Source organism: Anser cygnoides, chromosome Z, assembly GCF_040182565.1.
Source record: "Anser cygnoides isolate HZ-2024a breed goose chromosome Z, Taihu_goose_T2T_genome, whole genome shotgun sequence".
In the NCBI taxonomy this organism is placed as follows: Eukaryota; Metazoa; Chordata; class Aves; order Anseriformes; family Anatidae; genus Anser; species Anser cygnoides.
Genome location: NC_089912.1, coordinates 41,654,566 through 41,717,758, shown reverse-complemented (window position 1 = coordinate 41,717,758; position 63,193 = coordinate 41,654,566). Strand labels below are relative to the sequence as shown.

At 44.0% G+C, this 63,193-nt stretch overlaps 2 protein-coding genes across 2 annotated transcripts; one reads left to right on the top strand and one right to left on the bottom strand.

Annotated features, from left to right (window-relative positions):
* The first annotated feature begins 25,439 nt into the window (after positions 1-25,439).
* On the top strand, positions 25,440-30,898 carry CTSL (cathepsin L). Its single transcript, XM_048080545.2, has 8 exons — positions 25,440-25,592; positions 26,081-26,216; positions 26,579-26,701; positions 26,783-26,938; positions 27,281-27,505; positions 29,064-29,232; positions 29,555-29,672; positions 30,486-30,898. The coding sequence occupies exons 2-8, from the start codon at positions 26,091-26,093 to the stop codon at positions 30,583-30,585; spliced, it is 1,017 nt and encodes a 338-aa protein (XP_047936502.2). The 5' UTR covers positions 25,440-25,592; positions 26,081-26,090; the 3' UTR covers positions 30,586-30,898.
* Positions 30,899-40,931: 10,033 nt separating this feature from the next.
* On the bottom strand, positions 40,932-62,516 carry LOC106045370 (fructose-1,6-bisphosphatase isozyme 2). The gene is made up of 7 exons (XM_013195795.3): positions 62,244-62,516; positions 59,267-59,429; positions 58,200-58,292; positions 52,282-52,422; positions 50,948-51,085; positions 44,193-44,312; positions 40,932-41,739 (listed from the first exon to the last, which is right to left on the bottom strand). Exons 1-7 carry the CDS (start codon positions 62,414-62,416, stop codon positions 41,545-41,547), a joined length of 1,023 nt encoding a protein of 340 aa, XP_013051249.1. The 5' UTR covers positions 62,417-62,516; the 3' UTR covers positions 40,932-41,544.
* Positions 62,517-63,193: the final 677 nt, after the last annotated feature.

Below are 63,193 nucleotides of genomic sequence, written 5' to 3'. Positions count from 1 at the left end.
GTGCAAATCATTTTTTCCAAGTAGAGTCTCTTTTCCCAGGTGTGCAGCACCATGCACGCATAGGATAGGAAAGTTTCATATTGCTGCTGATCATGTTAGGAAATGGTTTTAGACCCTGTGGGAGTTGTGCTGCTGACCCAACTGGTGCATTTGGAAAGCCAGGAGAGATCAACGGCTGCATACAAATCCCTGAGGGTGGGACAAGAAGGGCATCCAGAGGTGACCTTGGGTGGAGGTGGGTATAAATTATTCTTCTCGCCTTAAGAGGATGTAAACCAGAGGGAGACACAGGTTTCAGGATCCTTGTGATTCAAGCAATTGAGAAAGAGTTATGAAACTACAGGGATTTAGCAACTCTTAAGTGTCAGAGACTGACAGAGCCAGGAGGCTCAGAAAGGAGCCAGAACCCTGCTTCCTAAATGGTCAGGTCTTCTCCAGAGCAACTGTGCAGCTGTTCCAGCTCTGTGCTGGAGCCAATGCCAGGCCCAAACCCTGTGCTGGCTGCATTTCCCAGCCTTGGCAGAAGTCACGCGTTGGTGCACTGCAGCCTTTGTATACCGAAGAAGCTGTGCTGTACCATTGTTTAAAACAGGTTCCCTGATATGAACCATGTCACTGTTCCTGTGTCAGCGTCCCGCATGGCGTTCTGACCTCCAAATTGGAGAGAGACGGACTTGAAGGGTGGGCCATTCTGTGGGTGAGGAACTGGACTGAAGGTCACACCCAGAGAGTGGTGGTCAATGGCTCCATGGCCGGTGACGAGAGGAGTCCCTCAGGGGTCTGTCTTGGGACTGGTGCTGTTTATGTCTTTATCAGTGACAGAGACAGTGGGATCGAGTGCACCCTCAGCAGGTGTGCAGATGACACCAAGCTGAGTGGTGCAGCTGGTACGACAGAAGGAAGGGATGCCATCCAAAGGGACCTGGACAAACTAGACTGGTGAACCTAATGAGGTTCCACAAGTCCAAGTGCAAGGTGCTGCACCTGGACGGGGGCAATCCCAGGCATGAGCACAGACTGGGAGAAGAACTCACTGAGAGCAGCCCTGCAGAGAAGGACCTGGGGGTTCTGGTGGACAAAAGGCTCCACATGAGCCAGCAGTGTGTGCTTGCAGCCCAGATGGCCAGCTGCATCAGCAGAGGGGTGGGCAGCAGGTGGAGGGAGGTGATTGTCCCCCTCTGCTCTGCCTTTTGAGGCCCCACCTCAAGTGCTACATCCAGGGCTGGGCCCCCAGCACAAGAAGGATGTGGGGCTGTTAGAGCAAGTCCAGAGGAAGGCCACAAAGATGATAAGAGGCCTGGAGCACCTCTCCTGTGAAGAAAGGCTGGGGATGTTCAGCCTGCAGAAAAGAGGGCTGCAGGATGACCTCACTGAAGCCTTTCTTTTTTAGATGGAGAGCGACTTCTTACATGGGCAGATTGGGCAGACAATGACAGGACAAGGGGAGGATGGTTTTAAACTAGAAGAGGGGAGATTTAGGTTAGATGTGAGGAGGAAATCCTTCACGCAGAGGGTGGTGAGGCCCTGGCACAGGTTGCCCAGAGAAGCTGTGGATGCCCCATCCTTGGAGGTGCTCAAGGCCAGGCTGGATGGGGCTTTGGGCAGCCTGGTCTGGTGGGAGGTGTCCCTGCCCATGGCAGAGAGAATCAGATGATCTTTAAGGTCCTTCCCAGTCCAAGCCATTCTTTGATTCAGCTTTGCAAATGAAATGGAAGGGTAATGCCCAAGCTGAACCTTCAAAAGAATTAAATAAACATGCTGCGTGCTGAAGCCTCTCTTTAGGTCAGAGCAGTCAGAGCAGTGTATTGTCCTCTTTGAAGGTTGCTTGAACGCACTAGGTACAGTATTAAAATCTATTTCTGTTTCTATTTGACTTTGAAATATGCTTGTTAATAAATAAATAAATAAATAAATAAACAGGATCACAGATTCACTTATGTCTCTTTTCAGTTTTCCTGCCTTGGAAAGAAAGGTATTGAAAAAAAAAAGGAAGGAAGAAAATAAGATTTTAGCAATTCTGGAGTACTTCTGGTTTCCAAAAGGGCTAGAGCAAAGACACTAAGACTTTGCATGTATGAATTCAGGTCTGCAGAAGTCAGGTGAGCTACAGACAGAAGACTCTATGGTGGCAGAGTTTACCATAACAAGCTTTACTGGAACAGCGGACCAACAGCAAATGCTGACTCAAAGCTGGAAGAGTGCCTCAGTTGGACCTGGTTCAATTTTGCATTAACCAAAATGGCTTAGCATTTCTGCACCAGCAGACTGCCCTGGGTGAGGTCCAGATCCAAACCATGCATATTTAAAGATCATTCTTGAAAATGCAGCCATGCTGCTGTGTTGGCTGGATGTGCCCGAAAAATCACCGCCCTGCGCTGAGACGGGGCACGTCGGGACCGTCCTGCCGGAGCTGCGGGACCTGCTCTCACGAGCCCAGGACACCCATGCAGCTAACAGGCACTCGCGTCTCCTAAGCAGAAAGGAAGACTGGGACCCACCCTGTTGGGGAGGATAAGGGGTCCTGAACATGAACAAAATGTCTAGGCACCCTGCACCTTACTCACATGGGTTTGCAGGCAACGAGAGGTTGACAGGCTGGGCCCATGCTACCTTCTCCAGCTAAAACATTATTAGCACCTCCTCTAATATTAACCTGAGGCACTTCTGGTGGCTGCATGTGTTGGTGAAAACACGCTTGCTGGTGCCGTGGATCACCGGATCCACAGAGGGCACATCAGTGAGGTGTCTGCTCTGCAGACTCGGGCACATCACTGGCCCCAGCAGCTTCAGGCTGGGAGCACCACGGAGATGCTTCTGCTGCGTTCCTGCAGAGTTTGCATGCGTGAGTAAGGGCTGGCGTGAGGCACCGGCATGTGGTGCACAAAGCTGCACTTTTCAGAACAGTTCTCGGCAGAACCCAGGAAAGCAGGGCGGGCTCTCCTGTCAGCGGGACCAGCCCGTGCTGATGCTGTCAAAGGACTGCGTGTGTGACTCTCTGAGTCACCGTGTGCTCCACTTCTTCAGCTGCCCATTCCATTGCAAAATCTGCTGGCTTAGCCTGGCCGCAAAGAAGGATACTTTCATCATTACAGTCTGTTACTTCCTATGGATGAGTAAGTCTCAGAGGGACATCCCCCCTGCAGGACAGTTCACAAGCCAAAATGTACGTAGCAGAGTGGGTCAGACAAGCACAGTGAGTGCAGGGAGAGAGGTCATCTGCTGGGAACTTTGGAATATCGACCAATCCTGCTATCCCTAAATTTGACTCCAAAGCCCTACAACTTGGCAGCACTGGCATCTTTTTTTTTTTTTTTCAGATTCTGACTTTTTATTGGTTGCAAATGAGAAAAATGCATTACTCTGCAAAGTGCTGAGTGCAGTCAGCTACTGCTGAGGCCAAAGCTTTCATTACTGTGGAAACTGAGGGCACAGGTCTTGAATGTTGTGCTGAAGGCAATGTAGTCAGCGCACATGAAAGCCAGTGCCAAACCCAGGTGAGCTCCAGGACAGAATTAGCTCCTTCTTCCCTAAACCCTTTGTGTGGATGATTTCATCATTCCTGGGGTAGGAAAGAGATTACTTTGGAGGCAGTTCCACCCATTTGACAGCTAGGATTAGATTATTTGATTTGTTTATAAATAAGGAGTCAAAGCACCACCCTCTACAACTACAGCACTTTGGATCAAAGTTTTCTAGAGAACCCTGGGGATCATGTTGGTAGCTGGAGAGCATTGTAGCAATTAGCCTGGAAATCGTGGAAGAGGATGAGTCACCGTAACCAAATTAGTACCAGATCGGATGGGCTAAATTTCCTTGGTTGCTCACAGTCAGAAGGAAATACTGCTTGCAGCTGTTAGATCTGGCAGTCAAGTAGCAATAAGGATTGCAGAGGAAGCTTGAGGCAGTGACCTGCAGCAGCAGTCTGCTAACAGAGGTTTAGAAAGGAGCTGTGTAATGTTTAAACTCATGGATTAACACAGTTTTAATGTATGCTTCAGGAACTGAATTAAGGCCCAGAGCTTAGAAGTGTTGCTGCGAGGAGGAGGATTCCCAGGTCTGGAGTATGACCTTCTTATCCCAGCCTTATAACCTGGCTAGGGGGTGTTTTGCAATGTGGTGGTTGCTGCCTTCTAAGGAAAATGAACCTCACCTGATGGCTTGGGTTTGGGTGTACGGAGCAGGCGTAACAATGAATGCAAAGCCACCACGTTACCTCCCTGGTCGCCATTTGCTCCCCAGGGACCTACGCTCATTTGTACATAGCAGAACAGGGGGAGCATCTTTCCAAGTGTGGTGAAAAGTCAAGGAGTGTGAGGAGAGGAATCACTTCCCCGGCTGTGAATCAGCAATATGTAGTCCAGATTATCTTGTTTATTACTACGGTGGCTAAGACAGCTCTGCTGAGACTCTAAGCCACTCCAGAAAGGCTTAAGTGATGAGGAGAAATTCTGGCTTGTTTTGCGCGTTAAGCTCCACTAAGGAAGTTCAGTTTCTCAGCATCTGGTCCTAGTGCTAGAGCAGTGGTTGCACCTCTCCCCTCCCAGGCCCACCTTTCTGCTGCTGCAAAGGGTGCTGCCTCCCGGGTGCAAGACGCGGGCTGCGGCGGGGCAGCAGCAGGCATCTGCGCGAGAAAGTTTTCGGCAAGTGTTTATCATCTCCACCTCCAGTCATTGTTTCTAGGATGTGGTTTCAATGAAATCTCTGAAAGAAAAGTTTTCCCCAGCGGAGAACCATAAACTTTGGCAGCAATTTTCTGCTTGTGGAAGCTGCCAGTAGAGACTACCTCCATCCGTCACTCTGAGTCTCTGAGTGGTCAGAGAAGTAATATGCAAACTGCTTCTGTCACTAGCAGAATCAGTGTCAAAACCTGATATAAGAGCCTCCTTTAACCTACCATCAACCTGAAGCCACTACTCCTTGCTATGTATCTGTGTACAGTCACAACTCCTGCGTGCCTGTGCGTTAGGGGTAGACATGGATGAGAGCCACCTGCCCTGACCGGTATTGGAAGACCCGTGGATCCACGTGTACTCAGCATGAGTAAAGCTTGGGGTTCCTCCTACACCTCAGCACACCTGCAAAGGCTGCTCATGCCATTTCAGCCCTGCTGCTACCATCCAGGCCCAGACTTGCACTTTGCTTAAGCTGAAGCCAAGATTTCAATTTCTAGCTTAGGAGAGCTGATCTGCAGATCCAGCCTCAGTCTTATCCAAGGGCCTATGTTTCTCTGGCTATTTTTTACTCCTGTTATCTGCCTGCAGCTCCACGTGTTTATCCAGCTGAGCTGGGCCTCAAAAAGTAAGGTGTGCAAACAGTACTAATGACAATTTTGAGAAGCTGTAAAATCAGGTACAAGTAAGGCCTTTCAGTTTCAACAACAGGCTGTTTTCATTCTCTTTCTGCAAATTCCAGTTTCAAAAAATCTGCCATGTAAAGTCATTTGTCTTTTTGATCCTAGGAAATGTAACGAAGTCTAAGAAGTTTATGGTAGAAGTGGTCAGTGTTGTACAATGAAACGTGACTATTAAAAAACTGGGCTGGAACTGCTCATTGGAAACACTATCCAAGAGCACTGTCTCTCCAACCACAAGCCTGACTTCCCTCTCCTCTGCTTGGTAGCAATATGTTTCCTGCGTTTGCCCAGCAAAAGCATCTCTGTGTTGGACTGCTGCTAGGTCGACAGAATAACCGGAAGGCACTTGCGTCTCCCCACAGGCATAGTTATCGTTTGTGGCTCTGGGTCACCATCAGTGCTTGACAAGCCCCAGCAGGAGACATGCCGTGTAGGCCCACGTTTCTCTATTTCAGACAAAGCCTTCATTAGCACTGCCAACAACCACGATTTCTTGACTCTCTCTGTTTCCATCAGGCAGGGTGTGGTGCTCGATTATTAAGCTGCCTTTGCCACTTAGTTTTCATCTGACACATGCTTAATTGTGAGGATGTCCTTCCTCTTGTTGGTGTTTGAATCAAACTGTTGATGAGGGATGTTGTCCAAATCATGTTACAGCTGCCGTGCAATGATAGAGCCAGGCTCAGACTCTTGCCATGTCCTCTCCTCCTGCTCCCCAACACCATGGTGGAAGCAGCACCGTCTTATCCCTTCTGGGCAGAGGCACAGTAGCTGGCCTGGCCACAGGACTGTCCTGAGCATCCCAGTGGAGAGGCAAGAGCTGCGGTGTAAGCCTCCTGTGAGGGAGAGGGACCGTAATGAGCACTCTCTCTCATCTCAGGTTATTTCTGTTGATGATATCAAAGGGGGCTGATGATGGAATTAGAATGGGAACATGAAAAATAAGGGAAACAGTGGCTTCTCTGCCTTGCCAAATGATTGGAAATGTTAAGTACTAGTAGCTGCTGATCAAAGGTGCAGTGTTCAGACACTGAGGACTGAAATTAGAGCCTAGGGTCACAAAAAGGTTGGTGTTCTTGCAAGAGGAACAGATTTCACAAGCTGTCTGGCTTCAGCTGTATCACAAATAGGTGTAGTCCTTCCTTCCAAATGTTAGTCCACTGGGGCACCACCTTCAGGGACTGTTTCAAATCCAGGAAGCCAGCTAATGCTCCTCCTAACCTCTGCTGCCTGAAGCCTCTCTGTGATGACCAGCTCTGAGAAGCTGAGTAAATAAAACACTGTGAGGAGCAGGAATACAATAATAATTAAGTGCTGGAATAGCCAAATTAGAAAGCACATTGATGGCACTCACCTTTGTGAAATGTCTACACTGCTTTCTGTAGGGAGCAGAGGCAGTTTTGGATGGCAGCAGGGGCAAACCCTCTGCATTACCCACTGAGAGGCTGCAACGCAGCCAGGGGCTTGGAAAGGCAGCACTGGGAAGCACGAGGTGTGTGCACCCGATAAGACAGGGCACTCTCTAAGCACAACCCATGCTCTCGTGCGGGTTCCTGGAGAGCCCCATACACCCAGTCCTGGCCACGAGGGCTGCAAGAGGGATCCCTAGTGCGCCAGCCCGGCCAGCGTCCCGCCGCGCTGCGCCCAGGCGCTCCAGGAAAAGAAGGAGAGCAGGGGGGAAACAGTACGCAGCGCCAAGCATTCAGCAGCTGGCCTGGCTACGTGTGTGGGGCAGAGAGAAAGAAGCAGGTGCTCTGCTGGCCAACAGCCACAGTTTGAAGCCTCGGTTCTTGCTTTTTGGTCAGGAGACTGCTGGCAACTGACCAGCAAATCTGTCCGAGGCTGGCGCCTGTTGTTTGCAGGGTAGTTTGTGCACGCAGGTGTGTGAGTTGTTGCAACCACGCTCAGGACAGGCGACAGGGGTCAGCTGCCCTATTGCAGCAATGCCGGTGTTTCTGACTTTTGTTTTTTTCTTGTTTCTATCTTTATTCTGACCCAGAATATTTGTGAAGCAATGCAGAGAGAGAAACGGAGAATTTGTACATGCAGGGTGGGAGAATTTGGTGCCAGCTGCTCTGAACTCCTGCTCCACTTGACACAGAGGAGACTTTAGCCAAGCTCCTCCATACCTCAGGTCAGCGCTCGGGTCTGGACGCGGTAAGATTTGAAGGCACGTTCTCCCAAGTACCTTGAGCTAACCCAAAGCTGTTTCGCGGAGGGCAAAGCCCTGTCCTCTCTGCCTGCCACTGTGGTGCCATCTGTGGGGCCTGCACTAGTGCCCAGGGGCTGGTGCCCGGCCAGGCCGCGCTGCGGGCCGGCAGCTGGCTCTGCAGGCTTTGGCCTGACGGAGCAGGAAGGAGCCGCAGGTGAGGGGAAGGGCCAGGCCGCCTGTTTTCAGCAGCCATGCCGGTTCAAATCAAGCCGAGCTCCTTGGGAAACCACACCCACAATCAGTTTCTGTTCTGCCTCAAAAGAAAATTTTACCCGCATCACTGCCAAAACTAGAACAGCCCCGCTAGGGTTGGATGTCAACGTTGTTTAACCTAGCAGCGTTTCCACAGGCTCTGATAAAACCCTGGCCAGATGTCAGCACCCCCTGGCAGAGAAGGACACGTAACGCAGACCTCTGAACACACAGGATCTCTAACATGGCAGAGCATGTCCCCGGCCCTGCCCTCCCTGGTGGTCGAGGTGATGGCAGCACCACCCTGCCATATTCCTACAGCCAGGTGAAGTCTCGGGGCAGCCGGAACTGTATGCCTTAGGAGGGCCATCGCTTCTGCTCAGCGCCTTGGAGCAGCACAGGGCGTGCTACAGTCCTACAGGACCATCCAAGTCATGGAGATATGGGCTGAACCGTCACAGAAACATGTAATCATTAAGGTTGGAAAAGACCTCCAAGATCATCTGGTCCAACCATCCCCCTACCACCAATGTCACCCACTAAACCATGGCCCTAAGCACCACATCCAACCTTTTCTTAAACACCCTCAGGGATGGTGACTCCAACACTTCCCTGGGCAACCCATCCTAGGTCAACAGCGCCTGGCCTTTAAATGCTGCAACGAAGCAAATGCAAGGGTGAGGGAGGCTACCTGGAAGTGTAGATGGAGATGCAGAACACAGAGAAGAAATATGGTGCTACTGTGCCACTAAATGTTTCTGAGTAAAACCTGTCTGGCCATCTGAATCCTTTCATCTCTTTTATCATCCCCAGCAGCCATACTTAGTTTGTTGGCATTTGGACTTGTTGCCTTCCTCTCAGTCAGAAAAGAAGGAGGAAACATGATTTTACAGATATGCAGCAGATGTACAAATGATTCTTCTTAAGCCTACATAATGAGCAAATTGAATTAAAGGTCAGAGAACTGCTACAAAGCAAGTATCAATCTTCCATTTCTTGCATACCAAATGCCACCACTGTGCTTGTGACCTAAGTCTAGATCGCTCAGCCTAGGAAAGCATTAATTTAAAATAAAAACTTACTGGTTTTGCAAGTGAATTGGAAAGCTCTTTGTCTGGTATTTTAAGGAAGCTCTAGGACCCTGCTTCAGAAGATGTGTTCATTTAATGCCTCCATTGTTTACCCTCATAGTGTCTGGGGCTGCCAAGAGGAGGCAGATACACAGCACGGGCTGTGTCCAGGGGCTGTGCTCCAGGATTTGCCTTCTCAAGAAGACATCACCCCAAGAGCTGGAGCAGAAGACAACTTGGCGCCCATCACCAGGTCTTCTGTGGCCACGCGTCAGGGTGGGTTTTGGACAGTAGGTTCTTCAGGTATTGCAACTGGGTGCCAGACTCCCAGTATCAGAGCTAAACTGTAACTGCAAGTGAAGGTGAGCTATTCTCTGAATGGACCATGTTGACTCTCTAACGATGCAGTACCTCTCCTTTTGCCACTGGTCCCGCTTGCAGGGAAGAAAATGTTTCTTGTGTAACAGCATCTGCTGCAGACACGCTGCTGATGCAGCAGACTCCCCTCACCCCACGATGCTCTCTGCATGGGCACTGGCTCTGAAGATTGGGTTGGTCACACTGCACATGAATGGGAGGCAATGCACAATTTCCAGAGTCACAGTGTCCTTAGGTAGTCAATACATGTAGTACTAGGGAGTACACAAAGATGGTTGTGATTTTTATTCACCTTTAGATTCTGTCTTTTATTTACTCTACTGTATGGGGGGAAAAGAAATAAACAAACACACAAAAAATGAGTATAGCTTTGGGAGTCTGTACTTGCAAATTATTTTCTTCTTCACTTATAAGGCAAATGTAGCATCAAAATAAATAAGGAGGAAGCACTGGGCTGTGCTGTGGGGTAAAGCTGTTAAGTTTGAGACAGACATGGGAACTTGCATTGCTTCAGGTGCAGGTAACACCAATTTTCACAGCCATTTCCAAAGCGCAGATGTACAGCCTTTACATTTCCAGTGTTTTTTTTAAAAAAAAGAAAGAAAGAAAGAAAGAAAAAGTACTGGATAGGGTCTGAGATACATTCTGCATTAGCTTAGATGATAGAAGATTATCTTCCTCATCTGACATGGAAATGAAAAGAAACAAAAAGTCCTTCAAGAGAAAACTTAGTCAGGTGAGAAGTGCAAAATCTCAGCAAGGCAGTTCCCCACAGCAAGCAGGTCTTGCAGGCATTTGGAATCTGAACAAACTGCTGGTTTTTTTTTTGTTGTTGTTGTTGTTTTGGTTTGTTTTTTTGTTGTTGTTGTTGTTTTTTCTCTTTTGTATTTTTTCCCCGAGTGTTTAACGGTGTTTTGTTTAGGCTATTTAAAACTAGCTCCAGTAGCTAAGTACAGGAAAAAAAAAAAAAAAAAAAAAAAAGAACGTGTGGTGCTAAGCAAAGCAGTCACCCAAACAGGCCATGTAAAGATCGTGATTGTACTTTAAAGTATTTCAAGCATTTGCAGGAAAATAAATAAATAAATAAGCACTAAACACCCTTGAAGACTGAATGCAGAAGTCTCTGTATTAAACATTTTGTTGGAAGCAAAGATCTTCCTGGAGGAAACAGCCTGCAGATGCTTCCTTTCCTGACCTCAATTTCACTGGGTAAGACAGGCGGTAAAGCAGGTACTTAGCACGGGAGTGGGAGTGAAGGCCTCCTGGACTCCGCAGATCCCATAGCCTGAAGCCTCCGCGCTGCGTTTCTGTCAGGTTCCTGCAGTCATCCTGCCCCAGAGGAGCGGTGAGTTTCCCCCTGTTACCGCCTGCTGCTGCCCTGGCTGCCCGCTGGAACCGGGTGGGTTTCTGGGAGCAGACCCCCGAGATGTCCCCGGGGCACAGCAGCGACCACTGCTGACCTCCTGGCTGCAACAGTTTGCTTATCAGCAGCACTGGGGGAATAATGTGCATGTCTGCCAGCACAGACTGCCGTCAGGAGGCTGCCGAGGAGCGCCCGGGGCCCTCAGACAGCAGCAGACGCTGTCCCAGCACAGACAGAGATAAGAAATGCCTTGTCACCCAGGGGAAGCAGGAGGTGGTGCAAGGGACTCTCTGAGGGCAACATCCAGGTGCCCTCACGTGGTATGATGCATGCCCGGTAGGAGTTCCTTGCAATTGCAATTACCACATGAAAGAGAGAGGAGATACTGAGAGAGACACAGCCACTCGGACCCCTCTTTGTCACCAGTCATGAGCCAGCTGCACCTTGCCATGGAGGGATGGCCCTGCCACCACTCGCGCCCTGCAGTAAGTTAACAGCAGACCCGGGGCCACCCCGACGTTTATCTTCTTGTTCCTGAATGTTAGAAGAGCATTTGCTGCTGCTTCTGTCCTAAAAGTCATCCGGACTAAAATTGCAGGTGCTGCACTTTGGTATGAATCATTGCATAAATATCACCAGAGTCACCGCAAACAGGTTTATTTCAAAATGACTGTTGCAACACTCCTCCTTTGTTTGGCTGCTTTACAGCCCTTCCTCAGCTCCGATCAGCACACTTGCCTTTGGGGGGTGAGAGGGACGGTCTCATTTGGCCCCTGTCACCCTTGGACGGACAGTCTGTTCAATCCACCTCTGAAAAGGGTTGAGGGGCCTCTCTCCTGACCATTTTACAGGATAAACAAATGTGGTGATTTCATGTGGTCTCGTTTTTTTCGCAACGCAACCACATATCTATTACATCCGATTTCCTGTGCGGCCGGTATGCATCCTGGCAAAACAAGGGGAGGCCTCCAGAGGTGTGGAGCACACCACTGCAGGGGCTGCAGCCTCTTCCTGGGGGCACGGCCCTGCAGTCACCACACTGCAGAGCACAGCATGCCCTGGCCCCTCTCCTCCCATCTCCTGTCCACCGTGGAAGTACGGAGGGCATTGTAGCCGTACCTCTGTGCCAGAAGAAGAGGGAAGTATCTGTCATCAGAGGGCCGGTGGCCACCCCACTGCCCCTTTGCAACATCATGCCTTCAGGCTATCTGTCAGCCAGGGTAAGAATGTAGTAAACAGGAGCACAAATCAAAAAACTATGTTGTGACCTATTTAATGGGAAAAGGACTACGTCGACCCAAGCTACTGGCAAAACTTATTTCACTGCTGCAAGCTAGCTGCAAGCTAAACATGTCATGTGTGGACACGACCATCTGAAGTCGCCGCACTAGCAGGGCCCTACTCAACGTGCTCACACATCTCCGCAAATGCTTGGCTGGACAAGAGCGTCTCTAAGCACTTGCCATTTCTGCAAGCAGAGCCTCAAAGCTGTTTTGTACTTCAAAGAGAAAGCATGATGTCTTCCTGTATCCAGCACTCTTGCTGCTGCCTCCATCCATGTGCGGAAATGTGAATTCACCTCTTCCTGCTCAGGCTTTGTACTGCAGGAAGCCCTGTAGAGGAAGCTGTCCTGCCCACCATCTCCTGGCTTATGCTGTCCTTCCTGTTGCCTTCTCCATACAGATAGAGAGCTGAGCTTTTCTAACAGAAGAGACAACCTGAGGAAGAGGATAGCAAGAGTTTGCAGGCATGTTTACAGCACTGGGGATGACTTATTTAGTCAAAGAGGAAATAAATAAATAAATGATAAATAAATAAATAAATAAAATTATTCCAGCCTGAGGAAGCTCAGAAGAAATTAAGTTCTTCAAGTGACCACAGAAAACTTTACAGAGGCTATAAGAGAAGAAAGCATGTAGGGCAAAGCTTAAAGACAAGTAAAAAAAGGCCATAACAAGGGCTACGTAAAACAGAAGTATTGATCCTCTGCCCTCAACCTTCCAGTTTCCATGTACAAGTGAGCAACCACTTAACTCATCTGTGGCTGGCATTACTTCATCACCTCTGCCCAAAGAAAATGCTTAGCTAATGATCCTCAGAGCCTTCTCTTCCCCATGTGTGAGTGTTAATAACCTCTGAGGAAAGAAAACCAGGAGGGCCTGGAAAAGTATGAAGAGCATGCCCCCAGCATGAAACAAGTTGTGCACAAAGAGCAGCACCACCACCACCGATTCATTTTATTCAAGCCTTCAGTTTGTGCTCTTTGGACAGAGGTTGTATATAACTATGATATATTGCTGCAACACCTGTGCAGGTTCATACAAAACATAATGATCCTCATACTCTGCAAGGAGTATAGCACCTGCAAAAATTGCTGCATGAGCTTAATGGCAGCTTTGTGTTAGGGCAAAAATTTCTTCTCAGCAATCCCACTGGGCCTCCATAGCATACAATGTACTTACACAACACTTAGAAAGTTGTTAATTTCTCCTGTTAGGTGTTTCGACAACAGAAATGTCAGGTTACTCTCCGTTTAGACCTCTGATAAATACTGTCTTACTTTATACACTGTGAAAAAAAAAAAAAAATTCTTCTGTAGGACTGCATACGTGTGCCCATAACCTGGCTGTAATCATTTTTTTATTTTATAGACTTCACAAAATTTAGTGCAGCAGTGCTGGAAAATATTGAGACACTGCATTATGAGTGGATAAAAGACTTAGTGTTATCAGCTATTTCCTGACCAGAAAGGACTAATTCCTCCATCCCGCTGAAGCAGATAGCTTAGGTGTTTACGGCTTGACCTTGCAAACATTTAAAGGCTTGTATATAGTTTATTTGTGTGAGTGACTTTGAAGAATTATAGGAAGTCAGCTCTGTGGATAACCTTACAGGGCATGGTTTTCACTGCCTTCAAAGCTGGGATGGCTGGAGGTTCCTGCCAAGTGTTTTAGAAGTGGCATCTATAGAAACAGGAAAGTGCCCTATTTTTAAAACTTCTATTAAATAATGGATTCCTCATCCAATATGATGGTCTTTAGTGCTGACTACTTCAGTCTAACTGCTTTTCTAAGATGTTTGGTTAAAAAAAAAAAATCATTGATATCATTATCATTTATTGGTTTCTGCTACTGATAAGTACATTGACACATCATACTTGGCAGTCACAGAGAGCTCAATCTTCACAGTAATTTCACATGCCCCAGAAGACTTCACATAATCAAAATCAGCTAAACACAAAAGCAAAACTCAGGCTGCTTTTGCCTCCTCCTTTGTCTGCAGGCTGCCTGCTTGCACTGCAAAGGCTTGATCTTCCGAGCCATCGATACTGCATTGCTCTTTTGCTCTGATGGACTCCAGTTTCTTTACAGAAGGAGTTCAGGTAGTCATGCTCCCTCTTGCTCTTCATAGTTATGGCTCTTTTTCAGGAGTCTGTCTGTCTGCAGTAGTGGTAAAGAGGTAGCTATAAGATCTTGTGCAAGTAAATGAGAAAACCAGCTGTGGAGACAGCTGGACAACATGGATGGAAGAAAAAAAAGTGATTCTGTATAATGAGAGGTGGCAAGGCAGAACTGATCAGTTCTTGTTATCTTTGGTTCTTTTTTTTGTCTCCTGTTCCTCCCAGACATTGCAATCCTTTCCTCTCTGTGGCTCTTTCCAGCTGCACTGGGCAACGAGGAGCTGTGCTACAGGAGCTGTAGGTGCTGGAACAGTGAGCACTGGCAGCTGCCGAGCACTGTTTTGTGACAGCTACACGCTTCCTGGCATTCCCTCAGCTGAGGCTCTCTTTCGGTCTTCTTCTCACCCTTGGGACAAGTTGGAGATTTCTGCTCCCTTTCACACCTGATTCACAACAGCCAATGTGCTCAGCAGATGCAGGAGGAGGGAAAACAACACACGGGTGACAAGATCCCCTAGGTCTCTCACATTCTTAGGAAAACAGGGTTAAAAATATCAGAATTTACTGATGGATCAAGCACAAGCAGGGCACATGTGAATCTCACGGTTTATTTGGCTTATTTTGCATTGACTACCTGTGAAACTCTTTCTGACGCTCTTTGAGCTCAGCCTACACAAAGATGCAGGATTAAGGTGCTATGCACTTCGCTATGATTCACATGAAACTGAGTATTCTCTCGTCCTTCCAAAACAGGAAAATGGAAAAAGATGGTTATGCTGAATTTCTGCTCGTGCTCTCTATTTATAAGAATCCCCTGCTTTGTGGTATGCCCTTTCTCAACTTAGTGAGAAAAACAGTTGGATTAGTAACTTCAAAACTGTTTGAGTAAGGTGAGGTAACCCTGGTTGTTCCCAGACCAGGTGGGAGGAAGGAACAACTGAAACAGGGGGAAAACAGCAGGAAAGCAAGCTAGTTATGCAGGTATGTGACTACAAGTACACAACTGAAAGTGAGAAGAAGGTTGTCCAGGGACTTGAGGACAAACCTGTGCTTTTATTATACATCTATACATCTTACCTATTAAGTATTTATAAAGAGCCACCCAAATCCCTCTATCTGCAGAGTCTTACCAGGAAAACAGAGCACTGCATCCTGCAAGTGGGTTGCTATGAACGTTCCTTTGCTATAGTACGGGAGAACATGCAGCCAGCATCCTCCACAGCCTCTCTGCTTGAGGAAGAGAACAGCAGCACCTCAGCCAAGACCTCAGTAGACCTGGATATATCCTTTCTGCTGTTTCCTCCTCCAGGTCTGTATTGAATTCAGGATGCAGAATTACATCTGGGCTGATGAATTCTGAACTGAGCTGAAGAATTCTTGTTATCTTTCCAGTGTTTTGCATGAAACAAATGGCTCCAGACCTTCTTCAAAGAAAGTATTAACATTTTACCTTAAAAAAAATAAAAAAATAAAAAAAAAAACAGCTTGAGAATTGCCTTTCATCTTCATCCCTAAAGTTTAGGCAGCCCTGCAGTGACACATATGCTAATTCATCAGCCCAGCCAATTTGTCTCTGACTCTGCAGTGAGGCTTTAGGTAGGAAAATTTATAGGAAGGCATCTTAACAGATGTGTGGAGATCTTATATAGACACCAGTACCAAATTATTTTCAGGATTGATCCCCTTCTCCCTACTTAATTAACAAAGAATCATTAGTTAACACTCCCAGGAGAGGAAAGCATTCAATCAATGCAAAATATTTAGGCATGATATCATCACAGCGAGGTATTTTATCATCTCCTTATTTTGTTCTGATTATCTTCAATCAAGGTTGAGCTGCAAACACACAATGTGTGTGTTAACACAGTATCTAGGGTGGCTGTTAGCCTCTGCTTCTCTCAAAGGATGGTGATAAGGCCAGGCCTGTGCTCAGCGAAACCCAGCTTCACAGTGAGTGGTCATGCTGATAAGGGTTGGGGGCAGGAGGGAGGAAAAGCTTATTCCTGCTCATTTTTGCTTTGTAGGAGTTGAGGCATAAAGGAGCAACATAAAGGAATCTGAATCGGCCTGATGGGTGGAAGACAAAAAGCCAGGGCCACGTTAAGAAATCCCACGTACACTGCTTCTGCCAGCTGTCAGCCGATTCTGGCAATCCTGCCTTTGCTTGTCTTTCATTGTCTTTCTGCGGCCCAAGAAGCGGTCAGCACACCACCTCTGCCACTCCAGGCGAGGTCACGGACAGACGGACGGTGGCAGAAGGGGCACAGCTGAGGACACGGCTTCTTGGGGGGCAGAAGGACAGCAGGGCCGGCTGCAGCCTGGCACACGGGCCTGCCCTCGCAGCCCAGCCAGCGCCCCGCAAACTGGCAAACAGGCGCGGACAGCTAGCCATTCGCCTGGGCCTGAACTGCCTCCGCTGCTCTTTAATGAACGTCTGTGCTGGCCAGGTGTCGTTTGGTAGCTTTTTGTAAGTCGGTGTGGTGCTGAAGGCATGAACGTTGGGTGACAGGCAGCGCTTCACGTGCAGTTTTCGAATGTAGCCGGACACAGAAGGAAGCGTGGGTCCGTCGCAGCCCCATTTTGCCACCCCTGCTTGGGTTGCCTGTCAGTGAGCAGTAAAGGAGAGGAAGGAAAAAAAAAAAAAAAAAAAAAGCATGGAATGAGAAATCTTTCTAGTCAGATCAAACAAGTCTAACCCCGGTACTTGATTAGAGGACCCAGTAGGTTTAGTTTCAATGACTATTTTGAGGGGAGAAAATGTCAATGCTGTTGTAGAGGACCATTTTAATTTAAATTATCATTAGTAAACTAAATGCAGAACATTGCTAAAATGTGCTTCTATGTTAATAGTCTACCTTTCTTTTTCATAATTTTCATGTATATTCTGTGACTGGTTTAGGATGCTACAAATTCAGTGCATTGAACACTATGCAAAACAACATGTGCTTTGCTATATATAACGATACACTTTCACGCCAAAAAACACAATGAACAAACAAAAAATTAAAGAAACACTCTTCTTGCTAGGAAAAAAACAATGATTAATAAGTTCAGCATTTACATTAATATTTACGACGGTACATATAATAAAAATAGTCACAAAATAAGGTTTTATAAGTAAACTCCGGATTTCTAGTGTGCTGAGTATTTTGAACTGTCCTTTTGTTCATTCCTTCCTTCCTTCCTGTCCGTCTCCATCTAGGAGAACATTTTTCAGCCAGGCTGTGAGAGCACCGGGATCACGATGTGAATGCCAGGGCTAAGGGCCTGTGTACACTTGCACAGAAATCTGCAGCAGAGGAAGCCTGTGAGCCGGGAGGTGGTGGCTGGAGTAGCCAGGAAAACTAATTCCCACGGCACGGAGGGGACACGCATCACACGGTGGCTCCTGTGACCCTGCAGCAAGGCTGGCCAAACGGAGGAGCCCAGACCGGTGTCCCTTATACGCAGCCTGTGTTTTGAACAGTCATTTGTTTAGTCAAACACAAAATCCTTAACAAAATTAACTGGGGGAGAGGAAAGGGCCAGCGCTGTGTTTGGATTGCGGTGTGTGCTCAGCTGTCTGCGCGGCATGCTAATGTTCAGGACTGCTGTCAGGGGCAGGGGGGCAGGACCCACCCCAGGCACGTGGCATCGGGACAAACCCTCTTACCAGCGATGGGCAAAGGTCAGGTTTTTGCATCGTATCATGGGTATTTTGGGTAATGAGTTTGCTGCAAGCCAGTGTGTCAAACAGCCTACTTGGCTGATACCCAAGTCCCTGACTTCCAGCTGTACTGCCTGGGGAGGGAGAGATCCACTAGTAAAAGACACTGGCATGCGAATGGTGAAATGCAGATTTGAGCAAGACCAGGTTTTAGGCAGCTGGGTAACAGTACAGCACAGATGTATGTGGCCAGAGGCGTCACAGCAATAACCCCGTGGCAGCCCACTTTTCTAGCACTGTGTGACCACAAACCAGGGGATCACCTCCTTTGAGAGAAGAGGAGGACAATGGTGACAGGGATGAGATGTGATCGTATGAATATTATGTCAGCCATTCACTGTGCTCTTCTGCAAGCCTGAGGGTAATGTCTAGTAAAATCCCTGTGGATGTTCCCATATGGAGCAAGAGGAAATTGCACAAACTAATAGCTGCTCATGAGACGAGTCAGAGGAGCAGCATTCAGCTCTCAGCTCTGCGGAGGCCGTGCTATGGCCTTCTCATGGAATCATCAAGACATTACTGTAACGTCGAACAGTTTTGTAAAAAATCTTGTTTCATGCTGGCCACTAACTAAACTATTTTAAAACCCTTCCAGCTTCATCTCGCATCCAGGTGAATGTTCCCCTGAGCACACTCACTTCCAGAGCTCCATGAGGAACCAGTGAAGAAGTCCTTCGGCTGTGCTGTCCTGAAGCTTCAGGGTGTACATGTAGGATGCTCCACTGGTTGAGAATGATCAAAGAGGGAGAGGTCAGAAGAGATTCTGCTTAACTGATAGTGAGAGGATTCCAGTCCAGCAGGTACTTGGTGATCAGAAAGGTCCTATAAAAGACCTCGTATAGTGCATCTGGCACAGTGATTAAAGACTGATTACAAAAACAGTGATTAAAATATTTGAAATGATTATGTAAATTTGACAGCAATTATCAGCATCCTGGTGTTCAATGGGCTGAGCTTGCTTCAACTGGACCTCAGTGACAGGCAAGGCAATGCATGTTGCACTGATTTATACTGCCATGTTTGCAATCCTTAAATGAGCTAGTCTGTGCATCTATTTTTATTACCAGAAGAGGGAAAATATTATTGATCACCATGGCAAAACTCTATACTGAAAAGCCTACAGTGAACTATCCACGGGTCATTCATTTGATTACTCTGGCCACAACAGAGAGGCACTGCTTGGTTTTGCCTCAATCCTCCCATTTGTAAGTGGGAAATAACAGCACTTGTGAGTCACCTCTGTTCTTACCCAAAAAGCACATGCATGCATTTCTTTTTCCTCTCACCTGATTGTGAGGAAAACAAACTTTAAGCCAGCATTTGATTGTTTTAGTTGCCTCTCTCCTCTTCTGTAAGCAGGTTTTGTTTAACCTTCCCTCACATGATCTGTTAATGAAATCCAACCTGTAACTTTTAAGTTTAAAAATAATTCCTCACATCACTCACAGTCTCTATCCTTATCATGGGAAATGCTTTCCAGCATGTCAGCTTGCCCTTTAGACACCACTTCTCCAAGAACAACAGGAGACAGACAAACAGATTTTCTTTCATGCTCTGCAACTGTTTGCAACAGCTTGCAGAAGCACAAACATTGCACTCAAGCACTTAAAGATTTATACTTCTCTGAACTTTATTACTGCTTCCGTTTCAAAACAGAAACATTGGCTCTTTTCTTGTTTAAATTCAAATGTGATTTCAGATAGCAAGCAGTATATGAAATACTCCCCAAAGCCCTCCTGGAATTCTGTTAAAATGCCCCTCACTGTGATCTCTAGAGTAGAGATGGGAGTAAAAAATTGGTCTTGGTCAAAGGAAATTAACAACACAGACTGGATTTGCAACTTCCAGACTGTTACAATAAAAAAAAATAAATTAAGAAGGTCTTCCTCTCGTGTGAAATTTGAAAAGAAATATTCTTCTTAGCATGAGTCAGAAAGAACACCAATGTCCTTTAAATTTTAGAGAAACATCAATACAATGTGGAAATTATTCTCTATCTGTGAAGTTCAACATCAGCGATTTAATATGATACTTCCTCACATCCTCCTACTATTTCCCCGTTAGCTTTTAGAATCGTAAACCTCCCAAAGCTCAGAAATGACTATCTGCCAGAAATAAAGAGATGTTGAGTGTAGACTGAGGAATCAGTCTAACTGACGCCTGCACTTTAAAGTGCATGAGTTACACCATGGTCAAAGACTCAGAGCTGAATTCGCGGATGATTCAATATTTAGGCTCTCTAAAAACATACAAGTTAAGGTAGAAGAAAAAAAAAAAAAAGAAAAGAAACCAAAACGAAACAGACACCCCCTTTTTTCTCCTTCCCCCTCGTCCCCCGTCCTTCTTGCAAGGCAAGCAATCCCTTGCATCAGCCCCCAATTCCTGTGACCAGGTGAGATATTGAGATGTAAATGAAGCCGCCTTTGCCTTGTGGGCCAGCGGGGAAGCTGGAATGCAGTTTATCTGCCGCTGGGGTGAGGAAACGATGGCTCTTGCGAGATCACAAGACCGCTGAAAACAAAAAGGTGTTCAGAAGGACTGTGTCGCTGCTCCCCAGCCATCTCCGAGGTCGTCAGAAAGCTGGCAGAACCCTGTCTGTGTGGCCTTGAAGCAGACGCTGCTTCCTTTTCTGGCCTAGTAATGACGCAACTAACTTCATTATGGGTACTCCGGCTGAAGCACAGTTTGATTCTGATTTCTTACCTGGGTGTAAGTAACCCAAAACAAAGGTTAAGTGAGTGCTTACAAGCGCATTTAATGCAAAAGGGTCATTATAAGCTCCAAAGCGACCTCAGATCTTTGTTGAGGAATGCCCTTGCTAGGGAGAAAGGTTGGTTAATTTTCCTGGAGCTGCAAGGAAGAAGAGAAACTATCCAGGCTTTTTTGGTAGTCTTTTTAGCAGTCATGTTCCAATAAAAAATAAAAATAAAAAACACCAAACAAACAAAACCCCACCAACCTGCAGTTTCTAAAACTTTTCTGAAACTGGCATTAAAAATACATACTGAAGTCTGAAGCAATTCTTAAGATGGCACAGAAATATATCTGTTCCATAATACTCTTTTGACATCCTCCTAACTTTCTGAAACAATCGCTGTGGTGTTGGAAACTTACTGTACTTGTTTTCTGCAAGAAGAATCTTTACTGTAAAACGCAATCAAAACTTGATTACGTTGCTGAAAAGAAACTTGAACGTTTTATTTTTTTTTTTTATGTTTTGTTTTCTTTCACACAAATGCATCTCTGGCATTTCTTACACATAAACCAGCGACTGGCCACTGGCATTTAAAATCATTGCAGTGTTCTTTGAAATGTTCTTGTGCTTGTTTAAACTGGATCAATATTTTGTTGAACAGAAGTATATATGTGACTGGAAAATCATTAGGGTTTGTTTCCCCCTCCCCCGTTCTCGGTATCATCTAACAGAAGTTGGACAGCGAAAGCTTGCAGGGAAATACAGTAATCTGCATTTGCCAGAGGGATTTAATCTGGTGCAAATAAACACATTCACGGTCATAGCTTTTTAAGTAAGCCAATTCAGCTTTGTGTATTCTAGGAATAAAGATCCAAATCTAGTCTTCACGTTAACACACACACACACACAAATAAAAATAAAAAATCAATGTTTGTCTAAAATAAATGTCCTTTTTTGCAGTTTGGATAAATGATATCCAAACAAACCACTCATTTTCTTACTTCAGTAAGGATCATGGCACACCTTGAGATAGCTGCTCCATGGAGCTGCTTGAGTGCACACTCTTGCCACAGTTAAGCACAACATAGCTTATTATATTTGCTTTGCACAGATGTTTTTGACACATTGTCAACCTGCTGCAGCTGTGCAAGTCAGCTACCATTACCAAGGAGTTTTTCTTTTTGGATTTCTGGATCTTTTCTTCTGGCAGATAGAGGTTGGCCCACACCTCTTCACATTTGTACCAAGAGAATGAAGATGAGAAAGGGCTTAAAAGCGCAAAACAATTCTCAGAAATTCCGAGTTCAAATAACCTGAGTGTCTCCAGAGGGAGAGGGTTGTGCTGCATGCCTGGGATGTGCAGGGGCAGCTGAGTTTCATGTTGATGTTTCCCCAGAGATCAGTGCTCAGTCCACCCTTCCAACTGCAGAGGTAATACCCCACTATGCAAGTTCTTGTGTCCATTAAGAAATATATAGCCTCTGTCATCTGATAACTCATGGAGCCAGATAGCTACAGGGTGGGTGGCAATCCTGAGGCTGTCACAATGGAAGCATGACCAGTTATCACAAAGTGTTATTCTTGTCTTTTAGAGGAGTGGCAGGTCTTCGGCAAAATAGTTGGAGTTTTGCATATATAGAGTTCCTCAAAGGCTGTTATTTTCAAAGTAATTTAGAAAGTTACCTTCCAGAAAGGAGAGATTTAAATTTATGAACAAGGGTCTTCTTGCTTCAAAGTTTTGATTGTTAGGTTATTGCGGAAAGCAGCGTGACTACTGCGATTAGCACGGCTATTTATAGACCAGAATGGCATGGCTTCCCTTGAAGTTTTAAGGAGACAAACAGAAGGAGGTCCCACCTTCAGCCCTTCTCTCTGCCAGCCTGAAAGGAGTGCTTTGCACACAAGACCCCCACATGGTTAGTAGTCCCCACAGAGGTGTTTTCAATAAAGCAAAGACTGCTGTGGCTGGTGTGACTGCAGCAGGGTGTCAGAAAGTAGCAGAGTTTGATGGAAATGATTTCTAGGGACATCTGTCCACTCATTACCTCTGAATGCTGCCACTGGCCCTCTGGTCACTTCACCAGAACACCACAATGCTGCCATTTCGTATGTGAACACATCATGGGGTACAGAAAAGAACAGCGGTACAGCATTGGGACAGCACCTTCTACTGCCTAGTAGAAAGCAGTGCTGGCAATAAGACTATGTATGAACTGTATAATGAGGCATTTTTACTTTCATTTAGGTTGTCAACAGTCTCTGCAGTGTGGCTAGTGCAGCAGTCAGTCCTCACATTGAGGACAACTCTCAGACAGGAGTTGTTTGCACAGGAGTTGGAGACGGTCCAAGCCCAGCTTCCTATCACAAGTTTCTAAATGGCACTCTTGTGATGGCCAGGTTGTGTGTGATCACAACCATTGCCACTCTGATTTCCCTTGCAAATGCTTATGCTTCTGTACCTGGGCTCCCAGGCTTCCTGGATCTTTGCTACTCAGCACGGGTCAGAGAGATTTGGTACCTCAAGATTCGTCTAATGAGTAGCCACAATGAGTAAGTGTGCTGCTGGGTTGAATAAATAGTTTAGGCAAGATGGCCTGGGGAGTACTGATGGTACAGAGGCAGAATTTTCACCAATGTACAATAATGAAAGTAATGACAGATTGGGGAGGAGCAGAAATCATACAGATAAAGAGTTTGGCTGTTGAGGAAATAGGAACCCCCCCCCCCCAGGGGAAAGTAGCTGGAGGACCTATGAAAATACCTGGGGAATTGATATGTCCACACAATAGTAATGACTCAGAGCAAGCTGAAATTTCATGCACTGAAGGTGAAAGTATTCCTATTACCTTCAAGAATTTCAAGAAATTCTCTGTTGATATTTCCCTATATAAGGTAGTTAAATAAACTCAGTGTGTGAACTTATCTCCAAAGAGAAAATGGTATCTGGCATTTGTGTGTGTGTGTGTGTGTGTGTGTGTGTGTGTGTACATGTACTGGGAGTATTCACAAGGACAGGCAGCACAGTACAGCACGTAGGCTGTGGGATCTCATGCTAGCTGATGGCATGGTAACTTCCCAAAGCGACAGGACCTCTTATCATCTGCAAAAGCATTGGTTTCTCTTGGTGTATCCCAGTGTGCTTACAGAGCAGCAGACATGTGATTCATGGTGCAAGACTTTCTGTAATTTTGACCTTACCTTCTGTCATGCCAGCTAAACTTCTTGCCCTTTTAAGAAAGCAGTCCTTGTCCATAGTTCACTGGGAACTTAATAGTAGCCTTTCAATGCTCAGTTGGTATCAGATACAGCTGCAGAAACAAAGCCAGCATAAACAGGACTGAAGAATTCCCGCTGCACAGAAAATATCAGCAAAAAGATGTGAACAAAAACGTTTCAAATCCCACAACTCAAATCCCACCCACCCCCAAACTCCATCTATAAGTTAGTCAAACTATGAAAATCATTTTACTGTCATGAAGTATTTGCATGTGAATTTGTTAGGTAGTGAAAAGTTTCATGCTGGAAAGAAACAAATGCATATTCTTACTCAGGGTATGCATTTTAATTTTCCTTTACAAGTAAGGAAATAAGTCATTTTCCTTTGAAAAGGCTGGTCTTGAAACTGTTGACTGACATGTAGAAATGCATGTTTTGTTCAATAAAAAGCATAAGGACATGTGGCTTAATTTTTCAGATCTTTATACACTTAATTACTATATCTTGTGCAAATGTGCACTACTGACTGTTGCAGCTTATGTCACACTTTTTTTGTTCCTTCAGAAAATGTTTCTACAGTGGTTGTATGGTCAGTCAGCTAGTAGCTGTAACAAACTATAGCAATTGAAGGCAAAACAGGAGCTTTTAGAAATTTTAGCCATAAAGACCACTAGAAAGATAACACATCTTTGCAAAGCAACTATTAAAAATGATAAGTAGGTAATTACTAAAAATTATAATGCCTCCAACATGCATTTGCTGCAGTCCAGTTCTGAGGAAGTCTTTTTAACATTTCTTTTACACAGATGTCCCATTTTCCTGCTCAAAGCGACATTGCTATATGTGTGGAAACCATACTGATAGGTCAGTCCTGAGTGTTTGTACACAAGCTTTGACTTCAGCAAACAGCTCAGCTTTAAAATACCTTGTTTTCTCCAAAGTTTTGCAAGGCTGGGTCTTGACTGCTGACTCATTAAGGAGCAGCATTTTTAGGTGTATTTACACTTCACATTTTTTTGTGGAATCAGTACACTAGTTCAGCGACAGGAGACTTGCATGGGGACACTGAAAAGAAAAGACAGCCTCTCCAGCTTCTCAGTGTGTGTTTGGCTCTGTGGGGCTTCTCCAGGCCAAAGACTGCTCCTGTGATCATCTGTGCACAGAAACACGTATTGTTTTTCTTAATGTGTTATGACACAATTTGTGTCTTAAGACATCAAAAAAAGGGAGAAGCACGCATCACGTGATTTCTGTCTTTTTGCCGTTGTGCAACAGTTTACAAACCCTTGGCTTTTTACTCTTCAGTTTGCACGCGAAAAGCAATCAGAAATGCTGGCTTTACAAGAGCTTATGGGGGGAACCTTGCATAGCTCTTGCAGCCATTCTACTACTTGTGGCAAGCGCCCTGGTAAAAATTAAAGCCTGCCTACTCATGATCTGACATGCACTACGTCCACGTGTACTGGATTTAACATCTCACCTGTGCCCCGACCCTCAGCGTCACTGTGTTTTCCAGCGGACACAGCTGGATGTACACAAAACCATATTGCGGTGCCAATACCCGAATGTTTAGTATCAGGACCAGGGACAAGAAAAGGCACTTCAGGAGCCCTAGGAGCAGCCTCCCCACGCGGGACCTGCCCGGGGCAGGGTCGGTCACCCACCCGGGGACACAGGGCGAGCAGACGAAGCCGTGCCGCCCGCTTCGCCTCGGGCAGCCCGAGCTGAGCCTCCGCGGCAGGCCCAGCATGTGAGCCGCGGGGTCGCCCTGATCCTACCCGGAGCCCCCCCTCAAGGCGCCGGCTCGGCCCCTCGGTCTCTGCCCCTGCCCCGCCGGGCGGTGCGGAGCTGAGCGGCCCGGCCCGGCCCGGCCCGTCTTGGCCCGGCCTCCAATCGTGGCGGCGGGGCGGGCACGGCCTCGGCGGTTATAAGAGGGGCCGCGGGGCCGCCCCCCGCTGGGTACTGCTGGGCCGGGAGCTGGGGAGGGAAGCGCCGGGGCCGAGCGAGGTGAGCGGGGACGGAGGGAGGAAGGGAAGGAGAGGGGGGGAGAGGGGGAGCCCCGGAGGCGGCGCTGCGAGCGGCGGGGGTCCCGCATGGCCCCGCTCCCATCCCGCGGCGGGGCGGGCCCGCGGCACGGAGCCGCCATTCCGCAGGCTCCCGGGGACCGCCCGGCGGGGCTGGGAGGGAAAGGGAAGGCTGGGAAGGGAGGGAAGGAAGGGAAGGGAAGGGAAAGGAACGGAAGGGCCCCGCCGCCGAGACCGCTCCCGGGCCCGGGGTGTGCAGCCCGGCCGGCCCCCGGGACCCTGCGTGGAAGGGCTCGGCACCGGGCTCCGCGCTCATCTTGTTTATCCCCGCCTGTTTATAAAGGAGGAGAGTCAGTGGTCGGCCAGCACATCCTTTCCCAGCCTCGTATCTCGGCAGTAGAGGCTGTGAAGCAAAACAGGTCCCGTGTGCGTGTTGTTTTTGTCCGACCGGTGTTGCTTAATTCCCGGTAGGTTTGCCAACATGTATGTGTGTCTCGCCCTGCTGTCCCTGTGCTTGGGGCTGGCCTTCGGTGCGCCGAGAATAGATCGCGACTTGGATGGCCACTGGCAGCTGTGGAAGTCATGGCACAGTAAGGACTATCATGAGGTGAGTGCCTGGCGGACAGCCGCTGGGATGTGTGTTCAGCTCAGCAAACACTGAGCACACTCAGCCGGGCCCCATCAGCTGAGTCATGACTGCTTTGTTTTAATACTGGCTACGGTCTGCATTTGTGAAAGATAATCCCCCTCTTCGTAGGTCCTTTTGCTTCACTTACATAAACACCCAGCTATACTGTCCTCTTTTAGTGTGAGGGTGGTGAAATGACCATCTCTGAAACAGCGTTCCAGCTCTTCGCTGGAGGAGTCTACGTTTGCCTGAGTATACAGGACATAAGAAAGAAAGCTGTCACTTAAGTGAAATTCTGTTTGAACCTTCTCCTTGAAATACGTTGTTTTCTTGTCCCTCAGAGAGAGGAAAGCTGGAGAAGAGTGGTGTGGGAGAAGAATCTGAAAATGATTGAACTCCATAATCTGGATCACTCATTAGGAAAACACAGCTACAAGTTGGGAATGAATCAGTTTGGTGACATGGTATGTACTGAGATATCAAACATCCACTCTTAAACAACAGTGTGTAATAGGTGGTGACTGCATATCTTGAATTTTCTTCAGACGACTGAGGAGTTCAGACAGCTGATGAATGGCTATATACACAAGAAGTCAGGAAGGAAGTACAGAGGATCCCAGTTTCTTGAGCCCAGCTTCCTTGAAGCACCACGGTCTGTAGACTGGAGAGAGAAAGGATATGTAACTCCAGTTAAAGACCAGGTATTCTATGATGGTTGATTTTTAACCAGTTTTCTGAATGCTGCCTTCATTTCCCTACAGGAGAAATGCTGTTGACTTGTGAAGTCTAGTGCAAGCACACTGAATTGAGCTTCATCTCAGTAAAATTTCTGTACCCCGTTGGAACTGGGAACTGTTTAGGTGTCCTTCTGTACTAAATGTCTAAGAACTGACATTTAATGTCTTTGCTTGAACGTAGTGAGAGCTTGAAACAGAAGTTGGACTTGCGGCTTTTGCCTTTTTTTAAGTTTAGATTGGTGACATGGGAACTGTAATTGCCTAATCCGTCAAAGTTGTAACTTGTGATTTCACTTCTTGCTTCAGGGTCAGTGTGGCTCTTGCTGGGCTTTCAGCACTACAGGAGCTCTCGAAGGACAGCACTTCAGAAAAACTGGCAAGCTTGTTTCACTGAGTGAACAGAATCTGGTGGACTGCTCCCGCCCTGAAGGAAATCAAGGTTGCAATGGTGGTCTCATGGACCAGGCTTTCCAGTATGTGCAGGATAATGGGGGAATTGATTCAGAGGAATCCTACCCATACACTGCGAAGGTAAATGTAATGGCTGAACTTGCTGCATGTGTTGCATCTTTTGTATGAACAAACTGTATGTGTTGGGAAACTCATCCCTAGAAAGGAAGGTGCTTAAGTAGCCATCAGTGCATCTGCTTTTCCTCTTGCATCTTCCCAAAGAAAACTAGAATGTCTGTTAGCCCCAGGTTCAGTCGGAATCACATACTACATTGTTCTTTGAGGTCACAATCTTACCAGACCAGTTGGAAGAACTAGAGCAAATAATTTTATTCCTCCCACTCGTTGCTGCCCTCCTATCAGATGTTACGCTTTATCTTGGTTGACACACAAAACCAAGACCTGGCTCCTGTCAAAACTGCTGCTTAATCTTAGGGGTGCGATTCTACTTCTCATAACTAAGCTATTACAGGATTGCTACCTGTAGACCAAGTAATTCTTGAGCCGGTGCGAGTCTTAGGTGGTTGTTGGCAGTGCCTTATGTTCTACTTCTGGACTGCATGTGCATAAATGCAGATAATGTGCAGACTTCTAAAACACCTCTAATGATCTACCAAAAGCTCAACAGGCATGAGAGGACCAAAGAGCAGTAATAAATGGTGTCATGTGAGTCTAAGCTTTGGGCTTTTACAAAACACTTGGAGTAGTGCTCCCTAGAGAGTGTCTTGCCTTGCGGTTTTTTGTTGACTGAATGTGCAGTAGCAATGCCATTCACTCTGAATAACACAGAAGCCATTGGATTTGAACTCCTGTATACCTGTATCCTTGTAACTGCCTTTTGGCAAACTTGGGTCTTCCAGAGATTCCAGTTGATTGTAGGAAGTGCTTAACTTGCTGAGTACAAAAAGTAAATATCTGAGGCATGTGTCCATGTTCCTTTAGTTGGAGAGGCAACTAAAGAGCTCTAGAGAGTTCTAACTTATCACACAGGTAGAGCAGGGACACAAACTCTTTTATTCTGATGTCAAATGCCCAAACTTGCAAATTAAGCCTCTCTTCTGAAGTAAGTGCCTGTGGTACACACGGGTTCAGTCTGTGTGTGTTTAAAAAAAAAAAAAGGCGAAGCAGCCCAAAATACAGGAGTGCTGTAAGTCCGTATAATATTGAGTAACTTCCAAGTCATTCTGTACGGTTTTCCAAACTCTGACAGACTAAAATTGTGGATTTAAGTGCTTGCTCAATGAGCAGTTTCTGGACTGCTTTGTAATTAATGAATACTTGGCTCTCTTCCATTGCCTATTAATGCATTCTGGGCTTCATCCTCTCTGAAAAGAGATTTGTCCTGCCTACCAAAGAATGCAGTGTTCCAGGATGTGATGGTCCTCTGCATCCCAGTAAAGCTTTCCTTATGGGCCCTACTGCCCTTTGCATTTTACTTTTTCTGTATCTTTGAGAAACTCAGAAGCAGCTTCTCTGTTTTCCTTCTGGTCATCTCCTTTCAGAGCACTGCTGGAACAACCAGATCCTTTTCAGTCTTTTGCTTTCAAGGCAGTGGATTTCTGGAATGTCTGGTAGTTCCTGTGTTCACCTGTGTGTAAACTAGAGAACTATGTAATAACTATGACTTTTTTTTATTCAGGATGATGAAGACTGTCGCTACAAGGCAGAGTACAATGCTGCTAATGACACTGGCTTTGTTGACATCCCCCAAGGACATGAAAGAGCTCTCATGAAAGCAGTAGCAGCTGTGGGTCCAGTGTCCGTTGCTATTGATGCAGGCCACTCTTCATTCCAGTTCTATCAATCAGGTGGGAATTTGTTAGCAATTTGCATGCAGAGAACTTTTTGAATACTTATTATTCATTACCCTCAGTTTAATGAGCAGAGAAAACTGATGTAGGACACAATCAAGAGTCCTTTTAATTCTAGTCCAGGTTCCCACACTTGGTACTTCTCTTGCGTATGTTTGTACTTGTCCGTAGTTTCTCCCAGTGATACATTTCACTTGTCACTCCGTTCTGACTATCTCAAGAAGCTGTGCAACACAGTTTGAAACACAACTATCCTGGTGGGGAAGAAGGGTTTCCTGCAGGGGAGAGCTTGCTTACATGTGAACTTACACCCCCTCAGGTATCTACTATGAACCAGACTGTAGCAGTGAAGACTTGGACCATGGCGTTCTCGTTGTAGGTTATGGTTTTGAGGGTGAAGATGTAGATGGGAAGAAATACTGGATTGTGAAGAACAGGTAAGATTTTTTCTTTGTGCCTGGTGGTTTTTGGGGGTGGCAGAGGAGGGAGAGTAGGTCCTCTCTTGGGATAAGGGGGAAGCAACAACAGTTGAAATCTGCATAGAGAAAGTCTGGAGATTGTTCTCAGGGCACTGCATGGCAAAAGTTAAAAAGCCAGCTCAGGCTGCTGGCTGTCTTAACAGCAAGTCCCAAGCAGTAATCTCATTCTTCTGCATTTTTAGTTAATTTGAGAGAGCTTGGTACTGGAGCAGCTCATAGAGCTAGTAGATGTTGGAGTTGCATGGGGAGCAGGAGGAAAAACAGGTTGTGTCAGTGGCAGAGGTAATGGAATTTCAGAAGCAGTGGGACTGCTCGCTTGTGTGAAATAGGTTAACATTTGAACTTTAAAAATGGAGTTACCCTCCTAGTCTGGAGGGAAAACAACATATTAATGCTGAAGGGCACGTCACATGAGCTTGTCTCATGCTCTCCATATTACTGGGGCACCGCCCTCATGCTGCTTGCAGTCTTTGTCCTCCCTTATAGTTGTCTGGGAGCAGTGTCTGAGCTTCAAGTACCTGTAATCCAGGTTTGCACTCTTGAGTTCTCCACGCAGCAAGAGGACAGCTGCACTGTTTCTGTGAGCTTGGGGTGATTCTTCTGTAACATGCTTTTTTTTTTTTCTGGAAAGCAATTTTGTTCCAGCTTTTTCAATTTTACCTGAAGGCAGAAGGCAGCAGTTTTCAGTATAAACACTTTGGGAGGGCAGGGGGAGAATGATAAATAAGTCTTTCGGGATATGAAAATAAACCTTTTACTTCTGATTTTCAGCTGGGGTGAGAAGTGGGGTGACAAAGGATATATCTACATGGCCAAAGACAGGAAGAACCACTGTGGAATAGCAACAGCTGCTAGTTATCCACTTGTATAATTTGAAGACTGAACATTTCAGTGCAAAAGGGGATTTAAAACTGAATGACCAAACCCATGTTCACATGTGGTAGACTCATATTCTTCAAAAAGTCAACTTGATTTTTTTAACTTTTGAAGTCTGTTTTACATGTTGGTGACATGCCACTTGTTTTAAATTAATGTATATGTTGGTATGTAAACAGCGTGTAATATTGCTGCCTTTCAACTGCTTAATCTAATAGATTCTTTTATGTATTTTTCTTTTTTTGTAATTTCAATGTGCCCAACAGTTTACTTTTTAAATAAACACTTAAGCTAGTGTGTACAGGTGACTTGGCTTTTTGGTCTGTTTTTTCCACTTGGATCTCATCTGTTAGGCATCCTTAATCATAATGGAAGTCTATCTTTTCATCAGTTGCATTTTTGTAACTGTTTGGGAATGGCTAAAAGCAGTTATAAAATGGAATGTAGTATTTGTGATGCGAATTTGCAAGGGACAGCAGAAAAAAAGTACTAAAAAAGTAAAAAGCTTTTTTAGTAAAAACTTTTTACTAAAAAGTAAAAAACCTTTTACTAAAAAAAGTAAAAAAGTGACTGAAAACTTTGATCCTCATTCCTTGAAACTGCTTGCTCTCCTGCAATTTGATTGTGAGTGAATGGTGGTTCAGTCCTGTGACCTAGGGGCAATACTGTCTCTGTGGCTTTCAATACTTTATAGCAAAGATCTTGAGTATTTTCATGTCCTGCATGTGGCATCTGGTTATGGTATTGCAGCTAAGCAAGTTCTAGCCCCAGTGTTTTCTCACCCTGCCCTGAAGTACCACACTGGCTCGTCTAGGGCAGTGGTCTCCGGAGCATTACAGGGTACAGCAAGAAGACTCAAAGCAAACACCCTGCTCAAAGAGAGAGCTTGTTGCTGGCTTGTGGTGTGTTCACTATTTTTTTTTTTCTCCTACCTCTAGCACAGCTTCAGTTAGGGAAAGGGGTTGCAGGGAAGGGAATAACTCTTGTCCTGTGGAAACTGGAGTTAGCCACTCCTATTTAGACCTTGGGTATGCTTGATGGCACTGTGACTTAAATTATGCCCTGTACCTCCCCTCAGAGGGTTTCTTCCCGGTGCAAATATGTGATGTTGAAACATGGCTACCAGCTGTTGTTAGATAGCGTTGTTTAGATATGTGTTGGGTACTGGTAGTTCCTGTACTGACAAGATAAATTAGCAATACCAAAATCATCTGCTGGGGGAAGTCTTGCCTTGGATTTTGGGTGTTGACTTACCCCCTGTTGTATTTAGGCAGGAGGGGAAGGGTACTGGCACAGCCAGCACAGGTTTGTGGTTTATGAAGCCATAGATTTTCATGTACAGTATTTCTCCTGAGTCTGATAGCCACGCACACAAGGGAACACTTGAACTACAAGTTATGGAAGCTGAATTTCCTTACTGTGGAGACAATAAGTCTGAAGCTAGCAGTTCCTAAACCCTTCTTGAAAGAAAAAAAAAAGAATTTCAGAAAATCTAGAATAACCAAAGCTTAACTACTGTTCGGCTGTGAGTGTGTCTATGTACTTCCTAAAGATGAATTCTTTCAATCTGAATCTCCCTGCAAACAATTTTTTTAAAAGGAAGAGCCTCCCATAGCCCAGTGGCTACCTAGCAAGCCACAGAGCAGAAATACCGGTTAGAACGGAGCTATTAGGCTGACTTGCTATGCCTGTTATGGAGAGCATCCACGCTGCTTGGTGGGAGCTATGGAGGAAACAAAGGAAGAAGGAAATCAACTGGTGGTCCCCATAAGGATTAAGTTTAGAAGGAAATGTCAGTGGTCTGTGTGTTTGGGAGGCAAGATCAAACTGCTGCCAGGGAAGTGACTGTGTAAGCTCCATACGCACTAGGTGATTTTCATTCTTGCTACCCCAGAACTGGGAGTGGACAGAAACCTGTCTCTCCCAGCAATTTGTAAGGTGGGTTGTAAGGTGTTACTGGTTTTCTATCGTTGTGCAAATAAGAAGACAAAATATCCGGTGATACCCAAAATGAAGCCTGCTAGTACTTGAACTGCTGCAAAAAAATGGGCAGTGAAGAAAGGTATTTGGTTCCAAAGGCCAAGGTTACTAAAAGTTGCTGGGAAAACATGATATTGTTTATGAACAGATAGGAAATGAAAAGGAAATAACTTTCTAAGGATGTAGGCACATGAATGGGAACATAGCTTACAAAAGAGGCAACACCCTGTGACTTTTTTAGAAATAAAATGTGATAATACAGCTATCTGTATGCATTAAAACTTGCTGACTGTGTTGGCTGAATGTCCTCTCTTCTGAGGGGAATAATTGAGAAGGGGATCAGGTAAATCGGGTCGTGCAGATAACTAATATTTACACAATCATCTTAAGTAACAGCTTCACCCAAGGTTGCCTTACATGACACTAAACATTAAACTTTTTGTAAGTTGCATTTAAGCACACTGGTAGAAATTTAAAACCCGTTATTCTTCAATACTTGCTCTAAATCCATTTTTGGTGATTCTATTCCATTTGCTCTATCTTCTGAAGATTTTTGTTCTGTTTTCTCTAAAAGCATTATTATAAAGTAGTCAATGGGTATGTACCCTGTTGGGGAAAGTGTTGTATCTCTTCAGAATTGTTCCTTTCTAAAGACAAAACAAATGTACCTGATACGTATGCACACACAAAGCTTCTGAGTTGTTTCCAGAAGACTGTGGGTAATTAAAGCTCTGTGTGACTATGTTCCTATATATTTGTTTCCAAGACTTTTTGAGGATTTTCTTTGGTTTTATATTCCTTCTGATAGCAATAGTTACATTTACCACAAGATGTATTATTTTAAAAGATCCTAATGTGCACATCTTAGTAATAAAATGCTCTGCCTAGACTGTCCTATTTAGGTCCTATCTAAATTAGAGTTACTGATGTTGCTAATGGGGTCTTATATTCACTCACATCTAAATATGTGATTTGGGCACTATGTTATCTGCTTGGTGGCATGCCATTATATACAGTGATTAAGCTCTGCAATTGTTGCTTGCTTTCATCTTGTTGTGCACATGAACTGTTTTAGTTATACTTAGGAAGAAACAAGGTTTTGCATTGGGTTTCTGTGTGCTGCTGCTTCGGAGACTGGGCCTGTTCTAAATGTCTTGTAAGAATAACAGTTTCTCCAGTCATGTCAATGACTGTATTTCTTTGTAGCTGGTGATAGGATTATAAACAGAAAGACTCCTGAAGCAAGGAGAGCCATGAAAAGAAATTATTCCACTTATATATGAAGTGGTCATTCTTTGAATTCCAATGTGAAATTAACTGTCATGCGGGAAGCTATTCCTTTTCTCTTTAAAAACAGTCATTTTCTCATCCTATCTGTGAATGCTAAGCAAAATGGAGCTTCATTTATCTTTAATATGTGTTGGTTTTAATTTTTGCTAATGTTTAATCCATTTCCAAACATTCATAGTGTTAATTAAATAAGCCTATTAACGCCCTAACCAATTCATGCAGGAAAGCAATTTTCAAAATATTTTGAAGGACTGTGATAACAAAATATTTTTCATCTCCCTCTGTTGAAAGTTGAAATCATGAGTCACATTTCAGGTAAGTGAAGGGGTACATAAAGCATGTGGAAGGAAGGAAATAATCAGACACAAAATTCACTTCCCAACGGTTTTATTCACAAAATTGAACCTAGATAACCTTCAATGAGTCTCCTCTGAATACAGACTAGGAACACAACCTTTAGGGAGGAGAAGTGTTGGCCGCTTGTTGGAGATCCATGGATGGGTTAATTTTGTTATTTTAGGGGCCTCGGAGGATGCATCTTCACTTGTGTTCACAGGGAACATGACAGTACTTTTACTTCCTTTTTTTCATGCTAATTTGAATAACTTTGTTTTGTGTGGTCTTGAAACTTGATTTCTACAGTAATTCTTGTTTTCACCATGCTAGTGTCTGTTGAAGAGATGCCACCAATCTTTCTGAGTCAAGGGCCAAAGAAACCATGAAGGCAGACATTTAAATAAATCACATACCGCCTTCTTTTTAAAGTGCTGCTTCTTTGTTTTGTTCACTTACAATTCTCACCTCCTCCAGGAGACCCAAAACATACTTCTCAGTGAAACCTTTCCCAGTAGAGTGATGCTGGGAAGCAGATGTCTTAAAAACACAAGCGTGTTGTCAGATGTGGTGCTGCAGCTCTGATTCCTGCCTCCTCACCCTCTGCAGCCTTTCTCACTTGGGAAGAAGTGTTTAAAGATGGAGCAAAGTCAAAGAGTGAGCTGTTGCCTTCCCCAGCCACAGTCAGAAGATGTTTCCTGGGGAGGCTGGCTTTGTGAGGGCCTCAGAGGAAAGGCTGTGGTTAGGCTGAGATCTGAGCAAGGAAGAGTGTGTTTTCCAGCCTGGTAAAAGTTGTCCATATGCTTAATGATGTCTGATACACTTTGGCCCTCTGAAGCTGTTGCGGCTAGTATTTTACGTGTCTACCATCAGTTGCAGTCTCAGGAACTGCAGTGGAACTATTCTAAGTTCTGATTTTAATGATTAAGTTGATTTCTTTCAGCTACTAATGAAAGCTTCCTGCATAGCATGCATGCAGTGATATAACCATGTTTAAAATACATCCTGGGTTAGATCCTCAAAGCAGCTTAGCGTGTCTGGGAACTTCATGCTGAGATGAGATGTCGAGAACTCCTTGCAGCTGGTCATTAGGCTGTAGTATATTTCTTGGAACACATTTGGTTTTGCTTAAAATCCAAAAGTCAAGTGAAATAAAAGTGGCTTCAAAGCAGCTGAGTCGTAGGTGTTTTTTCAAACTTATGAAGGAATGCTGCTGCTTCTCTCTGTAATATATCAATGTGTGAGTCTGATAAGTCATGGAAAATCCCAGAAGTGTCTGCCCATGCGGCTCTTTGAATAGTTTATTGCTGCATACATAGGTGTCTAGTTTTGCTAGGTATGCTTATGTCCAATTGCCTACCAAAATCTTTTGCCATAATATCACAGCAATGCAAGAAATGTGAATGCAAGTTTTTTCTCAACAGCCCTTTTAACGTTCCTTCTGTTCAGCCATGTTTACTAACATTGCAGTTTGCTTTCCTCCATTCAAGCACGAAGCACTGGCTGACAGGTTTTTTTTTGTTGTTGTTGGTTGGTTGGTTGTTTTGAGGCTTTTATTTTTTAATAGGAAATACATACTGAAAACATCAGCTGTTATATGAAATTGCATTGGCTTTTGGAGACTTTTATAATAAAACTCTTGTAGTTGAAAGAAACTTCTGTTTGTGTTTATATAGAAGTTAAATGCCTTCGTGCAATGTTTGAAAACAAATACTGCTGCCCTTCTGCTGTAATTTGATTGTCACAGGAAGAAGCGGAGAGGACCTGCGCTGTTGCAAGGTTTGATCACATCTCCCTCATATTATAACAGTGAATTTCAGAAGGAAGCCTGTGGTCATTGGAAGCCCATTAGGAATCATTATGAAATGTTATTTCAATTGCAGTATCTCCAGGTATTTGAACAAACTGTAGTCCCATTTTGCTGGTTGTCCTGTAAACCAAAAAGCAAGAAAATCTCTCTTCCCACCAAGGTTTTAATCTAAACTGACACACAGCTGAAGGGTGGGAGAGGCAAAAGGCCGAGAGCGATGAAGCCGCCTGCCAGAGGTTGTGTAGCTGATTAGCAGCTGTGCATGTACATGTGAGAGAATGCTGGTGTCCTCATTTGGCTTTTTTTCCGAGCATAACTTCAGAAGAGCCAAAAGTAAACATCCAAGTTTTCTTTTTTTCTTTTACTAGGTTTAAATTTAAGATCTTTTGTCTGCCTGGCCCTTTCTCTTCCACGTATCTCCCCTGCTTTCTTCTCATTTGAGCAGTCAGTCTCCTTTTCCTCTCCCCATGCTGGAGTAATAAATCATGCCAGGTTGTTGAAAGAGGGAGAAATTTTCCCATTTAGGGACAAAACAGGAAGCCAGACCACCAGAAGGGCAAAACACAGCGCGTCACCCCGCGAGCGCCGGGCACGTCTGTGTCTGAGAGTTACGCTTCTAGAGCACGTGACGGTGAGAGCAGTGCTGCAGTTTGGCTGGGTGTGGGGACGAGCTGACTCTTTCCTTTCCTGGGCATGTGCTGACAGCGCAGGGCTGGATCAACAGGGCCTCGGGAACCCTCGTGCCCCGGGCTGGGATTAGGCTGGCCCGCAGGTTCAGCCCCAGCACAGCCCACAGCTGAGTGCGTAATGAGAGGGCGAATTATCTCCTCCAGGGAGGCCTCTCTTCAGAAGTGATAAAATACTCACCGGGTGATCTGCACGGCAGCTGACAACAGCGTTCAGGCCAAACTCCATTTATCGACAAGTGAGTCCTTAGCTCTTGTGGCCAACACCCCCTGCAGCGGGCTCCCCAAACTCCCTTAATCGATAGCTGTGAGCAGAACTGTAAAAGCTGCTTCCATAAAATCGCTCGGCCTCTGATGACCAAGATCCTGCAAAACCGTGAGGCAAATCATTGCACTGAGTGGGAGCAACTCTGCAGGATGGATCTCATAGGGAAAAATGATTTATCATGTTCCATCAAGTATTGAGTTCAGTGGAGTCGCGTAATCCAAACCCAGGCTTGGTCTGAGGTCTTTATGTTTTCTGGAATCAGAAAAAAAAATCAGAAAATCTGTATTTGCAGGAACAAAACCTCTTTCTGGTAGAAATGCATGGAGTTTCTGAGCAGTGTCCATGATGACAAGGAGCAGCAGGCACTGTCTCCTTAAAATATGTGAGCTTCTGTACCTCTGAGTAGCTGTCTGTATGAAGACCCTGTCTTTGTGTTAATTTTTCTTCTTGTGTTACTCACATTCAAAGCTTGGATATCTCTGGAAAATATGCAGTTCTGCCTTTGAAGTCTTGCAGGAGTTAACAATCTTACCATCTTTCCTCTTGTTTATCTCTCTCTTCTGTTCCATATGTACTGATCACCCTTTTCTCACTATGAACCTGGGTAATGCAATTAAGTTAAACAAAGAGCTCTTTCTTGTTCTTTTTAATCATCCTGTGGTATACTGCTTCCACTTTATACATGACAAAAAGTCTTGCCTGATTTTGCCAGAAATATCACTTGGACTTACTAGAAAGCAACAGAACTCCCGGCACGTATGTTTTGTGCAGAGCAAAAGAAAATAATACAGACTTTCGATGTAAATGCTCAAAGCTGCATCTGATCCAGTATTTCAAAGAGCAACCCCACGCCAGCTGTCTTGCTTTCTCAGGGAAGATTTTGCTGCTACCAGGGAATAGTTTGGTACCCTTAGAGACTTGGAGCAGCGGCGATCTCCTGCTGCAGGCCCGCAGCCACCTCCCTGCCACGCTGGGTTTGTGGGGCAGCAGCCTGCTGGGAACCCTGCCAGCCCCAACCTGCCTTCTAATCCCCGGTCTTGTGATTTCAGTCACAAGGCCTGCTGTTCTCCTCTGTGGCTGGTTGTTCAGGCTAACTTAATTTCTAATCAAAGTAACTGGCAAAACCACTGCTCATTTTTTAGTGGCGGGGGTTGCTGTGTTTTCTTCTGTTATTGGATACGACCAGATGTAGGTAGTTCACTTTCATTTTACTTCTGAAATAGGTGAAAATTCATCCTGACATTGGAAATACAAATTTGGTTTGGCAGCGAGTAGGAAAACAGCGCTTTAAGAAAATCATGTTTGTCAACTTGGTACAACACAACTTCTATACTTTGCTTTCCACATCCTTCTCCAAAAGTATCAGGGAATCAAGCTGGAGTTGGTTTATGTATAATTTTGTACCAAAAAAAAAAATGCTCCAAGTTAAAAAATGGTATAATGGAACATGTGTAAACTAATATTTAAATGCGGTTCTGTTTCTTCGTATATTTGATTTTTTGTGGATTTTCGGTTGTGTGTCATGCTGGTGCCAGCCTGAGGTGTAATATAAAGCATCAGCTGCTCCTGTAAGTGGAGGCAAAGTGTCTTTGCCTTGAGCAGTGGTCAGCACTGGTGGCTGCTCTGTTCCCTAGTTCTCCATCAGCTTTGAAGGCAGCTGGTGGTGTGTCCCCTTTCTCACCTCTCACATCACTAAATATCGCTTCTAGCTTCTTAAAAAATAAATTCTGTCTCTCATTCTCTCAGCTGTCTGGATGCCTCCCACATCCTGACAGCTGACCATGAGGGGAAGTTGCGGCCTAGTAATGCAAGGGCTTCGTAGGTAGTGACCCTGTACCACAGGCATCCTGCGGTTTGTGCCAGATAGCTCTGAAGAAATGTCCTGAACGGGTATTGCACTGGGAAGGGAAACTTTAAACCCCGTCCTGGCGGTGTGAGGAGGGCTGCCTCCAGATCCAGCAGTGAGAGATGCTAACTCCAGCCCGGAGCGATGCCCGCTGCCTCCCGGTGGTGCTCTGCTCCTTCCCGGTCCCTCCTGCCCTGCTCTGGGTCATGGTAACCCCTTGCCCTGCCACGGGGTCATCCAGTGGCAGGGTTATGCTAGATGTGACAGCAGCTGTATAAATATTTAGGAGAACCATGCGGGTGCTGTAGGTCAGATGGGACACTGGTGAAGAAAAACCACGGTGCACACCAGAGAAAGTTGCTGCTTGCTTAATCTGTGTTTGGGGTTTGCATGGGTTGCCAATTGAAATGAGATTATTCTCCTTTCGGAGAAGATACTGATCTCTTTTTGCATACCAGCCACCCAGCAGCCCACAAACCGTGAGCTTTATCGTTTGAGCATCAACAGCTACCAGAACTGCAATTGTTTGTAAGATCGGCTACCCAGCACTAGGTCCTGTGCCAACAGGTGCTTGTGGTGCATACTGAGGGGGGGATAAAAAAAAAAAGACAAGCCATGGAAAGGCTACCAGCTGGGATTATACACAGATTCTGCTATGAAACCATGCTGAAATAAGGGCATCTACGGTGTGTTTGTGCTGACTGTAAGCCACTGAAACATCACATTATTCATATAATGGTGTAACTGTCCACAAAGAAACACAGATCTTAGTCACTACAGTGTGTGTGCCCACCACAACACAAACTTTCTTTCAGCAGGTGTCTAATAACAGTTGTTAGAGACCCTGTGGTTACTCTGGGGAGTACCAAGTCCCTGCACTCTCTCCTGGCCCCTTGGAAACAAGGCAGGCTTACAAGTGGTCTCTTTTCTGATACAGTTCAGGTGTTGCTATTTCCTACATGAGCCCCAAACTATGCTTGGTTTTAAGTTTCCTGTTTGAGAAATGTGATAGAATTTCTTGATAAACTGGTGAACCCAACAACTACCTGTGTTTGAGATGGGGATGGGGGGGGGGGGGTGAGTGACTATATATGAGTATAAATATATACATGCAGTGTGCACATATTTTGTTTGCCAGAAAAGAAAACTAGTGCACTAGCTTCACAGTCAGAGTGTACAATTACATTTTCTATGGTAAGGTTGCCTTGTCTATTACCTAGACCCTCCCAGCCTTTTCTCTTCCCAGCTTCCTCTTCATTCTCTGAGATTTAAGTGTTGCCTGTTTTGCTGTTGAAAGCAGAGATTCGGGAAGCACATGACAAAGAACAGAACAAACAAGTACGTGGTGTACTTGCTGATCCTAGGCAGATGTCACTATTACAACTTTAAAGAGTACCAGATAAACACCTGTAGAAAGAGTGCTTTGATACCTGAAGCAGTACTGAAATCACATCCATAACCCCTGTGATAACAATGCCTATGAGCTAATACCCATTCTGTATAAATTTATGCCTGCCTTTATTCAACCTGTGGCTTTATGAATAATAGAACATAGTTGTAAGCTTCGCAATAGCCACTGCGGTTTCTTGGCAGGAGTATTTTTAACTCCTGTCCATGTACTAATATAGTTCATGGTGAGTTCTTAAGTTCTTAAGTCTTGTCCAAGTATAGCTGGGGAAGTGGAGCAGGGGTGGAAATGAGCAGATGGGGCAGGAATTGGTTAAGACAAGACAGTCAAATAAATGTCCAGGTGATGACACCAGTAAGAGACAGAAGGGTTATAAAGAAATCAGTATGCCTTGTGCTTTAAGTGACCTAAACCGCCATTTTCACTCTCCTATTGCTTAGCATAGTTACACATTTCTTTTAATTAATATTTTTTACTTTTATTGCTCAATGAATGCTTGCTGGTTTCACAGCTAATTCCATATCTCCTTAGGCAGTGTCAGTCATGGCAGCAGGGCACTAGTAGGAGTTGTCTAGGAGCAGTAAAATAATGTGTGTAAAAGGGCAAATGTAAATCTGAAATTATAACCTTTCAAAGCAAAGGAAAATGGAGGTGTATCAATGGCTTTGTGGTAATAACTGATCTTCTGTTGCAGCAGATTACAGATAAAACGGGAGTGTGTATGATTTGAGTGTCACATTTGCAGCAACTGTTTATTACAAATTGTGCCATTGAGAGTTCCAGGTCTGTAAATAACATCAGGCATTTTCCTGTTCACATGTAGACTGAAATTCTGTTGCAATGTAACTGCTTTTTCATCTTTATTAATTACACAGCACAAGACTTTTGGTCTTCTCAGGGCTGACAAGATAAAAAGCACCTGCAACAAAACCTCTGAAGAAAAGAAAATCCAGATAGTGGCATTGCAAAGGTTTATATGAAAACCCTGTCTCAAACAATACCAAAATGTAATGTCAGATCAGATAGGGGTACCGATACCATTCCCTTCTTTCTGTTAGTACTATGTAAAGTAAGTAGCTTCTGTTTACTAATTAGGCCTTTGTTTCTACATTTGCGTCACATAAATCAGAGTTAGAGGATTTTTACATTTGTCTGCAAGGAGAAATGAAACTTTTGTTTTTCCCATCAGCCATTCTCGCTATTTCTCTTGCCCTCATTAAGTGGGATTTTCACCGAGAGGTGGGTGTTAAAATGCTAGACTCCACCATCCTGAAAGGTATTGTTTTTACTGTACACTGAAGACAGATGAGCAAGGTCTGAAGTAGAAAAGCCTTTAGCTGCTCTTCTGGTGTTTCTGTACACAAGCGAGGTACTCTTTCACATCGTCCGGAGAACCGAGAATGAGAGGAACCCTCTGGTGAATACCCTCAGGTTTCACATCCAGCACCGCCTCAGTCCCAGTAGTCGCCATCCCACCTGCCTGCTCGATGATGAAAGCCATAGGGTTGCACTCGTAGAGAAGTCGGAGCTAGAAAGGAAGAGGGAACAAGAAACTGTACTTGAGGGTAATTACATCAGAGGTCTTACCAGAACATAGCCTGTGATTTGGGCAAATTTTGGACCTAACTACAAAATTAACCTAAGTAGCAATGTATCTCTCATCAGTCCCTTCTTTCCTCCTTTCACCTCCCTTCACACTTTCTGTTTGAGGACAAATGCACTGACCCTGCTCTCAAGCATCAGTGCCATAGTTTCCAAGCTGACATACTGATGTGTATCATCAGTGAAGCTGTATTTTGTCAAAAGTGTCAAAAGAAGCTGTTGGGCCCACAGACATTAGCAAAGCACTAAAGCCAGCTAAGCAAGACAACCATACCGGGAAAGAAAAGTCAAAACGTCTTCCTATGTATAGGCTTTATTTGTTATCTCAAAGCTTGGGGTAATCACGTTGTGTTTGGTCAGGATATTTTGGAGTTTGAAACTTGAAGCTCCCAGTTTCAAATTTCAGGTTTTGATTGCAGATTTTCAGAAATGTGAATAGATATTAGTGGCTTGAACTCATGCAGATAGAGACTCTAGTTTTGAAAGTAACTGCAGTAATTATTAAAAGAAAGTTTTCACTTTTAGTATGGAGTCTGTTGATCCCTGATATCTGTTCATGGCTTTAAAAATGTTGCCTCTGTTGTGCCTGTGTTCCAGCTGAATGCAAACTTATTTAGGATATGTGCCAAAATATTCTGTGTTTAAAAGAATATAGATGACAGCTAGTTATTTTTTAATGGACATTACCTCTGTAGATTTAGCTGAATATTTCGCTGGCATTCTAAAACATACTCGTGTATTATAATGTTACTTCATGTTATGCTTAAAAGTCTTTTCATGTGTGCAAGAGACAGAATGTTTTCTGGGTAAAAGGAAGCACAACAGAATGCAATTATTAAGAAAAGGGGTGGACACAGGACTTTCCTATCCATAGTTCCCTTATCACTGTGTTTGTAAAAAATCCATGATACACCACAAACATAAACAGCACATATTGACATCGTTCTTATCTTTAAGGCCCACCAAAATGCTGTTTCTGCTACAAAGCCTCTACCTGACAGGCAAAGTGGGACCATTAGCCCTCATTGTTTTCTGTAGTGTACGGCCAACTTTTGAAGGAGCCAGAAAACAGCAGTGGCACCACTATGGAACCATGTGTTGAGTTTCTTCTTTCTTCACTGTGACTACAAGACTGAAATAAAGCAGTTTTTCTTCAGGTAATAGTTCAATTGCTGTATCAAATATTGAAATCAAATTTGCCTGGACAGACATTAAGACATTTTTGGTGTGTATTCTGAAAAGAGTTGTTTTTCTGTTCTCCCCATTTTCCACAGCTCTTGGATCTGCTGTTCTTCTGATAAATACGTGTTCACCAGGCTGTAACCAGTAGTCCTCCATCCTTAAAGAACTGTAGACAGCAGCGTGTTCTGACTCCAGCGGGAGAGATGGGACAAGTAGTTTTAAGAAGGTAAATTCCTGTACATATCCAACCAAGCATATAAAAACAATTGAACAGAAGGTTTCAACCATGGTGTTGGTCAGGAAGGAAGAAGGTCTAGGAGTCAGAACACCATGACTAATATATTACACATTGAGCTACTCATTTCCTAAGCATGACCTGCAGGTTAGTTGTAGTCCACAAGTCAGCTGTATACTCAGACTGCTTTTAAAACATCTTTGTTGAGAAATTCGATAGTAAGGGCATCTGATGCCACAGGAGAAAAGTTGAGGTTGACTACGGCCCATGGTTCAGCATGTTCATGGAGTCACAACATTGCACTGTGGAGTCACTGCATTCCACTGAACTGCATTAAGCCATGGCATGTTTTGTACAGGTGCCCAAATGGGAAATCATATTTTCCCAGAATATTGGTCTCAGTATGCATAAAACTCACCTTCCACTGACAGTGGTTTGGTCAGTTAGTAGAAACCTGTGTTTTCAGGGCTGGTGATAGTAAGCTCAGTACACTTTGGAAAGAGTAGACAGGCAAACTCAGATGTCTAGCACTGAACAAAACCCTGACTGTAGTTAAGCATATCCCTTCTGGACTCTAGCTGCCAGTAAAAAGGGTGAAGGTCTTTCTTAGACCAGTGTTTTATCTGCTAGCTGTGCATAGGTATCTCAGTGGGCTTCTATGATACAGCAATGATTTTCTTCAGAAAAATGAATAAAGCCCTTGGGTTTAGTGAAAAATATTTGGGAATTTTTTAACATAAAAACACACAGGAACATTTCTTGCTTAAGCTGGCAACTGCCTAATTTTCTTGATTAAATTAGATTGCTGACCATCATATCCATTAACAATACTCTCCAGAGATGGGAAAATCATTATCTCTTTATATATCTAAACTATTCCTGTATATCTGCTACTATTTTCTTTACAGGAAAATCTGAGGTATTAAGCTGACTAAGTTTACCAGAGAAGTCAAACGATTTACCTTTCCTTTAGGACTCTTCTGATTAGCAGGATACATGAAGATCCCACCATACATCAACGTACGGTGAACATCAGCAACCATGGAGCCCACGTACCTGGCACCATATGGGGAACTGCCATCCTGAAAGACATAGAAATGGAGCATTACATCTACCAGGCTAGACAATTGTTAGCACAGGAAAATATCATTTTGTTATACGCCAGGTATCTAAGCTACTTAAATCAATTTTTGCATATGGACACTGTAAATGCCTAAACCAGCCTTACTTTTGTAAGACTTGGTGATCATCATGAAGTTCTAAAATAAGGGCTTTAAAGACAAACACTCACAATGTGGAAACCGCTTTGCCTGTAATTTGAGTGCACAACAATATTGTATCAACTGCTCACCTGTGAAAAAGCAAGTAGTGAAAAAGTGAGTGAAATCTTCTTCCTGTTATCAGAACAAAGTACCCGTTTGATTTCTGATCCTCCACAGGTCCCTAAGCTGGGGCACAAGGAAGCATATCACTTTTCACTACACATCCAGGCAGTTCCCAGAGGACTCTCAGATTTTTCCCTCTGGCTTGTTTTCAAGTTTTGAAGCTGGTTGTAGCATTCATTCTGGAGTTTAGTTTGGGAGATAATAGGAATTTAATCATGTAGTTGCTCTCAGATTAGAAATTCATATTGCTAAAGGAGAGGTCATTTTGGTGAGAGCAATTAGGGAGGTTTATTAGGCAACCAGTTTCAGGTTTGCTAGTGATAAAAATGGTAAGATAGAAGATAGAGAAAAAAAAAAAAACACACACACAAAAGAAAACACACACACACACACACAAAAACAGGTGACTTGCACAAATAGAAGTGATATACACCAAATTAGCTCCACCATGACAAAAGTGATGCATCACTATACTTTTAAGAAGGGGAGATACACAATACAGATGTAAACTGAAGGAAAGCTTTCTGAGAGCTAATATGCCAAGATGTCTAGTGGTCTACTGATATCTCTCACTCTGTCTTCAATAAAGCAGGAGTGGAATTTTGGTTTCCCCTAGAAATTGACAACGACTAAGGCTTCATGCAAATTTAATGTGCATACATATTTGTGTATTGCAATGCTAAAAGTTTGAAAAGACCTCTGCATGTTTTTGCAAGTGTTTTTTTTTTGTTTGTTTGTTTATTTGTTTTTTGTCTGGCTGAATCCATTGTCTAATAAAATATCTCAGAATATCTCAGTGCTTTCTACAAGGCTTGCCTTGTGCAAGTACTAGGTATAGAGAGACATATAAAGAGAGAACTTGTGTAACAATGCCAGCTCCAAGAACACGTCACAAGTCAGCCACCCTTCCCAGCAAAATCATGAGGTTAGCTGGGAGAAAAAAAATAAAAAAAACAAACAACACACAAGTGGGAGGGAAAACCACAAGTGGGAGGGAAAACCGCAGATAAAGAAAAGCATTTTTCTATTTTGAAATCACTTTATCTAACTAACTGTTTTATGCAGCTGTGAAGTTTTGATATTTACTGTCATTTAAAATGGGAACAGATTCTCTTCAAGTTACACAGCATAATGCAATAAAACACTAGGAACTCGAGTCCTAAGCCACTACATATAAGACTTAGATTTTTGTTACAGGTGGTAGTAAAACTGGACTACAGAATTGTTCCAGACAGTGTGATATTCCTTGTTCAACTGTATTTCTGCTATTTTCTATAATTCTTGCCTGTACAGATGAGGAGAACTATTGAAAATTCACAGGAAGACACTACAAAGTATAAAAGACTTGATGGATAATACACAGCCCAGAACTCTTAGCTTTTGTTTAGTTTAAACCTAGCTCTTGGTCTTATTACTTCCAGACACAACTGAATAATACCGTCAAGTACTTGCTCCCTAAATTTCCATGGTTTTTGCCTAAATAATTATTTAGACTTCCAATGACAGCTTATTGCCCCCACAGCTGTTTGCATTTGTGACTTTGCAGCTGTAAAAATCTGAGGTCAGAAAAAAAGCACCTTTAGAGCTGTTAAAGAGAGACGAAAAGTACTTTTGCAGTTTTGGAAAAGAAAATTTTCAGGCAAAACTATGATTATAGTCTAAAGCTATCTTTAAAAATACAGACAAAGAAAGAGTTATTTCTTCCAGTTTCAGAAGGGGACTCTAAGAAAAGTTCTTTAAACTTTAGGAAAAGTCATAGGATATTGGTCACAAGCAGACCATGAAACAGAGTGCTAAGCACTGCTTTTAGGACATTATCAGATAAAGAACCTGCAGCACACGAGTATACTACTTACTGACCATGAGCTGCACAGCTGAGCCACCTGTGTACAAACCATCAGACACTGGGATGTGCTGGATTTCCTGTTCACAAGCAGATGATTTGCACAATTTGTGTGTGTTTGGGTGGTGTAAATTGAAGATAATGAGAGGCCACTGAGAATTTTAGTTGCTTCTTACCCTGACATAAATTCAATCTGCTAGGAACTGCAACTGCGTTACTGAGACTGTGCTAAGAAAGAAGAGAAATTTCTCCATTCCTATAGATTTGTCACTTCAACCACTGACTGAAGTAGAATTTTCACTTCCCTTAGTATCCAGCTACCTGCTTAGGAGGGATAAATAATCCTTTTAGTTACTAGAAATGTTCTTGTTTCCCCAGTTTGGTCAGTCAGACATTTTTCTTACAGATGAGAAAGTTAATAGGTGTTGCATGTTTATTGGTATATTGCCCAGGCTTTCATCTCAAACAAAAGTGCAGAGCTAGGGAAATTCAACCCGAGTTCTGAAGAGTGCCAAATAGTGTGCTTGCCCAGTGAGCATTTTGTAGTGTTTTGATGTTAATGAAAGAGTTGGAGAACCTCGACGTTCCCTTCACCTGCATCCATAGTGTTTGAAGAAGCTTGTGATTGCTCTTGGTTTCACCCTTTGCATTGCTTTTCTTAACCCAGGGAAACAAAAGTGGCTCATAACAGACAGGTCCTCTCATTTTTTTCTCTTCACAATGTGATGGAAGTCATTTTCTCCCCTATGTATTCTACTAATTTCTGAAAGCTATGTTCTTCTGCAGCAGAATGAGACCTTGTTTTTCTTGCATAACTATGATGACTAGGAGAGTGAGGGGAAAGAAGTCTTTTCTACAGACTATGGCAACAATCTGCATCCCTCCCTCTCTGTACAGTTATGGTGACAAAAAACCACAACGCTTTTCTTAACATTTTAATGTCACTTGGGCACAGCTGGGCTGACTGGCAGAAGAAAGTTTCCTGCTCTTGATGGCAAGTTTTTGATGTCATTGCTAAGAGAAGTCTCCATTGCATGGCTCTCAGCCAACAAGCTGCGATAGGACTCAGCTTCTCACAAAGCTGCAGGAGGGTCTGGAGCTCTTCTCCTGTGAAGACAGGCTGAGGGATTTGGGGTTGTTCAGCCTGGAGAAGAGAAGGCTCTGGGGAGACCTCATTGCAGCCTTCCTGTACCTAAAGGGGGCCTACAGCACAGGGGGGGGGGGACTCTGTCAGGGGGTGTAGTGATAGGACAAGGGGTAATGGCTTTAAACTAAAAGAGAGTAGATTAAAGTTAGATGTAAGGAAGAAATTCTTACTCAGACGGGGCGAGCACTGGCACAGGTTGCCCAGAGAAGCTGTGGGTGCCCCATCCCTGGAGGTGCTCAAGGCCAGGCTGGATGGGGCTTTGGGCAGCCTGGTCTGGTGGGAGGTGTCCCTGCCCATGGCAGGGGGTTGGGACTGGGTGATCTTTAAGGTCCCTTCCAACCCAAACCATTCTGTGATTCTATGATTCTAAGTCAAGGTAAAAATGAAATGGAATAGCAAAGTATAGAGATGGCCACAGCATGTTTCAGAGTTCTACTGTCAGTGAACCAGTTCCAGCTGGGTGCTAGAGACCTAAGAGGATTACTGGAGGAAATGTTTAGACTAAAATTTTTGCAGAAACAATTTCTGGCACAATAGTGCCATTATATAGTGCAGGCTGAAGTAAATGTTGTTTTACAGGAAGCCTTACAAATAGCAGCTTGCTCTTCATCTGTTGAAGCAATAAGAGATTTTGGGATGCTTAAAAAAAAATACCTTTACGCTGGACTGTCATTCCAGAAGAGATTCGACTAGAAAAATATTTCCCACCAAGATCTGCATGACAATTGTAAGGGGCTTACAGCTGATCTGCAGAACAGTAGCATTTCTTTAGTGCTTTTAATTCAGATCTGATGCTTTTTTAGTGGTGTTCCACAAGAAACGTTGAGAGTCAACATGGCTCTGTGGTCCAGACTATCTAGTCTGGGACACTGCTGTTAGATAGTAAGGGAAAATCTCTCCTCTCCTTATAAAAGGCCAATTTTTAATGTTTGGTCATCAGTGACAGTGATACAGATCATGGGATACGCTGTGAGCAACACTCCACTTGGTTTTCCTGTTTAATGTTTAACTTTTCAATTCTGTTTGGCAATGTTAAGAGAGTCATCTGAACAGCATGTTGACCAAGAACCTCAGAAAAGGGGAAACAGAGTTTGGATCAAAGGAAAAAGAGAATATGATAAAGTGACAAGAAGCTGAATTTGGTGCCTTGTCTTAGAGTGGCCAGAAGGCCATAGGGTAAGAGTGGTCCTCCTGGTTGAGAAGGGGCCTCCCACGCCCCACACAGCAGGAGATGGAGTCAGTGCTCCCTCAGGTCACAGCCACCCACGTGGTGGGCACCCAGCAGGTACTCCCCACTGCCCTTTTGCGTGCTGAAGAGCAGGAGACACAGACCACAGCTGTGCAATGCTCTGCCTGGGGCTGCAGGAAGGTGGGAGCACCAGCAATGGAGCTGTAGCTGGGCTGTAGCAGGAGCTGAAAGTCTGATAAATATGTCTTATAGATGATGCTAGGAAGCAGGTTTTATGCTACGGAAGAGTGCAACACCTCTCTCTTGTACTCTCACAATGTGAATATAGTGTCCTTTTTAAACCAAGGAACCTATTTATACTATTTTTGGAGCTCAAGCTCAGGGCAAGCTTTCAGATGGGCAGATTTCCTTCTGCACTGTGGCCATAACATCAGTGCATTGGCTCTTCTCACGCAGACAGCACTATGACTTGGAGCAGCAAAGCACTGCTTGGCTTGATACCCTTGTGAAGTCTTCGCCTGTTCCAAACAGCCTATGCAATACTGTGCTACTTGCTTTAAAGTAACAAAAATATCTTCTGCTGACTGGAAGCAGTAGTGCAACAACACTTCCAATAGTTTTTCCCCAAATACAGCACAGATTTGAAATTAAATAGTGTTTGCAATCTTTTTTTTTCTTTTTTTTTTTTTTTCCTGTATGCCTGACCTAAGGATTTATGAATCACATGGTAGAGCTGTCCTCACAGAGCCTGTAGTGAAACATCTCTGTCTGGTCTTTCTACAGAGTGTATGAAATCTCTTCAGCCTTATCATTTCTGCCTGAGGTTGATTATTTGTTTAAGGTTTTGCTTTTTTATTTTTAAAACACTTGAGTGGTTTGCAAAAACACAAAAAACCTGTTGTCAGTGCATTACACCAAATACATAGCTCAGCATAATGTGAGCAGAATGAGAAGCACAGATCTCTTTCCCAACTGGGCCAGCTTTCAGGAAGTATGAAAGGCGTGTAGTGGGCTTCCACTTCTCTCATAGCTGGTCTGAAAGTACGCATCGAAGTTTCAAGATAATCTCAATAAGCATTTACAGGATGCCGTGAAGTGATCCTGTCTGTAGCAGCAATGTGAGTAATACAAGAAAGAGGCTTTGGTAAGAGATCGGCATTGCCACTACAGCCAATGTGGTGAATTCTGATTTTCAGCTCAGCAGGAGCTTCTCACAGAACGATGGCTTGAAATCTTACTCATTACATTTCCATTCTACAGCACTCTGAAGTTTTCTACTGGATACATTGGTTTTTACATAAGTGCTGTGCAAGAATTTTTGACAGGTAATAGCTTTAAAAAATAATCTCATGGGCTTTTCTAGCAGGAAAGCATGAAAACCATCTTCCAGGCCAAGTTCAGTCCTGAGCAGTTACACTTCTCCATATTTTGTTATGACTTACTGGTCACACAACTACACTTTCCAGGGAGCTTTTATATTTCCACACTGAGAGCTTGTGTTGTGTCCTCCTAGCCCTGACTGCAGGCCATACAGAGCTGCTTATTCTCACAAGAAAATTCATCAGACACAGGATGTTCCCAGCTCTGTCTCTCTGGAGGAAACTGTATAATCCTCTTAACAATAGAAGGTGGTGAAATTGTGCCTCACACCCTTTTATTTTTTTCATCCTCTGGGTGGTTTCATGGTCCATGTGATGCAAACAGACCATGCAAGAGTTATGCCATATTTCTCAGCTGTGAGCATGTACAGGAATATGATGGAGGTGCCACCCAGATCCCTGGAAGCACCTATGGGGCAGTAAGTGGAATCTAGCCCCAAATGCCCAGCTGCACAAATGACTGAGCTTCATATTCAAATATGCTAGAAAACAGGGTTATACTTCTCTCTATATACCCACATTCTGCTTGCATGGTTTCAGAGTATTTATTTCCTCCACATAGTGGTGAACAAAGCTATGAATTTATTTAGCAAAGTCTAAGTTATAAAAGATATCATGCACTGGAAGCCAGCGCATGAGAGGCATACCCACAGCACCGAAGTGTTACATAGAACTGGATTCGGAGATGTCTTCAAAACCCTTCCCACTAGCCTGGATAGTGTAGAAGGTAATGCTTACCAGTGAACACTGGATACAGTGCTAATATTCTCTTACCTCGGGGAATTTCTTCTTTTGTAAGTATTCTGTCATTGCAGGATCAAAATACTTTGCATAACCTTCATTGAGACTGTAAACCTTCCCTTTCTTCTTGATTTTAACATCTCTATCCACCAAAATAAACTCACCGAGACCCTACAGAAGGACAGAGGAGACCAGTTATTAGCAGGCACCAGAACGCTTTGTTGACTTCCCGTAACAGTTGTCAGACCAGAGATGGCAGAAATGCTAGCACAGCTTGGTCTTTTCAGCACCAGTCTTGTGTATAACTTCACAGTATTCAAACAGAGCAGAAAGCACAGAATCTGTGTTAACTTCATGAAAACTTGTTACATCAGTAGCATAAACAAAAAGAAGTTTGCCTTCAACAGTTAGCATATCAGATGAACACCAGTCAACCCTGAAAGCAGATGGATTGTAGATCTTTGTGTCCACAAATCATGAGGTTATAAAGGAAGAAATTACTTTTTATTTTTTTTAAACTCTTCTTGACTGTCTTGACTTAAAGTGAATACGATCATATCCTCGCATGCACTGCTGTAAGCAGTTGGAGTGTGATATCCACCTTCCCCCCTCTGTCTCTGACCAGATCAGTTCGGATCACAGTTCTTCCTGCCTGGAGAAAGCTTATTTACAAAGATTAAAAGGTGTTTGGGCAATAATGCACCCTTTTATTAAAAACAACTTATATTATTGGCTAAATCTCATGCCGGTTTCTAAAACGAGCAGCTTCCTTCTCACATTCCTCCAGTAACATTTGTCAGGCTCCTGGGCTGAGATTTAATGGGCAGCAAAAGTCTGGTTGTGTGGGTACCGTTCTGCTTTTGCAACTTGTTGGGTATGCAGATTAAAGGACTTCACCATAAAACTAAAATGAACTCGGGAATGATTCTTGCCCCAGGCTAAACACTGAACATGGCGGAGTCCTTTTGCAGAGAAGCAAAAACAACAACAACAACCAAAAAAAAACCAAAAAAAACCACAAAAAAAACAGGAATCCTCCAAGTGGAAGCGAAGACACTGGTTGCAGTATTTTTTTTTAAGTGTTTTTCTGTGCAAACCAGCAGCCTGACTTGAATGAATAAGGTCTCAAACACTGGTTTAACTTAAACTCTCACTCACTGAATGGACAAAAAAAAAAATGAACAGAGGCAGTGCAACCAACATACATGATTAAGTGCAAGTAAGATAGCTGTGGGATGCTATGAGAGTGAAAAGAGAATGGCATAGATCACCTAGATTGCAGAGACAAGAAGGAACCAAAAGCAAGTAGACCCAAGCATGGGAAGCTCTAAAAGACAGTGGCAATGTTTCCAACACTACAACCGTACCGGATCAAGCATGAAGCAGTCCACTCCTTGCCCTGTGGAGAGGGCGACCAGTGTAGCGCTGCCATACAAGGCATAGCCTGCAGCAACAATATTGCGTCCGGGCTGCAAAGCGTCTTTTTCAGAGGGCTCGTCATCCGTTTCCTATGGAAAAATTACCATTGGACTGAGGGTTAAATACTTATGAGAAACAGTAAAAACAACATCTAAATAATAACTTGGGGCAGATCTCCCTTTGGTGTCTTACCCAGGCCTTTGAAACTATCAAAATAGAGACTGCTCTCGTTAGTTCAGGGCAAATTTGGTGCAAGCAAATGTGCATGCTGTGACAGGACATGGGGAGTTTGTCATTTCATACATCTCATGTGATCAGTATGATACCTGCCACAAAACTGATACCTTAGCATTGCAGCCTACTGTATTAAGTCAAGATCATCAGAAATCTGAGACAGAACAGCGCTACTGGTTTTCTGTAAATTCAAACATAAGCTATCACACTGATACCACTCTGAGGGAATAACTGCGAGGGGAATGCAATAATTAACACTGCATAGCTTGCAAACAAATTGCTTCCAGTAAAGCAGAATAAAAGGGCAGAGGGTGTGACGCGGCAGAACCAGAATTGTGCATTGGTCTGTGCTGATGAAGAGATGGGCAACTGAAGTGATATAAGTGTTCATATGCATATAATAAATGCCTTTGTGTATGTAATGCATGTGCATGTGTAGGTATGCACATACAGCTCTGCACAGAACTTTCACATGCCATTTTACTTCAGGCATCTGATCTGGTATCACATTTCCTTTCAGCACTGCAGTTATCACTGAACAAGAATAGCCCAGGCAGACGTGGTACAAATATTTCCAGCCAGCTCTGGGGGTGTGTTTCAGCCATAGCTTATGAGAGATTTGTCAGAGTACTTGGGAAAGCTGGCTCCAACCTGCACTTTTTGGGACTATAAAACGGGTAGGGAATATTAATGCTTCATAAAAAGTTTGCCATTTGTGGTGGAGATTCTGTGGATGTTTTGAAGCTGGTTCTCTGGCAATTAAAGTGAGAATCTCCCTCAGACGCTTTCTTGGGGCCCTCGTTTAACACCTTATTATTTAAAATTCATCCAGTTTCTCAGTAGTTGCATGGGTTTAAAGAGGTTGAGTAACAGCTAAATAGAAATAGCAGGTCTAGCCCAGAGTATCTGTTCCAAAAATTAATAAATAAATAAAAGTCAGCAGAGACTGTTGTGTGTAGCAAATAAAATATTTCATGAACTTTGAGTAAATTCTTTAAAAGATCAAGAATGCCTTCCAGAGATATTTCCAAAGGAAACCACCCCCCAAAAAAAATAGAAAAATTCTCTGCTCTGGCAAGAAGCCTTCAGGGTGTCCAACAGGATCCAGCAAGGTGGAAGGGGTAAGGGCAAGCTGAGGATCCTGTTCATCATAGGATGCCAACATCTAGAGGAAAGCAGACACATGGGACAACAGAAGTTCTTTTAAGACACAGGAGGACAGTAATTTCACAACAAAATGTTTTCATTTTCAGCTGAAAGATTTTGGCTGAAAGTATTTGCTACTTTAGTTCACAGAGCTTTTAGCTATGTTTTGCTCACAATATTTGTTAAATATTATTTTGTCAAATTCTTCCTTGGAAAAAAAAAGAATTTCTAACCAGCTCTTCATGGGAGCTGAAATATGACATGGACAAAGGTACCTGGTATGCAGTCCCTTAAAATTAATCATTCTATCTCCAAGTGTTTATTCAGAAAGATTATGAGCGTGTAATGAAGGAAAAGTCATTAAAATGCCTGTCTGTGTACATCAGAGCTATGAATACTGATTATTTGCCAGTTGACTAGTTATTAATCCTCTGCTAAACAATTTTTTAAAGAAAAAATTATTATATGTTCCATAGCATCTTCTCTTTCAAAACTATATCCCCATGGCACATAGATGTCACCACCAAAAGCAATGGTTGTCTATAGTAAACTAATTGTTTGTAACATTAAATACAGAAATAAGTATATATTTACACAACGAGTTGCAAACATACTACGTTTTTTTTCTAGCTTTTTGTATGTTTTCCTCATGAAAACAATTTAATTTTGTATAAATACAAAAGAAATGTGTTTTACCAAACATATTGTGTATACAGTATGTGTAGCTGCAGGTTACAGATGAAGTTGATTTGAAATACATTTTTCTAAGGTGAGCTTTTCAGGCCTATCACTTAAATGCATTTTCTAGGTTTATATGGCTCAGCAGCCATACATTTGTTGACCACTTTGAAAAACAAACCAACCAACCAACCAAACAAACAAACAAACAAAACTCCTTTGGAAGATGGGCAGTTGGGCAGAAATCACTTGTTTTTCCATCTTCATTCACAACGATGTTTCCAAGAGCCAACTTCCAAAAGGAAGGAAGAAAGTTCAGTTTCTAACAAACGTTTTGCAGAGCTCATTGGAATGTAAAAAAGCTACTGATCAGCTGGCATTTCATTGTTAACACTGCAGGAGTTTTGCCAAGTGCCATGTACTGTGGGACAAACCAGGGATTTAAGCTGACTCTGTTAACTGCTGAATATTTTCACTTCTTTCTGGTGCACAGATGGATTTCCTTTCTATTATATTTTGACTATGAGATGGAGGTAGTGAAATCTCTTTGGAAGTCTTCATGCAAATGACTGAAATAGGCATTGTCTTTCAAATCGGGGGACTGCAAAAAGGTTCTGTCAGCTCTGAGACAGCCACTTTAGCCCTTTGTTCTCATGAAGCAGATGAAAGATGCTCCACAGAGTCTAGCTATAGGGGAACCCTCAGGTGATACCTGAGTCTGAAATTTTTTGCATGTAAGATTTACCACATGATGTGATTTGCCCACATCAGCCCTTTGAGCAGCTCTAGAAAGTCTGGGTTTCCGGGTCTCCATTCATACCACGTGTTTCATGAATATCCATTACTTTTGCTCTGAATTTTTATACCTTCTCCATGGGGGACAACATGAAGTGTATGTATCTGCATGTGTGTGTGTGTGTGTGTGTGAGCTGAGTATTGTCCTCATGACAATGGAGGAGGAGGGGAAGAAAATCCATCTGACGCACTGGGTAATGTTACAAATTTAAAACAGAATTCAACAAAGCAGCAGAGTTTTATAGCATGTATGTTGGCAGCGAATTGACAGTTGTTAAGTAAGCTCAGTGGCATGAAAAATAAAGAGGAATCCAGGGAAAAATTCTAATTATCCCCACAATACTGACACTCCACCAGCTAAGGGCACCTCAGTGGCAGTGACAGTCTAGGTCCTATCCCTTGCCCTGGCTTCTGCTGATTCAGTCCCTCAGCCCAATTTTTCTGGCTTTTCTGGTCTTTTTAACAATAACACACATGCTTCAGAAAACGTCAGGTTGAAAATGAAATGAAATAAGTGGGTGGAATTTATTTCCTGGTGTTTTTTCTAAGAAACAAATTTAGTGTTTTTTGGCAGGAGGTGATATTACCTGGGGCTGTAATGGTGGCCCTGGATCAGGAGCAACAATAGACGATCATTTTCAGGTTTGAAATGTATTGTCCAAGTCTGGCCTTGGTGGAAAAGTGCTGAGTATCCTCAAGCTAATGTTTCAGTTCTGCAGTGCGTGCCTTTGAAAATGGGGTTAAGGTGCTGACATAGTGGCAAAATCAGTCATACAATCAGCTGAGAACTTGAAGGTACCAAATATCAGACAGATGCCAAGGATCATCCATTGGAATTTGAATTGTTCTAGCTTTTCCAAAACAAGGTTCATGTATTTTGTATGGTTTGAAATAAACTTCTATTTTCTTTCTTAGAATCACAGAATCATAGAATATCCCGAGTTGGAAGGGACCCATAAGGATCATCGAGTCCAACTCCTGGCACGACACAGGTCTACCTAAAATTTTAGACCATGTGACTAAGTGCACAGTTCTTAAATGATTCTCATTCATTGGGATAAACATCTCACTTGTATTCCCTTGACACTCTCCTAGAGCAATAATTAATAAAGCCCTTATAATTATTTAGTTATTTTGAAGGGTTTTAAGTTAATAGTGTTTGGAGTTAACAATGTTGCTAAGAAATTGTCTTATCTGGAAGAAAGGCACATTAATTACCATCTACATTAGAATTAACATTTTTATGTCAAGAATTATCCCAGTGAAAGTCTGTGAATGCCACATTGTTTCTAACATTCCAATCAAAATTGATAAGTTATTCTTGTAATTGAAGAACTGCATTTCATCCTAGCAGTAGTGTTTTTATTTGGATATGAAGAATTTGTACCAAGGAACATAATTTTGTCTTTCTGAAGTGCTGAAGTATACCCACCCACATGAAAAACAGGAACTTAAAAACAGTATTCACAACAAATATATTAATACATAATAGAACAACACCAACTATAGAGAGATCAGAAAGTGAATTGAAAACTTGAGTGCTTTGAAAGGACTTGAGTTCTTTGGGAAATGTTTCTATTCTGAAGCATAATCCTAGGGAAGGCTGGGTAGTCCATAGTCATTACATGTCTTAACAGGCGAGCTAAAGATGATAGAGAAATCTGTGCTGTACTTCAACCTGTTATGCTATATGAATCACACTGAGCATTTGCCCTTATATTAGTGTAACCTTATGCAGTGTAACCTAAACGCACTTCTAAACAGAAAGCAAATGTTTGTGACACTGTGCCTACTGTCTCTACTAATAGCAGACAACACAGCTATTGCCCATCTTAAAAGTAGGGAGGTGCTGTAGTATTTTTGGCTGTCTTTACAGGGATAAATGGAAGGGCTGAGGGTCCCTTTGCTTACCATAAAGGCATATGGCATGGGTTGCCTCTGTACAGCTAAGCTCTCTTCCCTGAGAAAATCAGGATGTTAGATACACCAGCAGCAGTCCCTCAAGCCATACACAGGCATTGTTTCAGACAGTGTGGTTTGGCCTGGGCTGAATCCAGGTGTCACTAACCACAGACACCATGGACAGCCATACACCAGCACTTCTTTTGTGCTGTGACTCCATTCAGACTGAGCTGTGGCTGTTTGGTTTACCAGTAAATGCATATGCTTGACGATGAGTGTTTCATCTATGAGAAATGCAAAGATAAGAACTGTCTGGAAAATCATGAGTTAAAAGATGAGAGAGGACTTTAAAAGTGTATCTTCATGCGTTTGAAGTGTAGTATCTGAGTCTGCAAGTATTTCATTGCAGTCATGAGAAATCTAAATGTTGCTTCAAAATAATGATGGCTGAGGGTCTCCCATAGTCATCTGACTGTGAGCTCAGACATAAGAAAAACACCAACTGCTGGGAGATTAGCAATCAAATCACAAGACTTGGCATGACTCTAGCTATTAACGTTTGTTAATTCGCTGCACAGTTGCTGCTCTGTGCAACCCCACAGGGGGAGACCTGCTGGCCCTGGTGGCTGTAGGTGACTGCTTCCTCCAGCTTCAGGTGGCCTCCATCGTTAGCGTGTGTTTAAACTCCCGTCTGCAACAGGCAGAGAAACTCATACCAGGAGGCCGCCACAACGCTAGTCATGATAGGGTCTGGTCAGCTTCTGGGAAGCCCAGCAGTGACACCACGACACACCTTGGCTCTCCTGCAGCGAGGAAAACTGCACTGAAGTAGCTGACTAGCTGCCTGACAGTGGCTTTATCTAAATGTATGTGTGTCTGGGGGAAGGAAATGATGCCACCTAGCAAGGACCAAATGCACACTCCCTGGGACTTCGGGAAGCTCTTTAGCACGGGTAAATCTCAAGTGTTACCTCTTCTACTCTTTCTAAGGCTCTGCTGAGCCCAAAGACACTTGGAGGACCTACAAAAGAAACTAAGCAAGCTGATACACCCAAGCCATTTTGCTTTCACCAAGTGAACTTTGCCATGTGTGCTTTGTTTGTCCTCTTACCTTTTTGTAGATAGCAAATATGGTTCCTATTGGTGCCAAGCAGTCTATGTTGGATGAGCCGTCAAGGGGATCGAAGCATACCACGTATTTACCCTAAAACAGAAGTGGCAAGAAGTGGAAACGTTAAATGATAGTGTTGTCTTGCAGTACTGTTTCCTTCTACCTGGTGAGCCCCGTGTTTTTGTGGCTGTGTGTAGCCCCCCGCGCGCACGTGGCGCAGCTCGCCGGAGGAGGCTGCGCTGCTGACCCAGCTGGCCCTGCAATAAAAACATGTTTCCCCTGGCCCTGCAGTACAGCATGTTTCCCCCGGTCCTGAAGTACAACATGTTTCCCCTGGCCCTGCAGTACAACATGTTTCCCCGCCAGAGAAACAGGAGAGGGCACATTCCTGCTGACAGCACTAAAGCTGATGGCAGAAAGGAGAAGTCCTCTGCGTCCAAGCGGTGTAAGACATTTGAAAGGAAAGGGTTCAGCCGTTCTGGAGGCCAGCATCTTGCTCGAGTAAATGTGTTTTGTTTTGTTACACCCAGAACCAGGACTTACTGGTACTGTGAGTTTGAGGGCAGAAGAAAAACATCGTGGGGAAAGGGTAGGTTACATCGGTGCGAGTAGTGTCACTGCAACAGGATCCCCTCCTGGGGAACCCTGATGAAGCAGTCAGGTGTTTCCTCCGGCCGTGTAATGCAAAACCCAGCTCTGCTGGCCTCTCAGCTCATTTTATCTTGCCTAAATATTAATGTAATCCGAACCCCGAACCCCAGCGGCCAAGGAGTGTAACAGTACACTTACATCTGGGAGCTGGGGTGTGCTAACAAGCTCCGAAATAATTATTTTCCCCTTTCGCCAGACTTTAATACTAATTTTTGCCCTCCACATCTCCTTTAGCTGCTGCAATCACGCCATCCACCTCAGTTATTAATCAAAACAATTCAGCAATGGCGCAAATTTTCCGAGCTCCCCCCGGGAAGCGCTGATTTGGGGACCGGGGCCGGGTTTCATGCCTGAAACACGAGTGCCCCCTGCTGCTGCCCGAGCCGACACCCCGCCGAGGCAGGAGCCGCACCGACCCGCTTGTCCTTCGGGGTGATGAGCGCCTCCTTGTTCTCCTCCGTGACCAGGACGCAGGTGCTGTAGGAGGACTGCAGCATGTTAATCACCAGGGCGTTGGAGAGGACGTCCAGCTTCTTCACTTCGTCGCCCGTCACGTTCACGGTGCCAGCTATGCCAAACCTGGGGAAAATATATTAAAAAAAATTAATAATAATTAAAAAAAAAAAATCAAGAAACCTGCGGTAGTGAGGGGACCTTTTAGAAAAATACAAGCCAGGTATTCCTTCCTCTCATCTTCCCACACCTTTAACCTTGGATTAAACCACTGGGATGCATTAGGAGGTGTTTGCTGCTGCTAGAAAATAAAAGCGTCCAGGAGCAAGGGAAAGAGCAGTGGCATCTTTTTGGGGGCTCCATCAGGGTCCTTTGGCTCCTGCTTGGATGTTCTGCAAGCCTCCTCCCAGGAGCAGAGCCTGCAGCCCAGCTGGCAGGTGCCAGGCTTTGCCGGCAGCCCCAGGAGGCTTTGGGGAAGGAGAAGGGACACGTACTGTCTGCGTCACCTTCTGCTGCTGGAGCAGCTCATATGGCTGCTCAGAGCTCTGGGAGGGTCCCACGTCCCCTCAGTCCCCAGCCACCCCAAAATCAGAAGCCTTGAAGACAACCCCTGATATTTCCACATGCTCCTCTGGATTCACACGCTAAACTGCTCCTCTGGATTTTATTCAGATTAATTTATTTGGTGATCCTCAGCTGGTTTACGGTGATGCTTCTATTCTATATTCTGATTTTAGTAGCATATTAATTATGTAGTACATAGTAATATATATTTCTGAAATTTCCAGCTGAGGAAGAACTATTTTGACCTGATGCGTGTGGTCAGGGCATGTCAGAAGTATAAGCAAACATACAGGGCATATATATTGCATTTTTATTCATTATGAAAAATAAGAAAGGAAGGGAAGTGGGACAACTAATTAATCTCTATTGTGTTGGTCAGCAGCAGGCCTGACTCATGGGGGACAGGTCTTTTCTCTTATTTAAAGCTAAGATCTGCCTGAACTTTTCAGAAGTATTGAGTTTTTCAGGTATTTGCATTTTGGAGTGCCAGGTTTAAGATACTGGAAAGGAATGTGATTTTTAGGGCACGCTAAACATCCAGTCTCCAGTCAGTATGTTTCCAGGCAGGTTTCCAACCCAAATCTATGGCTCTTTTTTTTTTTTTTTTTAAAGACCTTCTTCACCTTTAAATGGCAAATTTGTTAAAAATTCACACTGCACTGTTAAGCATCAAAGAAGTTACTTCACATTCTCCTGTTTGGAGAAACCAGAAAAATCAGAGCTCTCTAGCTGCGTTTTTCTGTTTAATGATAAGGTCCCAGCTCTTGTTCATGGGAAGAAGGCATAAGTGCAGACAGATGCAAGCCAGACACCATGGTTGAAAGCTTGCCACAGGAATCTCCAAAATTTCATGGTTTCAGCAGCAGTTTGAATGGTACAGGTTACTCATTTGTGTGTTTGGATATTTTAGATATTTCTTGGTCATTGCCTGAAAATTTTTGTTTGTAGAAGAAGATGTTTACTCCTTAACATAATGGGATAACATAATCCTTCTGAAGGGAAGACTCATGTAGCACTGAGGCAGTAGTAGTGTCTTGTAGGCAAGGTGGCTATTCCACCTCCAGTCTATTAAGCAGTAGTTCTCCCCACTTATGAAATAAATACGAAGTTGTATATTGAAAGATAAAAAATAAGCAAAAGCAACATTTCCTCTAAAATGGGAAGAAAAAACAGCTCAGCTTCACCTAGTAACTACAAAGTACAACTTAACAGTCATGGCATAGGAACATGAGGCCACTGCTAACTTCGGGTACGTCTCTCTACAAATTACGGTCCACACCCGTAAAGTCAGTATGGTAGTACTGAGACATTGAATTTGTGATTGGAAAAGATCATTGAGGGTTTTGACCAAATAGGCAGCAGAAGCACAAAAAAAAAAAAAAAAAAAAAAAAAAAAAAACCAACAACAAAAAACCCCAGGGTGTTAAAACATTTCAGTGTTTCTGCAGGATGAAAAAATAATAATAATAATAATTAGAAAGGAGTAAATGACAAGCATTGTCTTTCTTACACAGATATATTCCCTATCTTCTACAAATGCATGCATACATACATGCACAGGAGTGTGCACAAATATACTTTAATACATAAACAACAACTGTATATTTTAAATACATAATTTTATTAGGAGTTTCCAGCTCCCTGAGCTGCTTCTGATAGATCACCATTAAAAGATCACCATTAAAAGGCTGATAGTGAGGGTTTTTTTTTTTTTTTTTTAATCTGGCTGTGTGAAGAACAGCTCAAGTCATTCCAGGATTTGCTAAGGTAAATTTTTACTTTCCAAACCACTACATGCCTAATTATTTTGTTTGCTTTTCATATAAGACCTTTTAAGTCTCCCCATCTGCAACGCTGACACCAGTTGAGGAGGGAGGGGTAAATGTACCCATGCATGACAGCATATGCCATTTCTTGCAGGGTTGTTGCTTCAGAGCATGACTTACACTGCAGTCAGGCAGAACATCAGCTTCCCAAGGCAAGCCAAGGTCTGTTTGCACCACTCAGCACTGTGCTTGGCTGTTGGCAGAAAATATCACGGTACATTTTTCTCCAAATTCACAGTAAATTTAAAAATACATCAGTATCGACCTTTACGAGGTATAATGAGGTGAATGGCGCCCTGAAGTCCTGACTCATGATTTAGCAGCAAAATATTGCAGAACAGCAGCTCGCCTACGCTTCTATCTAGTGCTCAATACTGGAGTGCTCCAGAGAGATCTCCGCTTCCCGCTCCTGGCAACCCATGCCCTGACCTCCTCCTGCCTGCAGCCACTTGCAATACACTTAAACATCCCTACCCTCTTCCCAGCCTTGCAGTGCAAGCAGGAGCCTCTCCACCTCCTCATCCTCCCCGTATGTCTCAGTAGGACTCACATGTGGGCAAGGCCCGCCTTTCTGACTGCGGAGGAAATGGCCTTTATGGCAGTCAGCATGGAGTTGAGCAGCTGTGTCAGCTCCCCGGTGGCTCCTTTGACTCGCCGTCCCTTTTCCATGACAAACCGCGTGAGTGTCAGCATATCTGTTTCGAAGGGGGTTTTGTCGGACATTTTTGCTGGGTACCAGTGTCCCTATCCTCTCGGCTGGGTTGGGCGCTTTCTTGCTGTGTTGAGATGCCGGGCAGCTGTTTTATTTTGAGGGGAAGCTACCGGCTGCACTGCCAGCCAGAGTTTATTAAAATGCTTCCAGGACCATGTGATGGGGTGCTCAGAATAGCTGCACACGGACTGGCTCTGCGGCTCCTCCGGGATGCAGGAAGGGAGCCCGGGACAGGGAGCATGGCTGAGCAGCTGCCTCTCCGCTGCCCTGCCCACAGCTACAATTCCTGGTGCCCAGATCTAGCAACACACCCTCATGGTACATTAGGCTGCTTTTAACGCAAAGCTCTTGCTTAGCCACGTGGCTGAAAACTGCTTTCCCAGAGCCACTGCTCAGCAGCAGTCTCAACGTCACAAAGTGAGAAAAGCGATGCACAATTTGCAGCTGCTCTGCATCTGAAGCGAGAAGACTATTTAACCACCTAATACAGTGATGTGGAGGTTAATTCAACATCCATGGGAAATGGTTCAGCCAGGGCTAGGCCTTGTCTACACCAAGATTTTTTGCATGATAACCTACAGAATGAGTGCACTCAGCATCTAGGCAGGCATCTATTAAAGATGCTTTATATTGCTGCTGCAAACCCATTTTAATAACTTCATTCCCAGTCTGGGCTACTTGTAATATCATACCGTTTGCATAGAAAAGTACTCATTTAGCTACGGCTTACAAAGTAATTAACCCTTCAATAATCTACAAATGAAGCTTATTTTATTTTAGCATGTCTG

Excerpts from the sequence above, each read along its gene's own strand:
- CTSL (XM_048080545.2), top strand. The coding sequence starts at position 26,091 with ATGTATGTGTGTCTCGCCCTGCTGTCCCTGTGCTTGGGGCTGGCCTTC. Across the intron at positions 26,939-27,280 it reads TAACTCCAGTTAAAGACCAG|GGTCAGTGTGGCTCTTGCTG; the intron begins GTATTCTATGAT and ends TTCTTGCTTCAG. Across the intron at positions 27,506-29,063 it reads CCTACCCATACACTGCGAAG|GATGATGAAGACTGTCGCTA; the intron begins GTAAATGTAATG and ends TTTTTTATTCAG.
- LOC106045370 (XM_013195795.3), bottom strand. The coding sequence starts at position 62,416 with ATGTCCGACAAAACCCCCTTCGAAACAGATATGCTGACACTCACGCGG. Across the intron at positions 51,086-52,281 it reads ACTGCTTCATGCTTGATCCG|GGTCTCGGTGAGTTTATTTT; the intron begins GTACGGTTGTAG and ends GTCCTTCTGTAG. Across the intron at positions 44,313-50,947 it reads AAAAGAAGAAATTCCCCGAG|GATGGCAGTTCCCCATATGG; the intron begins GTAAGAGAATAT and ends TATGTCTTTCAG.